Source organism: Aythya marila (genome assembly GCF_965140915.1).
Source record: "Aythya marila genome assembly, chromosome: 12".
Taxonomy (NCBI): domain Eukaryota; kingdom Metazoa; phylum Chordata; class Aves; order Anseriformes; family Anatidae; genus Aythya; species Aythya marila.
This window is the reverse complement of record NC_139053.1, coordinates 17,066,559-17,137,369: the sequence shown is the minus strand read 5'-3', so window position 1 is coordinate 17,137,369 and position 70,811 is coordinate 17,066,559. Positions and strand designations below refer to the sequence as shown.

Genomic DNA, 70,811 nt, shown 5'->3' with positions numbered 1-70,811 from the left:
GAAACACTAACCAGAAGTTCTTGAGCCACCTGGTGGAGCTGGGCACCTCCGCCAGTGGCCTCAGGGACCCAGATGGCACCACGATGTGGGCTGGCACATCTGCAAATGCTGCCAGAGCCATGGCTTCCAGCTCGCTCCCGCCCTCCACAAGGGCACTGCCGCCTGGCAGAGCCAGGACGCAGCTGCTTTCCTGCAGCCATTGCTCTCTCTTGGCCACCACTCCGCCAGACCCTGCCTGTTCGGTCCTTTGAGCCGAAAAATGCCACTGGCTTACAGAGAAGAGCACTGAGAGGCAGTTTTTGAACCAGCACAGCTGCACTCTTTGCCCATGCAACACATTTTGGAGGAGCGAGAGGCAGTGCGTGCTCCCAAAATGTCATATTCCACAGTGTGTTTTTTTTTCCCCTGCAACCCTTTTTCACAGCAAATCAGACATTTCCAGTTGGGGGGCTGGAAAAACAATAGCTGGAGGATGGATCCTGCAGGACGGCCACCCACCAGCCTCTGCCCACCATGCAGTCCCATCCCCTCTGTCCTGCTTTAACCACGGCGTGAGCTTTCGTCCCCTGAAACATTGCTGCCTTCAAAACCACACAGTGGCTCTCATTTAGTGCTGGTGCTCTGTGCACAGGTTTTCATGTTTGCTGCGGGGAAGCAGGGATTATTTCTATTCCGAGCAAGAAAGGCAGGCGCAGCTGACGCAGAGCGGACAAAAGGCGCGATGAAAACGCGAGGTAGTGCTGGGGAGGGAGGGGGGTGAGGAAGCACTCGCTTTCAATTAGGTGCCCCATTTTGTTCACGGGGTGGGCAGACATTGTAATCTGAACTGTTTGGTGGGAAGACAGTGATTGTGCAGGACCAGAGCCCTCTGCGAGGATGATCATATCTCGGCACGAAAGCAGAAGAGAGGGGTACTTTCAAGCAGCTGTTGAACAATGAAATCCTATTAACGGCTGGCAGAGCACCACTGCATCCATGCTCTGACAGACAGACACACTTTCAAGTCAGCTTCATTGTCTGGGAGATGTTCGTCATGCATGTGGCTCAGACCTTCCCCCAGACTCCTCTTGCATTAGCGAGAGCAAGGGATGAGGCTTCCTCACTTGTTTTCAGCGATGTGGAGTGGGTTCGACCCATAGGGTAGGATTTAAGAGTCTGTTCTTGCAAATCTGGTTGAAATCCTAATAGCATGTTCATTAGCAGAGTTCATGTGTTCTCTGAGTTGTTGAAGACAGTTCTTGAGATGTGCAAATGTGTTTCTTATGCTTTTCTATTTGTAGTTCCTCCATTGTGGTATTTTTGGGGATTCAATTTCCACCGTAGGATGCCCATGGACACCACACCTGTACGGTTTGTTGGGCTATACTATGGGTCTTGTCACTCACATCACTTCAGTAGTGCATCTCCTATTGGCTGGGCTGCAACACTGCACTCTGAGGATGGAGCTTCCCTAACTTTAAATGTCTGCAGTGACTGTGCTCTTCCCAAAGTTGCTCAGATCAACTATATCTTAGAAGTAACCCCCACTCCCTATTTACTGTAGAGAGTTTCTGGCCAAGGGCTCTGTGGTGAAGCACTGGCAAACACACTCAGTTAGGCAGGATGAGTCCATGCTGCCCAGTTCAGCTTGGGAATGCTCTGCAAATACAATAATTTCCACTGACTAAGGTTAGGTTTTCATCAGACATACCCTTGTGGCAAAAGCATCTAACTGTAAGGATGCACAAATCAATTTGGAGCAGCATAACCCATAAAAACTACTTACCAGTGTCATGTCATCTTGAATTTGAGCCTTTTTGTGAATTTTCTGATGCCTTACAAGAGCTACGCTAACACTGCAATGGTTTTGCCTGTAAGTTTGTCCAAAAAATTTGTGGAAACTAAATACCTCCGAAACTGTACTCCCAGTCCAATTTGACTGATGTCAGCTACAAGGTCCAGAACGTGCATGAGCATGCAAAGTGGAGCAGCCTTGGTGTGATTTCTGGTGGAACCAAACTGAAATGAGATTCTGCCTCCACCAAAGTCAATAATGCCTCAGTGTCCAGGAGTTCCCTGAGATGATTTCTTTACACAGCGAGTGGACATTGCCAACTGAGCTCTTTGAAAATGTAAACTCTTCCCCATCATGCTTTATTTCATGATTATCTTGAGTGCCTGTAAACCTATTGCCTTAATTTTAATAAGATTTCACAGAGTTCAGTATAAATACCTTCTATCCATCACCATATTAGAAGAAACAGAAACAATAATAACTTAATTATCTCTTATGCAGAAACTAATTATAACTCTCTGGATTCATAATCAATACTTTAAAGCTGTTCTATCTCAGAGAACAGTTTGTCAATATTTTATATACTGTTAATAATTCATGGTTTTATTACATAAGCAAACAGGAATCTAACTCCAGAAGGGCTCAGCACAGGAGGAAATGGCACAAGAGAAAAATGAAGCACAAGAATGCAAAGCCTTGAGGAATTAAGAGAAGTGGAGATGGACAAACTCACTACCAGCCTGCTTCTCAAACTGACCTGCAAGGTTCACAGGACAGAGCTGGCTAGAAGAAAGGAAGAACATGCCAAAAAGCTACATCAAGAGGATCGGTTAGAAGGTAGATTGGCATTTTTCAAACAGCAAGATTAAATCAGTGTCATTTATTAATATCCCTCTTTTGTAAACATGAAACACTCATCCCTTGTTGCTACCATGCTGCTCCATTGCCCCTGTGCCTGGTCCCTAGTCACCCAGGATAACAACCAGGGATAAAATGCAGTTTACAACTAACCCCCTACAGTGATCAGCTCTGGAGATACAAAACCTGCCTAAAATCAATGAGACACAAGAAAGAACCACCTCCATGACATTTAAAAAAAAAAAAAAAAAAAAAAGTGGATGATTTATGATGACATAAATGGCATTTGAAAGAGCTCATCATCACCTTCCGAGAGGAGAGAACCCAAGGGAAACGTAGGGAAAGAGTGCTCTTTAGGTCAGCCTGACATTTATTGTCCCATGCATAGGAAAACATTTTTTCACTGAAAATAGGATGTTACAGTCATGAGGACTTGGAAGCAAAATGGGGAAACTGTTGGCTGTGATCCTGCGCAATTGGGGACAGCTGCCTCTGCTAGTGAGCTACTGCACACGCCATAGGAGAACAGAGAGCCCACTGCAAAGACATATTCTTGTAAACCCTGTACAGAGACATGATAAAATATGGCTTTTGCCACCAAAAGAGCAAAGTCTAAGCAGGTGCAGCAGGAAATCAAGGCTTAGCATTACTTCTTTATTGAAGAGAAACCACAGCAGAGAAGCTGTACATGTTAATATTGGCACGGGAAGTGTGCAGCTCTCAGCTCATAAGTGCCACCGCAGCTTCTTGCACACAAAAGCATCCTTTCTGTCAGTTTGTTTTACTTTAATGAGTGCAGAATGGGAGTGCTCTCCACTTTTTCTTTCTCTTTGAATTTGTATTGCACTTCATTAGGAACAGGTTTTATACGTCTGTAGTGCATCCATGGACAAAGTGGTTCTTGTTGTATGCTTGTCATTTTTTGATTATGTTATTCTTTTTATATCATTATCAACTTTTATAAGTGTCTGTAAAAATAGTTGTAGGGAAGCGAAAGTCTTCAGAGTAAGTAAATGGACATTGTGCTAAATGAGTTATGCCTTTGATGCTATTATCTCTAAATCAGCATAGATTATTCAGGCTGGGGGCTTTTAGAATCATAAGTGGTTGAGATCATTTCTCAGTTCATCATCCTATTACACGTAATGAGAAAATACTTCTAAATATGAAGATTACTCTGCCAAAAGATCCCTTGTGAGTGATTCCCCAAGCACTAACAATATTTATTAACTCTTTTCTTTCTGCATGGGAAGGACTGAGAGAAACTCAAAGTCCTCAAGGATTACCCTGAAACATTCAGCAACTCTGAATTTGCTACCACTCTCCTGGGACTCTTTTGGCTCTGTGTTCCTGTCTCTAACAGCATTTTCTTGGTTTCCACCTCTGCAGTTGCTTTTCTGTAATATGTAAATTCAGCTGCTGGTGCTGAACCTGGAATGCGATAAAGCCTTTTAAACTCCATTTCATTATTTTTGAGTGGTTCTGTTTATGCCGGTTTTAAGTTTCCATTCCATCAAACACAAGTTTTACTGTTTCTCCACCCAATGATTTCTACATGCAACGTGACAAAATGACTGGCCCCCTTCTGCTCCCGGAGTGGGGAAGATCCTCAGCATACACATGATTAACTGCCCTCTCCTTCCTTTATTTTTCCACACTGCCACTGACTCGTTTCCTTATTGCATGGGTAGAGTTATTAGTTTTACTTATTGAGCTACGTGTATCTAAGAACCCATTTAATGCACAGTTTCATGAGGCAGTTTTCATGGAATATAAAATCCATATTCCAGCTCTCAAAGGTATTCCTTTTACCTTGCACCAAGTAATACACAGCTCTGTAAAATACACCTTCTTTTTCTGCAGGGCGAGGAGAGATTTCAGCATATCCCACCTGTCAGCTAATCCCACCTGAAGAATGCCATTGCCCTGGCTGAGTTTGGTCCCAATCACACATAAAACAGCTTTAACAACTAAAGATGAAGCAAACATAAATATATATCTTGCTCTACATTAACACATGTAAGGAGCAATTGCTAATTCCAACTTCTGCTCAGCTTTGCCCTTGTTTTCTTTCTCCTTCTGCCTGAACTTCCAGAATTGCCTGAGCTGGTCTAATCATTTAGTGCAATTCAGGGGGCTGTGGGGTCTTTTTCAGTCTCTACATCTGCTAACAGCACATGATGTTTGCAAATGCTTTATTTCAAAACTCTTTGGATTGCTTTATGGGCAGGTGTCAGTCTGACTGGTGACAAAGGGCTCTTTGGTGGCAGTTTATGACAAACTTTTTTTGTATCATCACAAGAGTTGGAAGAGCCTCTTGTTAACCCATGTCACACCATAAGCCAGAGGTTTACTGACTGTAATCATTTACTCACATAAAACTTGGGTAGCAAGAAGTTACAAAAAAGGAAGACCAAGACCTAGTGTGAAGGGTGAATTGTTTTACAATTGCCTCCTGCCTGATCTTTACACTTTCCTCTGCAGTATTTCATGTTGACTGCTGGCAGAGACGAGGTACTGGGTTAAAAGGCCCCCACGCCCAAGCCAGTAAGACCAAGAGGAATTTTTGGTGTCAGCATTACCTTCATAAAATATACATCCCAGCTATTTGTCCAGGCTTTCAGTATGGAATAGTTTTCCATTATTCTCTAACTGTAGATCCATTATTACAGCTAGAGTAAACCATAAAATGTCCAAAAACATCACTGGAACTGTCAGGGTATCCCAGAAGATCTTTTCCATCACAGTTTTGCACACACATGTATATGTGATTATGTGATAATGAGGCTTATACATTATGAAAGGCAGTTTTTAAATTATTTTTTAAATACATCTGTCTTACTTCATGCAGCCTTTTTGCTCTGTCTTTGAAATTCTGTTCAGTGATATCCCTCTTTTTTTTTCTTTGCTTTGGCAGGGATGGATAAAGTAACAGGGCTATACATCTAGGCTGCCTTCACACGTGGTCAGAGTTCAAGCCGTGCTCATGTTACCGTACGTGTCATTGCTTTTATTCATTACTGCGTGGGCAGAAGCCACCATGCTAACATCACATTAGTCAGAACAGCTAACGAAGTGACGCTGGGCTGGGATGTAATGTTCGTTTAGGCAACTAATGCTCAGGGCACATGCCTCCAGCCCCATGGCTGTAAGCAGGAGCTGAAAGCCCTTGGTGAGCTCCACAGCTGCTGTGCTTTTGGCCAAATCACGCTTCTTTTCATGGCCTTTAAAAGTGTGGTTTGGGGGGGCATTTGAGCCTTGCTGTAGCAAGATGTGAGTGTGGAGCAGAGGCTAGTATGGGAGGTTTGGGGGTAAATGTGCTCCCAAGTGAGGTCCAAGACAAACCCTAGAGCTTCACCTACACCTTTGTAGGGACAAAGAAGATCAGACACCCTGCCTGCTGGAGGGACTCATTGAGAGACTTGTTGATCAGGCCTGCTGTGGATTGCTGTGTTGCATGGATGTTATCTTTGTGAGTACAGTGCGTTGTATAGAGTCCTGGAGCTTGGTGTTCTCTTCGTGTGTAGAAACCATCTGCCTAAACAGAAACTCTCCTTTTTGCTGAACTGCACAGATATGTTGATGGTGGTTGTAACAGAAGAGATTGCTGGGTGGGATGGAGCAGAGCATAGTCCTGTTACATCCCTTCAAAGGATCTTTTCAAGTACATTAACCTAGTCTTGAGATTTTTTTTTCATTTTTCAAACATTAGTGTTTGCTTCCAAATTTAAAATGTTAAATGAATTAGCCACTTTCAGCTGCATTTTAGAGCCAGCACTATTTTTCTTTTCCTGTATCTTGAAGTCCCCTCCCCATAAAGCACTTTTTTAAGTAAAGGTCTGGCTATCTCTCTTCCAGAAGAAATGAAATTTATAATTTCAGAATGTCTTGTCTAATGATCATTATCCAGCCACTTAAAATAAGGTCTTTTGGGACAGATGACTTCATCACTAAGAAGATTTTAATTTGATTTTTCTACTTCTATTCTTTAAAATTCTTTTAAAGAAAAGCAAAGGCTGCTTTTTAGTACAGATATGCTCCCAACATGTGCTGTCAAAGTCTGTACTTGCCATCCTTTCGGTGGGAATAGCAGCTTTAGAAATGTTTATATATTATCAAAATTAGGTTCCAAAATGAGCTACAGTATCTATATAAAAGGAAATAATATTATTTTAGAGAAACTAATTGGAAACTTGTTTTTAGCTAAAGTAGTTATTATTTCCATTATGGTGAGCTGGAAGGAGATGAAATTCACCTTTATCTTTCCTAGCCTGGTGTCTCAAATAATTTATTCAAACTGAAATTAAAACCTGACAAAGTCCCAGGGAGGCATTTCACACCAGTTAAAGATTATTCTTCTGTAAAAGAACTTTTGTTCCAAAATTTCATTATGTTGTTACAAATGTATTTATTATAAAAGGGTGATACATAAATCAAAAGCTATCTGTTCTTATGTATCCTCTCTTAACAAAAAAAAAAAAAAAAAAAAAAAAAGCCCTGAAGTTGTGTTGTTTTGTTGTGTTTTTTGTTTTCAGGAATGTTAAGTTTCAAGTTAACTATTGTTTCATACACTGGGGAGGGTGTGCTACAGCCCATGGAAAAATGCTGCAGGAAAGCAGACACCCTCTGCAAGTGTTCAGCACCAACTGGAGCATCACTAGCCCTAGTGCATGTAAGGCTGAGTCCAGCGAGGCACATACAAGAAAGGAAGAGCATAAAATTAGGCAGAAAACTCAAATTGCTTTATGCTGCTTTTATTCTACCATGTGAACCTTCATGTGTGTGCCCAACACTCAGGGAAAACATGCATGCCCTTCGTAGCTTTGCATGGGAGAAGGAAATGAGGGATTGCGAGCCTGCATGTTGCATGGTTAAAAAACAGCACAAAATAGCAGCTGATAGTGATATCTGCTAAGGGCTATGCACATAGGTGTTATTCTTGGGTGGGTTTAAAGCAGTGAGTCCTGACTCCTGTGAAAAGTGCCCTGTGTGGTCTGTGCAGCCCGAGGCCAATGCAAAGCAAATCAGCAAGGTGCGCAGCACCGCAACGGTGCTGGGCAAGCAGTAGGTGCTTGTGAAAGCAACGGGGTGAGAAATTGTTCCCTGCTCTAATAACTACGGGATATTAAGAGGAGTAGGTTCACAGGGGTGTGGGCTACTTTTCAGATTTAGGAGAAATTTTCCAGAAGTGTAAAATGATAATTCCATGAGGAAAAGGTGGTTAATAATTTTCCCTGCTAATTCAAATGCACAAAAGTTAATTGCAGCTTGGCAGCCTGAGATATACAAATTAGAGTTTAATTCTGCTAATCCTCACTTTAAGTTGCAGGGTATTGAATACAAATATGATCGTTTCGTGAAGGGACAAATCCTGTCTCTGCTGAAGCCAGCGGGAGACTTGCCATGAACTTGAGAAGGGGCTGGATTCAGCCCCTGGGTGAGCTCTGTGTGTAGGAGTGAACTGGCCCAGATGAAGGGGAACCTGTGGGATTTTTCCCTCAGCATATGGGCCCAGAATTACTCAGACTCTCAAACCCTGCCAAACTTCCCCAGCCCTGCTGCGCTTCCCAATTTGTACAGCTGGTTTTGGCTACACAGGCACCCTGTGGGAGAAGCTGGGTTTTCTGCCCTTCTCCGTTCCCCTCTTCACTGTCTGACCAATTAAATAGATAATGCCATAAGTTCCTCAAATCATGGGCTGTAATGCAAACTAGGCTGTTTCCCAGAGGAATCTTTTCCCATTCAGCCCAGAGCAGTCTGCTTTCCCAAGCTCGCTGCATGCTGTTGCCTCCACATGTTGTCTCACATATCTGATTTTTAGCCCATACAAAGCCATTCAGTCCTTTCCTCTGCAGACTAAACTTGAAGGGATTCTATGAAAGTCACCAAATGTGCCACCAGAGGCAAGATGTTGGGCTTTGAGAGGGGTGAAAACCTGGCTGTAGTATAAGGCATGAGGCTGTGCCTTGCGGCGGAGGACAGCTTGGGTTTGGAGCCCTACATCTGGGTCACGATGTGCTCTGGGGCTCCCTGAGCACCTCAAATATGAGGATAAAGTTATTTGTCCATCTGTGTGATGTATCCTCCTGCCTGTGTAGTTGAGAATCGTGGCTAAAGGTTGATAAGTGAACAGGACTTATTTTCTTATGGAGTGATACCTTTGGGCCAAGCACCTTTCCATGATTTAATTTGAATTCATGGCTACAAATGGCACTAGATGAATAGCAAGAAGATAGCCCAATCAGAAATGGGTATTGCTTGAAAATACCCGTTTGGCTTGAAGTATTGCATAAAAATCAATCCAGGATCTCTACGGAGTTGAATATCAGTCTCCAAATATCTGATGTGAGCCAAACCTCCTCATTTTGAGTTCAGTTATCACTGACACTTCAGCTATTATTCATCAATTTAGGAGGAAAAGCGGAACCCAGATCATTTGCAAAACCTGTTTGGTATTTCCAAACACTTTTCCTGCCTTCCTGGTGATAATTATTATACACTGCTGTAATTAAGCAGATAAATTTACATCTCCCATCATCAGAGGATGGAATAGCAGCCCAGATTTATCTGCCTGGATTGCTTCCCTCAGTCACTGCTCATACTGCTGAAGCTGCAGCAGTATTTTCTCCTCAGACCTGCAAAAATGCAGCAGCAGAGATGCTCTGTGATTCCAACTGAAATAATTTTGATGTCACAAAAAATGTCATTAAAACAACTGCAGTCTTTTAATAAGCTTCTTCTTGGGAGGATGGATTTTCAGCCTCTTCATGTCAGCACACTACAGAGCAACTACAGCGGAGCTTGGTGCCAGTGTCCCCATTACAAATCTGTTTCTCAAGGGTTTATAATTACAACGTGCCCATAAAATTTTACTCTTGTCTGAAACCCAAGATATAGTTTCTCAGATGGGGACGAAATATTACTTGCTGAACTTGGTTTAAATCAATTTTGAGTTTCAAGAATCCAAAAATAATAAGGTCTGTGGGTTTTATATGCTTTTTCTGTGGTTCTATAACTCAGAAAGAAATCACTTTGTAGAATAAAGTGTCATGTTTGTTTATAAAGCAGAGCAGGGGAAAAATAGATAAAAGTTCAGACTTTTTATAGCAGCTACTGAAAATCTTAAGAAAATAATTTTCTCAGACAATTTCCCTATAGTGTCTCCCACCCAAGCCTTGTCCTGACCGGGTATGATAATACTCATTGTAGGAACTCAGCGGGGTTGTGGGTCCCATCCTTGTAGAACTGTACAGCTATTCTAAGCAGCTGGAGAAATAAGGGATGCTATTGCCTACATCAACACTTGTTCACTGAGGTTGCTGCAGTGAGGGTTAGCCGTCATAAGGATTGCTAATAAAAACACCGATAGGCAACTCCTGCACAACTGGGAGTTCCAGCTTATATCAGCATTGCCAAATGTCTTGCAATACTCAGCCTTTGACTTTTATCAATAAAGAAAATAATACCGCTGCTGAACTGAAATAGTAATGGCACAAGCAAGCACAGAAAAGACAGAAAACAAACCCTGTAAATCTTAGTGTAATATTTTTAATTTCATTTGGAATTCACAATCAAGTCAATTTTATCCACTTAAGTATCATTCCGTCTGTCTTTGTCAGCTCTCCCCTATTAGGCAAAATGTTCCACTTTTTGATATTCTACCTCTCTATCAAATTGACAGGGTCATTTTTCACACGGCAAGCTGGGATTAGGGTGATATTAAACCATTTTGCATACAACAACTAAAATCGTGCTGCAACAACAAGAGAAAAACTGTTTTCTTGGTGTTGTTTATGATGCCCTTTCAAGGCTATTTTGGTGGGCTCCTGAATACCTGCAGATTTGCTAGCCACGTGGGACTCTGACATGATACTGCAGGTCTGGAAGTCATGTTCGGAGACTTAATGATAATATTCTATTTTTCCCATTAGCAGCTTTTGGCATAAAGGTACAAGGCAGATAGTGTAGGGTAACCTGAGAGCCCACTAACAGGCAGTACAGGTGTAGCTCCAAAGTCTGGCAGAAGTCTTTGCCGCAGGTGAGATTTTTCATTCCATTTTTTGGGGAGGTGAGGGAAGTGTTTTTAATTACTTCAGTTAAATTATTATTTTTATGCCTAGTACTATGACTTCCTTCAAGTCTGTCCATACACACAATATTATCTGTTTTTGGGGGGTGTTATTTCCACCAAATATTCTTTCTTTTGGTAGCTACTTCCATCGTGAGATATATCATGCAATATTTCATTCTCACAAAATGACGGAACAAATGATTTAAAACAAAAAAAAAAAAATCACCTTAGCAAGGAACATGTTTGTAAGTGCATTTTGTTCTTCCTTCAACTTCAGGCTTTTAGTATTACTGATTCAGATCCCATATGTAAAGCAATATATCGAGTACGTGCGTGGGTATAAGAGGAAGTATGCATATTTTCCACAACTGGCTGACATCCAAATGTATTCCTAAATCCTAAAGAAATTCTGCCCATGAGTCATCCTTGTAGTGCGGTGTAGGAGTGTGCAACTGAGTGGGAAGGGTGGGCTCTAATGAAGAGCATACAGCACTATGCAGAGAGACTTGATAATAAACATCATTATGAAGGTTTACACCAATTTAATGGTTGTCCAGGACTTTAAAAGCATTGTTTCTATGACAGTCCTGAAAATCCTAGAAGAGATCTTGAATATAAGACAGATGTTTGGGTAATATATCCTAAGCTTTCCGTTTTCATATCATGCTTGGTTTCCTACCCAGCTCTGCAATTCATTTCAGCCATGGCTCTAGCAAGAGGTGATAGCTGGTTCTAAAACCCTTTACAGAGATTTCACTCTATTTTGGCTGAAACCAATGACTAGGACTTGGAGGATTTGCAGGGGAAAAAAAAAAAAAAAAAGGCAATGCCACAAAACTACTCACTTGGTATAGCCCCATGGCATAGTGCAATCAATATACCATGAAACTTCACTGTTTACTTATTGTCTCTTTTCTCTTCAACCTTTTCTTTTAAAATGTTATGGCAAGCTAAGTAGTTTCATTTTTCTGAGTGAGCTTTTAAAAATACATTTTTCTTCCATTATAGGAGATTCCTCATGACCTCTTCAGTGCCTTTTTTCTTCTGCAGTTCAGTTGGCAAGCAAAACAGATGGTCACCTATGCTAAAAGAGATTCTCACTGGCCTTTTTGCCAGTAGAGCCCTAAGCCAGTGGCTTTTCCCATTGTTTTACATTAGCACTCCATTGCTTTTATTTTCCTTAGAGGATCTGCAGTTTCCTAGCTGGTATTGCAAAAGGTCATGGCGGCGCATCCGTTTATCTCGTCTCTGTTCTACAAGACTTTTTAGACAGGGATTTTTTTGCCTCTCTCATCTATATGTAGCTTTACAATGAAAAGTTAACTTGGATCCCATAAATTGGGTTACTTTCAAATAAGTTTCAGATGGTTATCGGGACTGTAGGGGACATATTGAAAAAGAAAAGGCTTTTTTATGGGTTTGTCCAGGGGCATCCAGGACTCATAAAACTTTATGTTAAACATCAGGCTCAATCTTCCCAATATTACAGTGATGAAGAACTAGCTTGAAATCAATTTATTGATCCCTAAAAAGGCAGATATAGAAGGTTATTAAAGTTAACATTTCAGTACGTGCAAAATCTGTTATTGAGCTTGTTAACATTCACATGCTGCTTAACAGTAGCTACAAAAAGAAGGCAGCAGCCACCTCCCTTCTGAAAGAGCTGCTTATGGGCAAGAATTCAGCATTAGCCCTGTTTTGGTAGGTGTCACATCTAGACTGGAGCCATTGAGAGGTACCAGTGGATGTTTAGTTCCTTGAAGAACTAAGTCATGTGCTTAGCCCGTGTTTCAGAATTTGTACTCATTTTTTTTCAGCTTTGGCATCTACAGTTGAACCAGGGACCTACCTATGTTCTGAACTATTTGGTTACTTCCTTTTCCTATGCACTTGCAAGAGGAGATATGAAGGTTCACAGTGTTTGAAAATCAGCCATGAGCTGAAGCATGGGTTTAAGAACTGTTGAGTGTGCAGCTATGTATATTTACATGAATGCATTTTACTTTACAGATGTAAATGAAATCTTCTGCAGTCAAAGAAAGAAGTTTCCCGTGGTCCTTTATTTTGAATCCATTAGTTTTCAATAAATTATTCACTTGCAGAGTATATGTCACAGTGGGTTTGCGTTTGTCACATCACCTCAATTTTTCTAATGAGTTGCTAATGAGAGGTCAATTACTTATGGAAATTAGGAAAACATTCATTGAGGAACTTTACGGAGGTAAAGTGTGCTACCTCATAATGTTATGATATAAATCATTATAGCTTTAATGAATATTTTACCCTTTTTCATGTTCCAGCTTATTCCCTACCTTGCAAAATGGCCTCAAGATGGTTTTGAAATGAACACAAGCGACTCTCCTGAAAATGTTATCATAGTGTGGTTACTAACAGCTGCAGAACACCTCACTTCTTCCTTTTTATTATTGAACATTTGTTCATGCATCGATATCTTGCTGTCAAACCTTCAGTTTGATACCATGGGGGAAAATGGCCATCCTGTAAAGCACCTGGCCAGCAGGATTGTACCTGGACGGGTATGTGCAAAGTGGCCTCCTGACCTCTCTTTTGGATGAGCAGCACTGCAGGAAAGCGTCCACATTCTGCAGCGCTTCATACCCCAGTGACACAGAGCTCTACCCATTCCTTTTTAGTGAAAAATCTTCAGGAATCAGTGGCAGGTAAGTTTAAATGCACAATTCAACCTCTTCTCGTGCAGCTATTTTGCACTTTTAAGGTTTTGAATGAACAGCAGAGAAACACAGGGACACGGGCAAAAAGGATTCAAGGGACCAAGACGAATTGTGGTTTCTTGCAGAATCATGCAATTAAATGTAGAGGCCAGGGGTATAATTCACTGCTGAAATTCAGCTTTCTGCTGTCGTAAGTTATTATTTCAGAGCAGAAGCTGAAATGGCCAGAGAGGGGAAAGTGTACAAGCAGAAGTATAATTGGACTTCAGTATTTCATATTGACACCCTGAGATTTCCACAGCTAAGCACTGTTTCAGAGTCCAGCCAGGGTAACACTGCAGTGAACAAACGTAAGATCTCCCATATTCGGCCCGTTAGATTATTCCATTTCCCCTGCAGGCACTGTAAATCAAAAGCCAAAGACACCCTGTTATATGCTACAAGACAGTTTTGTTGGCCTTTCTTTCCAAACACATTCTGAACACACATGTTTTTTTATGTGGGTCTCATTCATTTCAGCTTTACCATCTCAAATACTGACTTAAATTGGGGGAGAGAAGGAAAGAGAAATAAATAAATAAAACAGGCCTTGAAACCAAGCAGTTATCCACAGAGAAGGAAAGTGGCAGCTAGTTAAATCAAAAAATAATGTCCATGTGATGCATTCATTTTCACAGTATCTAAAGAATTACAAGGCCTATGTCCATTGAACCAGGCCCAGACTGTATGCAGGTGAAAATCTTGCATTTATTTGAATTAGGAATGCTCAAAGACCATCATTTTAGTGCAAAGAAATCCCATTTGATTATTAAAGAATAAATCAGCTGGTCCAAAGTACAGTTCTGCCATTTTAATACCAACTTGAGTAGCACTCACATTTACACCTTTAATCCCTTCCCTTCTTCTCGGAAGGATAAACATGTTAACAACAAGGAGGTGTCCAACTACTAATCAAAAGCAATAGAATACCACCAGATCTGATCTATGATGAAATAAGGAAGAAATGAGGGTGAATCTAGGTGAATCTAAGTACCTTCTCCTCATATCAGAGCCTCTACATTGTTTTCAAGAGCTTTTTTTTTTTTTTTTTTTTTTTTTTTTGGTAGGCAGTGATGAAAGGCTGAGAACAAAGTGAGTAAAATTTCCTTTTACTGCTTAAAAATTCTCAGCTGGTTTGCTATATCAAAAAGCTGTCTCTTTAAACAAATCACACGGTTAAAAATGCCAAGTTATAATTCAGCAACTAACTCAGAAAATGACAATTTAATCAATCAGAACCAACCCTCCTGAAAAAGGAAGAAAAAAGAATCAAAAAAAATCTTCAGGCTTTCATGCGATGTGAGTGGTTGAAACTATAAAAAGGTTCAATCACTGTAGAACAAGCCTGCAGCATCAATGTTTATTAAAGTCAGGGGAGCCATTTATTGACCTGGGAAATAGCAAACCACCAGCAGCACTGCCAGATTGCATTTTTACAGTTAACAAACGGAAGGTTGATATTTTCCTTTTCTCTTTTAATTGTGATTCCATCAAATCCAAAGAGTTAAATGTATCTTGATTTTTAAAGGAAAGCAAAGAGGAGCATTCTCTGCACTGATCTCCAGTCAATCTCTCTGCTCTGAGTCCTAGCAATGGGAGATGTTAAATTATTTTAACAGAAGATCAAATTTTTAGGTTTATCTGCATGCCAGAAGAATGACAGGCTGGTGTCTGCTCCCCCCTGCACTTTAGGTGATGGTAGAAGATGAGGAGCTACCATTATCAAGATGCTTCTTTCTGTAATCAAATGGAATTATTGTATTTATTCACATAAAGGTCACCCTGCCACTGAGACAGCCAAAAGCACTTAGAATTAATTGTCTTCTCCCAAACTGACAACAGGCACTTTTTTTTTTGGATAAAAACACAGCTTGGTTGTTCTGGGGATTTTGTAACTCTGTTTTGCTACAAGCATTTATTTTTTTTTTCAAGTCACACCTTTTTGTGCTGCATAAATTGTAAGCTATGTAAGGCTATTAAAAGGAAAGCATCAGCAATGTGAATCGTGCTTAAGCATCTGTGCTACCCAAATTACACGAGCTGAGCTTCTGCTTCATTCTTTGCCCAGCCATGAAAAACCCTGGGGTTAGCTGAGGAACATTCGGTGTGTGTCAGCTACCACCTAAACCAGTGCCAACCCCAGAAAAGGGGACTTCAAATGCTATGAGGATGAGTCAGGGCAGCTGGAGCTGCCACACCGCACACTGAGGCTGAGAGCTGTAACAAACCCGTGTGTCCTCTGTGGGTTAGGTACAAAGCGGATGGGCAGGCAGGTTATACATGCATGCATCAAAGGTAATAAATATTGGAACAAATCCCCGGCCACCCAGGACCTTTGGACTTGTCGATGTGCTGCATGCATTAGCAGCTCACGGCTTGGTGGGAGCGAGGGAGATAAAAACCAAATCCCCAAACCCTGTGTCTGCTGCTTGGGGAATTTCACACTGCTTCTGTGCAGAGCACAGGGCACGGAGCTGTGTGTCTGATTCCACCCCGTCACACACAGCATTTCACACTTCTCTTTCAGGTTTGCAAACACACCTGCGGCAGCTCTCCTTCTCATTTTCGTTTCCTCATTCATAGAGAAAAACACATAATATCCTCGCTTAAAACACAGTGGAGGAGTTTGACACAAATTAATGACTCACCTGTCATACTATAAGGATTTTGATATTTGCGGGGGGGGGGGGGGGGGGAAGTCTTTGAGTATTTTGAGACATGTGAAAAGGTGCTTCACGATTCAAAGGCAGCTCATAAAAAGTCAAGTCAACTGATGGGTTGGTGTAAGGTCTGAGATAGCAGTTTCGTGTTAAAATCACAATACTGCAAAAATATGAATAAATAAAAGGTTACAGAAAGTGTAACCCACAAGTTCCCTCAGATTAGACCCATTGGCATGAAATTAGTTCACAACTGTCACTTGTGTTGTTTCAAGGGAGATTACTTCTTAAATAACGTTAACGGCAACTTTGATTTGACTTCTGTAATTACTGGAGAGAGAAGGGACTGCGTTTCCTAGGAAGAAAGATCTTTTATCTGTCTGCTTAATGCATAATCTTTGATGAGATGGAGCTCCTTTCCCCTGAGTTATTTCCCTGAGCATTTTTTTTTTTTTCTAAAAGAAGAAGATTTTCAGGTTGAAAACAGAGCTGCCATGTCAGAGCTGGGGGAGAGCTGTCTAATTGTCATTTACAATGACCCTTGTATCTTTTCTAAAGAGAGCATCCCTTCTACCTTGTCTCCTCACCCTCGCTCTGTCTAACAAGCAGGCATCTTTACAGGGCTGGATTCTTCTCCAGCCTGCCTCCACCACCACCAGTAAATCATAAACATTTCTCCTATAATCAATGGAGTGTCTTCAGATTTACCAGACAGTATAATCTGGTCCATGAGACAGCTGATTGTTATCTATAACCTCCCCATCCAATTCTAGTGATGGCAGATGTAATCCAAAAATTTCCTTTAGGCTTTTTTACTGCCGAAATAGATCAAATTCTGTGGCAGCCTCTTTACAATCTCCACTTTTCTAAATAAACATCACACAGCCCGTACTGCGTTTACAGCAAAACACTTCTCCCTGTCTGCCTGAACGCATCGAGGCGGGCTGTCAGCTGATATTCTGGCACACAAGACAACCAGCAGCAGCATCTTTGTGCAAGTCCACGGTGCAGCGCTTAGACTCCAACCATTCATGGGCTACCAGAGGGCTGAGACTGTAAATCCCAAGCTCTTGCTCACCAGGAAGAACACAGAATGATCCTTATGTTTAGGCGACTTCAAAACCGCCTTGCACTGTTTCCTCCCTACCCCCTGCTAGATACTACATTCCTGGAAGCCGTTTAAAATTATTCGATTACAAAGATTAAAGAGTTGGTAGTGTCACATGAAAGGCATTATACAACAGGTATATGCCATGGCTGCATCCACAAAATATTGTAAGCAGAGGCTGCAGGGACTGACAAAACCTTGTTATGCTGGCAGGACAGGGCGATGCACAAGGACTTAGAAATAGCTGTTGCAAAGGGCACCAAGCGAACCAGGCATAGCCACTGCTCAGTGGCTGGAGACGTACTGGTGGGTGCACAGTAATGTATTTAGGAGTCATCTGAAGTACGTTTCCAGACTATAAATTAATGGAAACTACTCAGAAAATAATAAATAAATAAATAAATATGGGTAACATTGAAAACTATGCGATTAAACACATGGTTCCAATGTACAATGATAAACAAAAAGCAAATACTTTATTAGAATGCATGGCAAAGAGAAAATAAGACCAAAAGTTGGGAGCTAATGGAGGTACTGTGCTGTTGTATTAACCAACAGGGTTCCCTTACTGTTTTTTTTAACTAAGATACAAGTATAGTCATTCTTTGACGCACATTTGTATTTGGAAAACTGCTAAATTCTTCCAGGTTTCTATTGATGAGAAGCACTGGTAATGTTAGTGATGGAGTGAATAGAAAAAGATCTAAATGTGGTGAGACTTAATGAAGCCGGAGAGTTCCCAAACTCAGAGAGACTTTCTCTTTGGGGCCTGAAGTTTCAGAGCACCTCCCAACTCATTTACAGAGCCTCAAAATGAAGGTGTTTTGCCAATATGAAAATTAAATCCAGTGTTATGGCTCACCCTTGAAGTGGTTGTGGCTCTGAATGTGCTTTATTCATGTTTGTGGGCATTTTAACCCATTGGGCTTAACTGTGTAATAAATATACCTGGATTTGTATAATTCCTCCTCCTCTCCCACTGTAATCAAGCTTTGCTCTTCATTTTATGCTTTTATGGGTGCTATTAGATCATAAATCTTTAAAAGTTCTTCAAGCTCGCTTTGACCTGCATCCTGCATGTATGGGAACATCTCTTCCTCGACTACATTTCTGAGCACACCAGTTCATTACAGTTTTGAACACTGAACTCTCACTCTTACTACTTTACTGCCTGCTTTATGTGCCAAATGTCAAAACAGGCATCAGAAATCTGATTTATGAGGATGTATACAAAAATTGTGGTTCCTGCTTGTGACTGGGAATCAACTGGCAATTTCCTACCAGGATTTCTGTTTAAGATACCAGGGCCCAGTCTGGCAGCCTAAAGATGGCACTGCCAAGCTTGAATTCAAAAATCATTATCCAGGACTCACAGAACCTTGAAACTTCTTGTACTATCTTTGAACTTACTTGCTTTCCAGTTTTAACCACATTTGACTAACCTGTGAGTTTTTTGCAAGTAAAAGTCAATGCTTATTTTCAAAAATTGAGAGCTGAACAAATCGAGCAGTCTCCAAATGCCAATATGTAAAAGATTTGATAATCTCTTTCCTTTTCTGTTATAAACATCAGAAAAGTATGAATCAACCCCTAAGCCTCCAGAGCGCACAAACGTTGATAAGAAACCTAAGCTTCCCCTACTAATTTGCCATTTTCCATCGATTTATACCCTGCTCACGGAGGCACTCCCCCTCACCCCATACACCCAGCTCTACACAGCGAAGCTGCTGCTTTTTAATCGCTGCTTTTACACCAGCCGTGCCCCCTGACGGCCCCCGCAGGCCCCGCCGCTCCTCGGGACTGGGCCGGGCCCCGATCGCGGAGGGTGGAGCCGAGCCGAGCCGAGCCGCCGCCGCCTCCTCCACCGGCTTCCCCCCGGTCTGCGCGGCCGCGGCGCTACTCGAGCTCGGGGATCCAGCGCGGCCTAGTGCCAGCGCCGCGGCCGCCATGGCCGGGGAGGTGAAGACGAAGCTGTCCAAGAACCTGCTGCGCATGAAGGTGAGGCGGGGGGCGGCGGGCAGGGAGGGGAGGAGAAGGGGAGGCATGGGGCCCGAGCTGTGGGGGGGGGGGACGAGGAGATGGCGGCCGGGCCGGGCCTGAGCTGCGGGTCCGCCCTCCGGGCCGCCCGCCGCCATGGCTGTCCCTGCGGGGGGTGTGGGGACCCGCAATTGGGTGCCCCTTGCAGGCTCTGGGGACGTTTTCCCTTCCTGTATGTGGCCACGCGGCTTCTGCCCTGTTCTGACACAGGCACGAGTGTCTCTCCTGTGTCTTGTACTCTGCACGTGGCTTTGTTTGCTTTTTCTTTGCAGCTTTTTGCTCGAGCTTCACTAGCAAGAGGCTGCTTTAACGAGCTGCCCCAGACAGGGTTTCATTTTTTGTCTGTTTCCACTGATAACCAACAAAGTGCCCAAGCACGACGTCTGGCCCTTTACCACCTTCCTCCATCTTTTCCCAGTCACAAACACAAGGGCCATCTGCTTACTGGGTTCTGGTGCACGTTGCATAACACAACGTCTAATTCAATAAAGTACATTCTCCTGTGAGGGATGAGTCTTTGATGTTGGAAAACAGACACTAGAAAGTGTCTACACAAAAAGACAAAAAAAAAAAAAGTCTTTTTTTAATGTTAATACTCATTACTTTTTTATAAGTGATTAGCCTTTGTGGCTTCTTGTTTGTGGTGTTTTATTTAACATGCGGGTTTTTTTCACCTATTTATGTGGGACCATGTTTCAGAAACTGCCTGAAAGGTTTTAGCTCCATATAAAGTGGGCTCTGTTACAGTAAGATTGTGGAGTATTTACCACAATTAATAGGTACTGCTAATGAAAGGCTAACATTTGTACACAGGGGAAACAAAATGCATCCTGCCTTGCTCCCAAAGGTAAGTAAATGATGGGCTTAGTTAACCAGCAGCACAGGACAGAGCAAGACTCCCTTAACCTAGATTGCAGCATCATGGATTTTTGTTACTTTTTTGTAATACTCTCTTCTTAGGTGAAACTTATGCTGCTGGTTTTTGCCAGTTTATTAACCCTCCAGAGATTTCAAAGGCTAGTTTTTAGATTTCCTTCCGTGGAAGGCTGTGGGGAACCAGACTGTGAATGTGGTGCTGTGACATTTGCAGATTTAGAGTCCAGGCAGTAGTAACCAGCTTAGAAGAGATGAGTAGGTTTTGAAAAGGTCATACACAGATCATGTGCTTAGCACTTTCATACTGCAAAACCTGTTTACAAATGTTTTAATTAATCTTTTAGCAGCTGCCTCCACGAGTAGTGATAAGATTTATCATAACAATTTAGTAGGCAGGTGAAGGGGCACCCAGAGGTGGCATGTGGTCAGTGGTAGTGTTGTGAAAACCCTTTTCACCAAGATCCAGACTACACACACCTCTTGATGTCAAATGGTGGCTCATGCTTTTAGTTCCTATACCATTTGATCCAGGTCCCATTGCTTGGGGGAACTTACCTAAATAACCATGCAGTTACTGCCTTACATACTCTGCATCTACCCTAGTTGGTATATTTTTAATTCATTCACGTGTGTTTACATTTCTGATAAATACAATCACATTTTTTTTTCATCCAGCTATTCCTGTAGTAATCGTGAGGAACATAATCTTTAAAATGTAATGTGAAATGATTATTTAATTGTGTGCTTGTAGCAAAATTTCTCCTGTTGAGTTTTCTGACTGGCTAACCAATTTCCTTGAGCAATATGGTTTTCCACATGATAGATTCCCTTATTTTCCTCAACTAGATACTGTAATTTTAATTGGAAAGCTTTGACATATTTTGGGTCGACTCAGAAAACAAAAGTCAAGTTTTCTTTCATTAAAGATCTTGTACAAATTGATACAAATAGAAATATAAAAGGAAAATGAGACACTATTGGCTTATATGTCAGGGTTTGGTTTGGTTTGCATGGACATTTTGTAAAGACTGAGAAAATGTGGGTGTGTACACATAATATATATTACATACATGTATTACCTCTGTACTTTAAATAATCTCAGTAATTTAGGATTTTTGTGGGAGGGAAGTGTGTAGTGATGTCTTCTTGGGCCTTATCCCCAAGTCAAGCCCACTGTAGCTGGGACCAAAGCTATGACCGAGTCTCTGCTAATGTTTGAAAGACAGAAGAGCCCCACTGGCATGTTATCTGTCAGCCTGCAGGCTTATCTAAATACAGAAATGATGCTGCTTTAAACGAAAGGAGTACGATTAGTTGATATAAAACTCCTCTGCAGTGTTGTGCCTACAGGTTTGCTTTGATTGCCACAAAGCAATTTTTGTACAGAAGTGTGTATAAACAGCACTGGTAGCCTTGTCTCTTGCTGTGAGTTATATCGGTATAAATGTGCACCTCTGTCAGAGGCAGTTACTGAAACACTTTCTGTAGGCCCAGAGGAGGGTCCCAGCTCCTAGGGATGTGAGAATGTAAGGATCACTCCTGTAAAGTCGTGAAGAGTTCTGTTTTCTCCCCTGTGCCTGGAGAAGTGAGTTAACCTTGTCAATACTTTTAAATTGTCAGTCAGTTCAGGCATCAGATGTGATACAAATGGAAGTATAAGGGATGTTGCACGTATCTCAGGTCTGTGGTTTTGCACTCTCAGCAATTTGTCATGGGCCATGACAAATGCCCTCTTCTATTCCCAGCTGCAAGAGAGGTTACAGCTCCTATCTGCCTGTTCCCATTCCCTGGCAAAGGCTATCACAGACACAGCAATTGGCAGGAACGTCCTTGTATTAGGCAGAATTAGCTGTCTTACCCTAAAGTAATTTATTGATCTCAGCTACCTTGGCAGGCTGTTCCTGAGTTAGCAGGTGTTTACCATACTGCTCGACTAGTAGTTTGGTGGGTCATCAATGAGAAGTTAAGAGTTGGTAACATCTTCCTTTAACACAGTTGGATGCAGAAGATGTCATAGCCTCAGTTACTTATTTCAAAGGCAAGTTCTAGCCTGCTGGGTTACAAACACAAACTAGTTTGTAATACGAAATCTGAGAAAAGAAGATGGTTGAAAATACAGAAGTTTCAGAAAGTCACCAACTGGTATGACCAACATTTAGGTCACAGCTCCATTTAGGTCACAGTACTGTTTGTGGGGGGGGGGGGGGGTGGTTTCAAATATACTGCAAAATCTTTAATTAGCATTACATTCTCTCTGGCCTTTGCTGAAACAGTAGAAATATCTTGGCTAAATTGTGGATTTGTGACATCTCAGATCCATCAAAATTTTCTTTTTATCTAGGTGCAGACGTGGCTGACTGTTGACTTCCAGTCAGTCCAGATTGTTGTGATGCACAGATGTTTACTTTTCCTTTGTCCGTTTGCCCAAACACAGATTAAGCCCAGAGAAGATCACAAAAAGCATTTAATTCTTATATCAACTGTTAAGTATGTAATGGATAATTATGATTATGTAATTATTGCCTGTACAGAACATACTCAAAAGAGACTGAAGTTGTGCGCTTTTGTCTTTATTTTCAGTTCATGCAAAGGGGTTTGGATTCACAAACTAAAAAACAACTAGAAGAGGAAGAAAAGAAGATAATTAGTGAAGAACACTGGTATCTTGATTTACCAGACCTAAAGGAGAAAGAGTAAGCTTGTACTCTTGTATCACCGTTGCATTGTTGTGGGGTGGGAACAGAATTTGTTTTTTTCCCTTTAGCAGAAATATTACTGATAATTATTAACAGAATAAAAAAGAAAAATAGTGACAGACTGGCATTACAGCTTGTTATATTTTCAGGGACATTCCTAAGATTGCCAAGTCCAGTTTGACCTACTTTCACTTCTTGCACGCTTTGTCTTCTTTCACTCGCATTTTCTTCTAGATGCATGTAATTAGTTTCTTTCAGGCAGGGACCAATTCATTCATTGCTGCTTTTGCCATTCATTTGAAAAAAGAAGTTTGAAACTTTGTGTTAGTAAATTGAGCTTCAGTCACATGTGTAGGTCCATTCAGGACCACGTCTTCTTGAGTCCAGCTCACTTCAAGTCCTGTTTTTGAAGTAGAAGAGATAATGGATGAAGCAAAAATAAAGGAAGGCTTAGCTAATAGGGAAGCAAATGTCCATTCCCACTATTTGGAAAGGCACTTTAAATAGCAAGGGAACTACTTTAAAAATAGTTTGACTTTTGTCCTTTAAAAAGAGAACAAAAATTCTATTGAGTAAGAATGTATATAATTTATAAAAGCTGGGATCCAGAGAATTAACTGTAGTTGAATAAGGTCATTCATAAACTATTTTCCATGACTGTTAGTAGATATGACAAAAAGGTATTTGAGCTTCAGTTGCAGCAAGGAAGGCTCAGGTTTGATACTGGAAGGTTTTTTAACAATGAGGCTATTGAAGCATGCGAATAGATGGCCTAAGAAGACTGTTTTCTTCGTCACTGGAAGTCTTTTGAGGACAGGCCAGTTAGACTTGTGCTGTTCATAGTTCATGTTTAGCTGATCCTACCTTGAGGTAGGAGAATGAGCTTGATTTCTTCAGCATGATTTCCTATGCCTGTAGGAGTTTGTTTTAAATGAGAGATGAAGAGGTAGAGAGAAGGGATGCATGTGTGTGAGAGGAAAAGAAGGATGGAACAGTTCAAGGAAGTACTTTTATCTAACATGAGTGTTATGGACGCCTCGGAGTCATGTTTCTTTTCTTTCCAGGCTCATTGAAGGGAGGAAGAAAGAGGAAATCTTTCTCTGCTGAACAAAGAATTACACAGTGGTTTATATCCTGACAGACTCAACTAATTCCAGGTCTAACATCACAATGAAAAATTAATTAGAAGCTTTTGCTGGTATAGTAATGCCACCTGGAGAGTGATATTTATGTGGTATTTTTATTCTGGCAAAAGCATTAATGTAGGTGGAATCTTACCAGCAAAGAGTGCTTTCTGTCAGGAGAGTTAATTTTGCTTGTGGAACTGGCACAGCTTTGCTGGCAAACAGTATTTCTTTGCACTCCAAGCTCCTTGCATTGAAAGATTTATCAGAGCAATTAAGCTTCAGAAAGTAGTTGATGGTATAAAATACACTGTGGTTTTGTTTATTTGTGTGGGGGAAGACAGCAAATGCTTTTTGCATTTGTTTAATTTGATTATATTAAAGTGCACTGTTTGACAAATGCTGGGTTTGGGTTTTCATGCAGGAGCTTTATAATAGAAGAGAGAAGCTTTATGCCATGTGAGGATCTACTTTATGGCAGAATGTCCTTCAAAGGATTCAATCCGGAAATTGAGGTACTATTTAAATGTTCTCTTTTGAGGTGGTCTCACATTAGGATTGAAACCCTTGGGAACAGGGATTTTAGTGTTCACCCTCCATGCTGGCTGGCCTTTGCAGCACCTTCAGTAAATTCTCTCATGTGCAAGAAAACTGCAATTCTAACCAAAATGTTGATCAATGTAGCATCTGGTAAGTAGAAACCTTTTATCTCTGTGGGTTGATGGTCAGTAATTACATAATTCCTGCAGACATTTCCTTCCTTGAGCTGAGAAGACTGTCCCACAGCTTACCAAAACAATAGCTCTCTGTTCCTCCTGCCATTTAATTCAGAGCCCAATATTACAAATATTCAACCCTGTTTATTCAGCACTTACTCATATAAGTAGGGTCTTGAAATTCCAAAGTAAAAATTCTGGGCAAGAGAGTCTTTCATTTCTTTCTGGCATGATTCATGCTGATAGAACTAGTAATTATTGAAATGGTAATAAAAATGTTACTGTTGAACTGAAACAAGAGGATGAAAGTACAAAGACAAAGAGATGTGAGGAAGGCTATGCAAGGTGATTTAATGGGGCATTCTTTTAGTTATTTTAAACTTGCTTTCACTGTGACTTGGCATATAATTGCTTCATGGTTTTTATTATCGTTTATTGTAAATTCTTGCAGATATTTTTCAACTGTAACAAAACCATTCCAAAGACTATGTGCTGACATCACAATGAAAAAATAATTAGGATCTAACTGTCTGGTCTCCTCAAGATGTCTGCCATGCATTTGAGGGTGCTTGGATAGAACAGTTCACTGAATACCCTGTTTATATCTTGTCTTTTTTTCTCAAAGGCAAACACTTAAGCTCATCTTAGCATTGAAGAGGCATGTTACCTTTTCTTACAGCCCTGTGCTTTAGCCTGAACAGAATACAGCAAATGAGGAAAATGGGGATTAAAACTGATCCTTAACTTTTATGTACTTTTCCTGCCAGTGAATTTTAGCATAGTTGACATTGTGTCAGGGTTATATGTTTAAGCTATTTCTTACTTCATTTTCAGAAGTTAATGGTCCAAATGAACTCTAAAAGCAAGAAAGAAGAAATTGAAGTGGATGATAAAATGGAGGCTGATGTGTCAGATGAAGAAATGGCCAGAAGGTACACTATCCCTAGCCAGTATTGATTATATCTTAAAGTATGTGATATATTAGGTATTATGTGCAGGAGAAGAAACAAAAAAACAACAACAAAAAGCATTTAATACTTCAGTGATTTCTCAGGAATTTTGGTGTTTGTTCAGTGAAATCTCTATCACTTTGGGGGTTAAAATCTCCTAGATGTTTTCTGCCTTTTGATATCCCTATATTCCATTCTAATACCTCCTAGCTCCAGATTACTAACAAACTTAAGCTGTCAAAATGAGCAGTAATTTAATCCGTGATCATGTAGTACTTGTGCTTCTTAAACGTCTAATGACAGGCTTTTTATACTAGTTGAATTGTTGATTAGATTTGTGATTTCCTGCATTGAACTTGCACTGATTTCAGTAAAAGCTGACAATTTTTAATTATCTTTACAGATATGAAACATTAGTGGGAACAATAGGGAAGAAATTCTTGAAAAAAAGAGACCAGCGTGTTCTTCGTGATGAAGATGAAGATGAGAATAGTAACTCAAGACCTAAGAAAGCCAAGAAAATGTTCTTAAAACCTCAGGATTAATGTCAGCTGCACAACTGGAGCTGATAGAAATGTTATCTACCAAATATAGTACCATGAACCGAAGATTGTTTTGAGTTTTTGCTATTTAATGTAAAGGATAGCATTGTAAATCTGAGTCTGTTCTCATTGAAATTTCTGCCATCCACATGACGAACATTTTTAAAAGTGGATGTGTATATAATGGATGTCATACATCCTTTCCTCTCTGAGCAGCTTTTAACGTGTGGGGCATTAAGCCCATCAGTCATTTTTAATGTTGTGTATAACGAGGATGAGTGTCAACGTGCAATCAAGAGCAACAGTATTTACATTTTATGATAACATCTAAAAGAAATATTTGCAGTGAAGAGTAGCTTTGTCCAATCCAGTAAGGCAGTTCAGCTTTCACTGCTATTTTTATTATGAAAATGAAAACCTTTGCTCTCCACAATTTGAAAAAAGTCAGCAGAAACATGCATCTCTTTTTTTTAACTGTTCTACAAATAAGCTGGGAAAAGAACAGATACAAAATCCATTTTGTTGAATTTTCTGTTTTCTATAAAGCTTATTTAAAAATAGAGGGGTTTGTAGCAAAAAAAATTTTTTTTTTCTAGAGCAAGCCAAATATTGGGCAACGTTTACAGTTTGACAGTTGAGCAGATTGTGAGTCTTAATTTCTATCTTCCAAAAGAAGTTTGCTAATCTTGTCTCTTTTTCAGCCAAAAAATTCCAATCTTATAATTATCTAGGTCTTGTCATAAAAGCATAATAACAGCTTGAAAAACATGTTTAAAAAGTGAATAAAAACTGATTTTTTGCGTGTTTAATGATTGTGGTTTAGCTAATTTAATGTAAAAAAAAATGATACTTAATACAATCAGAAGAAATCCTGTTTTGTGCTGACCACAGATGTCCCCATGTATTAATTGACTGAGTTAACTTTTCCTGTTCAGCATGTAGTGAAGCCATCTGAAGTAGTGTTTGGACAGAAACACCATGGCCTTTAGTCACTTAGTGCCCTGAACTTACTGAAAAAGGTGACTGTGGTCTTGTCTAAATTCATAGCAGTTCTTTGTATTCTAGTTTTCAACGAGTTCTATTAATTTTCTCAGCTAGATATCTAAATTGCTCATCCTTAATGCTGGCTCTCTGAAGAAAGATTTTGTTAAATTGAAGCAAGACATGAAACTCAACATAAAGACAGAGGCTGTGTCTGCTGTAATGCATGTATGCTACATGAACTATAATTCATATACCAAGAACAGCTCATTAGATATTCAAGATGGATCACACATGGAAAGAAATACAGTTTTAACCTAGTAAGAGCCTTGTTCAGGTAGAAAGCCTGATTCATGATCTGAGATAGTTTTTCAGAGCTAATTAAATGCTACTGGTTCAATTACTTAAAATTTGATCATATATTATCACTAGTTGAAAAGAAGTTAATGATGATGAGACATTTCTTTTCCCATGGAAGATGTGACCTGAGTTAAGAAATGATTTATTATTGGTCATCACAAGAAAAACTCAGAATATATCCCATTATTCTTATTAGTAGGAAAATCATTTCCCTCTATGTGAATACATTTCTTCAATGGAGAAAGAATTTCTGCAAAGCTGCGTGGGATGGTTCAGGGAGAAAACCACCAGTAACCACGAGGTGTCACTACACTTGCACTTCCCTGAGAGAAAGTGGATTGGAGAATGTTTCGGTGACATCATGTACGGAGATTTTGGGTAATTTCAGTAACTACTAGCAGTTCAGATGAACTCTGTGAAGTCTTGCTTGGTCGAGGCTCTGTGCAGAGAGTTCTGTTGTATTGCAGAGTTTTGTTAAATCTGATGGGGTAATTTTGTACAGCTGAAGTGTGTTCTGCCATACGCTGGTCCTTATATTTTAAAGGTACCTAAGTGCCCAAAGTTACAAGGATTTAGAGTTGTGATGGGGTCTTCTGAAATGCCCATCTCTATTTTCAGCTTTGGCGTGTGTGTGTTTAAATTGGGCTCTAGCTTCCTAGCCAAGGTAGAAACATTCTGCTGTATAAAATTAGTGTTTAAACTACTCTTGACAGAGATACAAGTGTAGTGGTGAAATATTCATAATGCAAACCGACGTTAATTCAAGCTTTCTTGGCTCTGATAAGTCTCAAATGCAGACCTGTTTTCATGGACAACTTCCTAAGCAGTAGAATTTTAAAAGCTACAGGTTTCTAAATGAAAAGTATTTTTTTTCTTAGAGCACAAAAGCAAGTTGGGATTTTTGTTCAAGCTTAAAAAATAAAACACCACCCGCAAAATTTAGTGGATAAAGAGTTGCCAGACACCAGAAGCGTTTGTGTCTGTTACACTAAGGTAGCTATCAGAGCGAACAAGCAGTGTGTTGTAGTTTGTGCTCGCTGACAGCTCAGCGTTAAGTCTAAGCATGCCTCCTGACAGGTGGAATCTTTGTCCCTCCCTTTGACAGGCTGACAGTGCTTGTTTCTGTAATGACTGCTGATGTTGGAAATGTGCGAATGGAACAGCATCTTTCTTGTTGATGCTTCTTCTTTTGTTACTTTTATTCTGCTTTGAATTGGATCTTGAAGACTACTGGACCAGAGTCCAACTGCAGTGAGACATGCTGTGTTTCCCCTTTAGTAATGCATGAGCTGCTTAAACTTTGATTCTTTGGGGAGGGGGAAGGCTGTGCAGTGGTGCCATGGAGTTTGAACTGCGTTTCTTCCGTTGTGTGTCGTGTTTTCTAATAAGACTCCATTATACAATTACACAATTGTGGATGGCTGTCGTTGCCATTGGGCATTGTGTGTCTGTAATGGGCAGCTGGGCTGGGATTCTGGGAGATGGTCCAGAATTGAGACTTAAAAAGAAATTTTCTGCTCTTTTTGTTAATTGGAATGCAATACTTGTAAATTTTATTTGGAATTATAAAGGTCCTGGGTGGGGGGTTCTATATGTGTGCTCTGCTTCATTCGAACAACAGTCTGCAACTAAATCTGCACGGTAGCTTGGGCTCTCATTAAACCTTTCTTAAAGAGAGAACATTAATAAATAAGGCGTAGTAGTGGTGAAGGATGTCAAACTGTTGTGCAGCTTTGAGATCAGTGTTTTACTTCTGCATGTGGATGCAAGTTTCTCTGAGAGCTGATGTTTTAAGGACTTCATTGTTGTTGTGTTTTTTTTTATTATTATTTTTAGTCTAGGAGAGCATCTGTCTTCTCCAATAATGCCTTGCTAATGGAACCCCAATATGAGGCCTCTGGGTTTGATTTTGTTTGCTGTTTACACCATTCTCATCTCAAACCTTTGAGACATTTTGGGTCTAACATTCACACCTTAATATCTTCGGGCTTTCATCATCAGCTTTTGGGCAGCTTCAGTTAAACTGTGAAACTGTTCCTGTGCGTGTTAACACTTCTTTGTGTGATTTGATGCTGCACAATGAGGACCTGGTTATAACTGTTGCACAGAGAGGAAAAACCCATCTCAGGGAGTAATTACCAACAGACGGAGTCAGAGAGAAGGTTAAAGCTTCAGATGTTGGCAGCCCCATAGATCTTTGGTAAGAACAGAATACTAGAAAGGGGTACCTGGGTTGAGTCCCATCTTTCCAGGCACAGTTAAAAATGTCATTACGAATCCACAGGGCTCTGCTCCAGGAACCTTTGCACACCACAACCTGAGCAATTACCTGGGAGCAATAGTAGGACCATCTCTAGAGAAATACAGAGGCAGAATAACCTGTTCACGGCTGTCCTCAAGACAAGAGGCAGCAGTACCAGGAAACAGCTGTAGTTCATTGCATATGATTATGGTTTGGTGACCTGGGTTGAATGCAGATGGGAATTTCTGTCAGCTAAAATGGAGGTGGTAAGTGTCTCCAAGCTCAGAGTGTTCCTTGGGGTCTTGAGGAACAGCTTGTTTTGATCAATCATTTAGAAAGGAATAAAAACCCTTAATGAGACCTTAATATGATACAGTAATAAGAACACATTATAGAACAACGTCCTTAGTTCCGTTGCTTATAGAAAAAACTGTGTTCCCACCTCAGTAAGAACTTTCAGCATCCTCAATCACCTCCCACTTGGTCCTTGGTTCCTTGTCCCTGTGCAGGCACATATGCACCCAGGCCATCGGGTGTCACCACCACTGATGAGCAGGGAAGAGCCAGCACACCCCAGGGCCAGCCCGGAGCTGTTGGCTGCTCAGCCCAGCAGTGGTGGAGTTGGCTATGGGGACTCCTCTTCAATCTACAAGTTCTCTTTCCTGGAACTTGTAGGAATTTACCATCTTCAATTCCGCTGTAAAATTTGTTCAGTATCAGTGTGTTTGGCTCAAGAAGTTTGTGGTGGGGAGGGCTGACCAGCAGATGATAGCACGATTGCACAGACCTCATTTACTCAGCTAACGGTGCGTAAAAGAATCATGCAGTTTCTTGGGGGGGGGGCTCAATTTACAGTGACTCTGTTTTTATTTTCCTTTATTTTCAAATACACACAGTATTTGTGAGATTTTTGATCAGATAATGTCTTTGAGCAAAAATATACACCATCAGTGAAAGGAATGAGCGTTTTACCGATACTATTATCATAGATGGGGGAGAAAAAGTAGAGAAAGGATGTTTTTCAGTATTGCTGCTACTCTTTCATGCACTTGAGAGCATTTCCCCTTTCTTAGTGGTTTACTTGGTCAGGCTTTTTGCAGAAAAGCGTGGTGGGGAAAACAACTTTTTTTTTTATGTGGAAATGCAGTTGTAAAATAACTTTTAAAGGAACGAGTTTGTTTAGATTTGGTTGGCACCTGGATATATATATTTTTCAATTCAATACAGATGAAGAAACTAACTTGTGACACTAAAAATCTTGCGCTAAGTGTTAATCATTTAGGATAGTCATATGGACTCCCATATTTGCTACACAAAGAGGTAGCAGGGTAGAATTAAGGCTAAAGTGGGGTGGGCTTCCTTGTTCTTTCACCTTTGTTATACAAATACCTTGCAATACTAAAAATATTAAATTTCTACCCCATTTGGGATAGAACTAAATCTAAGGTAGTTGAGACATTTAAGCACCATTCACCCCTTTATAGGGTGCTTACTTTTAAGAAGCAAAGAGTGTTGGGTACATCCTCAGAATCCATCAGCCACAATAATGCTGCAACACATACAGTTTGCATCAATTGAAAAACACCTACATACCAAAAATTACCTTGGGCAGTTTACTGCCGTAATGACAAAAGGGATGCACATGATGATAATTTTCATTTCGTACTATATTTTCACCTAAGGATGATGGTGGAAGAATTACACCTCCTAATGTTCCTTTCAAAGATGGCAATATTGTTCAACCTATATTAAAGGTAATGAGATGAGCAGTGAGTGGTTAGATCTTGTGAAAAATGAAGTTTTAAATGCATACTTCATTGTCTAAAAGCTCACAGATGACTTTTTTCCTGTAATGACCATAGAAAATGTGTTGGCAGCATATCACAATGAATAATCCTTACTCCTATTTATGTGCTATAGGCACTCCAAAATTACCCAGACATATTTCTTACCCAAGTTTATAACCAGATTCAAATCAGTCTCTACATTTGTGCCAAAAATTGAACTGCAGTCATCTCACAGAAAATAATTCTATCTACCTGACAGACGAGTCTTAAATCCCTGATTTTCTCCTTTCCCCAGAGTGAAATTCACTTTAATCTGGTATTAATGTATTTTTCCTTCAGTCGCCTGCAAGAGAATCCCATAATCTCGCCGTAGTGATTGCGCAGACCATGGAAGATACAGTACACATGTAGCATTCTCGTAGGTTTTTCCAGTCGTCTAGATTGTGTAAAATCCTTTGACATTAATTGGGATAAGTTTTCTCTCTAACGTGATGTTGAACTTCTCTTTCAGTGTCTTCTCCACCTCTTCATCTTTAAGGGTTATAAATTCCACCAGATCCATGTTTTCCTTGTAATTGTACGTGGTCTCTGTGAGCGTCCACCCGATGAGCGCTCGAAAGCCATCAGTGGTTTGGAGTGTGCAAATAGACTTCTTCGTAAAGAGGGAATCTGGAGATGTCTGAAGGTACGTACACTGGAAACGGAAATCTTCCACTGTCCGTGGTTCAAGACTGAACATATACACTTTCCGACACTCTTTTTTCTCTAGAAGATCAGAATTTGAGAAATTTTGATTGGGGATATATTGTTTCCGTCTCATTTTCTCAAGGTACCAGGTGGCATTTTTTTCTGTGAAACGAAAGACACCAGGTGCCTGGGGCTGGTCTTTCCCTGACACAAGCTCCATCGGCTGCCACATTTGATAGGATACACCAAAGCCTCCATCAACAATGTAGGCTTTCCCATCAATAACTACCTTCACTAGGAGATGGGTCATGATGTTGGCATATGCATTTTCGTGTGGGTTGAACACGTACGCTCCCAGAAAGCTGGCATCATACCCCAGGCATTTCAGGACCCAGCCTAGCAGCTGGTTGTTTTCCATGCACCAGCCACCACGCTTCCTCCGCACGATTTTGTTATAAACGTGCTCCAACTCCAAAGTAATTTTCTCCCCACAATGGATGCTGAGGTTTTCAAATGGAACAGCACGGATGTGGTGCTGGAATATATCTGTTAGGGTTTCCAGATCTTGATTTTCAAGGGAACCTTTATACCCGGTTCTTGCAAAATATTCTTCAAGGTTCATGTCTCCTGTAAAGGAAGGAAATGCATTTTGGTTTTGTTTCTTTACATCAATGATTTACAATGCTGTGAAGAACTGCCCAGGCTGCTGCCAGCAAAGATGCTTTAATCTACTGAACCTCATCAGAGAGGTTTTTAAAGGTAACAAGTATTCATATCAAACAGTTCCCAGTGCACAGAAGAGCAGTGCATGTCGGGGTTTGCTTTTTGTCTTAGTCATCCCTATGGCAAACAGCTGATGCAATTGCAGCTTATATATGCAATGGCTGCGAAACAGGGATTTGCTGTATTTGCTGGGTTAAGAAGCAAGGTAAGATCACACTAGGGAGTGTTCAGAACATTTCATGAAAAACAGTCTAAATCCACTGTTCAATGAAAGGAGTGCCAGTAGGGGAAGCAGTGTTGTCTGCCAGTTGGAGGCAGAATAATTTGAGCCAGGATTCACATGTTCTTTTCATGAGTGCGCCACTGGCCTGTGATCATAAATGAATGGCTTGTTCACCGCATGTCTCTTCTGCCTCTGACAAAAAGTGAAAATGATACTCCCTGCACATTTTGTAAAGTGTCAAGTTTTATTCGGATAATTACAGCTGAAAAAAACCTCTGACCTATTCAAGAGTTGCGGACCACTGTGTCTCTTGTCTGCTCTGAGTGTTGCTAAAACTCATTTTGGTGTTGGAATAACAAAGGTGAGTGACCTAAAAGACAAAGAGCACATCTTCTATTCCCCACTGTGCCAGCGTCTCTTACGGTGTCATAAAAGTGGACGGTGGGTGCCTTACAGCTCTCTAGTCCTGGCCTTTTCCAAAACTCACTTTATTCCTGCAAAAGCAGACATAACCAAGCATTTACTGAAGCCTGATACATTGCATCCCTGGTCTGTCCTGCCTCTAGCAATGCCTGCCTCCTGGCCTGGCTTGGTGAGATTCCTCATGAGCAAAATTGCTGATGAGAAACTATTCAGCATGCTTTCTGCCTTCTGATACCATGGAAAGTCATGCCGGTGATCTGGTTTTCACGATGGCCCATCGCAGTCTGCCAGCCATCATTATGAGTCGGCCGCTCTGTAGGTATCTGATAAGATACTGTTCGTAAAATATGTTGTAGATTGCTTGGATATAGGGCTGGAGATAAAATGTTTTGAAGGCTTCAACCTTTACAAAGAAAGCACTAAGTATTTCAGCAATCCAGAGTTACTGCAAATATTTAGCTTCTTGACAGCCCACAAAGCTACTTGAAAATCTTTTGTGCATACAGTAAGCTGAGGTTTAGACACTTAATATTAGTGACTCAGGAAGTCTATTGTATTCAAATAAATTCAGCAGTGAACCACCAAACGTTTAGTGCAAGCTAGAATTTCTCAAGGTGATTTTCAGTGACAGATTTATGATGTGCATATGGATGTTATAGAAGCAGCTGTCCAAAGTGAATGGAGAGCCCCATCAAAAACTGCATGTTATCTTCTACAAAGGGAATTTAGCTTCCAGTGATATTTAAGTGCATTGTTGGAGGATATTCCAATGTAATCCTTGTTAAGTAGAACATAAACTTCTGGGACTTTCTCCTTTTGATTTGCAGAATCTAAGTCTATGTGATCCTACACAGTCAGATTGTGAACATGAAGTAGATCACACCAGCATAAAGTTGTATCTTGAGTTTATAATATTTGTAATTTCTCTCTGCAGTTCCATAATACGATTGATCTATGTTAGATCTTAAGTGTAAGAGATGAAAGTTACAGTTCTTTTGAATTGTGAACAGATCAGATGAAAAGCTAGCTTTTAAAAGGTAATCCTACAAATGTGGCTATGATTTATGCATTGAAAAGCGTCAGCGAAAGAACTTCCAAGGATTATTTCTAAATGTCCAAATAAAGGTGTTCATGCAAAAAATATTTCTTACTAGGACTACGCACATTATCAGCATTTCTGCTGTTAAAATACATGTCTGCCTACGTCTATCTTAATGCATCAGCACATGGGCTTTCTGGGGTAGGCAAAACACAATCTGTAACTTCATTTTTTTCTTATTTGTTTTTTAAAGGCCTGTAATTTTATTTCCAAAAATCAGAATCTATTGATTATTAAATTGCTTTTTTCTTCCTTTGCATGTGCAATATTTTTAAATGAATTAAAAATCCAAAGAAAAGGCTATAGTTCTGAATTTGTATCTATTACTGCATCTAAACAAAAGTGAACCTCGTAGTCAAGTGAATATCCACCTGAAGAGCAGTAAGACATAAGAATTGAAATTACATTGTTTTGTCCTCTTCAGGAGTCCATGTTTAGCAGGCAATATTTTAGCTCTGTATCTACATATTTTTAAAGATTTATCCTAAAGAGAATTTTGCTTGTTATTCCCAATGACCTTTACCATCATAGAGAAACCATTTTTTGTTTGTTTTAACAAAATAGACTTACCTCTTAAAATAACCTTATTTGTTTGTTTGCAGCTTCTGGGTTGCTTATTACTGGAGCAGCAGTCGGTACAGCCAGAAGTGAATACAAATTTCGAGGGCCGTCTTCCTCTTTAAGCTCTGCTGTCCCTCACTCCTGAATCTTAAACGCCAAGAAAGGGCAGAGTCCATCCAAAGTGAATGCACATTTTTGGACTTCACTGATCCATGAGCAAATTAAACTTTGTTTCTTCTCTGTTAGTAGAAGTTTGTTTTCCGCTGGTTGAGACCAGACCGAACTTGTTTTCCATGCAACATAATTTCCGTAGATATTTACAATGGCTCTGATTTTTTTATAATTGCATTATTGTTAGTTGGCAAGTCAGCACTTTGTGGGGGAGTATAGTCTTCTGCTTCCTTCTGGGTACACTGCATTGCCAAAGAACTTCAGTCTCTGTTTTCCCAAACTCTGCAGATGTACAAAATGACCTGTCTTTGCTCACAAAGGAACTTTCTGATCTGTTCAAAGCCTCCACTGGAGCAGGTAGTTACTTTGGAGCTGCAATACCTAATAAACACCATGACAAATATTTATTTGCACAATGTTGTGTGAGAACAGAGTAATCCATTGCCTTTCCAAAACTTGGCCTTCTGCATCCTCACATTGTGTAGCTGTTTGATTCGCTCCTTGTCAAGCATGTCTCCTTCACTTGATAGAAGTGGAAAGCTGAGGGTCCCTTTGGGGAAGACAGAGAGTCTGTTGGGCTCTATCTGTGGAAGCAACTGATTTTTAGGCACACTGGCTGCCCCATCACTTGCTGTTGTTGACTGACATAAGTATCCGTCTTTTTCCTGGCTGAGGACCAATGTCGTTCTGTCACCCTCTCATTATGCATCCTGTGCAGTACCTGCCACAAGCCTCATATAGGTAAAAAGTCTGTCATGTTACACCCAACGTGCTGTGAAACCATGCAGCTGGCATGTCCTAACTTCCCAGTGCTCTCTTTTGCATCTCCAGGATTTCTTCTTCCATGTAGTTTTTGTGCAGAATACTACTTGCAATAAATATAAAGCAGTTTAGCTATAATACTGTCATGCCTGTTTGATGTCAAGTTGTCAAGGAGAGTTAGGACCCAAAAGTTTAGATTATGTTTTTCAAAGGTTGATCTAATTTTGATTGTTTCAAAAAGTCTAATTTTTAAGAACTGATGAAACATCTCAGCTCGTGTTGATTTTATTTCAGTTTCAGAGGCAAAGAAAAATCATGCTAAAAGGAGCTAAAATTGGGCACTCAGGACTGGAGAGTTTGGATTTGGTTTGTTTGTTTGTTTGTTTTTAACTGCCTTTGCATAAATAGCTGACTTCAAGCCAATTTCTAGTAAGGGAACAGGACTCAAGTCTCTCAAGTTATTTCATCAGCAGTTAATCAGTACCTAATTGTGCCTTGTTTTGAGACAGTCTTAACTTTTTAGGAAGTCTTTGATGTCCAACTTCAGCTTGAGTCTCTATTTCAGACTGCTAAAGAAATTCAATAATTTGTAAAACTGTGTTGAGAAGATTGGAAATAATACCAAAAAATGTTACAAATCTCTTGTGTGAAATGATAATACAGACTTTTTTCTTTGTGGCACGTGAGATCCAAAGAGGTGGAACAAAATTTCAGGGAGACAAAATGCAATTTCCATATGAGAAGATTAAAGGTGTTGAGATGTTTCAGTTTCTAAAGGAGAAGTTTAAGAAAAAGTACAAAATCAGCATAGGCAGTTAATTAACAATATACTCAAATTTACCAAGCTTTGTGTTCATCTGATTAGCCCAACTTTAGAATCAGATTAACTCTATTAATGTGAATTTTAGAAGGTTTATATTGGAAATTTAAAGACCCATCTAGCACTATTTAGAATTAGATCATATCCACTATATTAGGTGGCAAGCCACGAACGTTTACGGGTACCAGTTTGTTTTCTAGCACTATATTGAATTTTTCTTTCAGTGTCTTCTCAACCTCTTCATCTGTAAGAGTTGTGATCTGCAGGAGGTCCGTGTCCTCCATGTAGTTGTACTTCATCTCCGTGAAGGTCCACCCAACTAAGGCATAAATCCCTTCAGTGGTCTGGAGGGTGCAGATTGACTTCTTCCGAAGTATGTTATCTGGAGACACTTGTAGGTATGTGTTTAGCTCCTGGAAGTCATCTATATGGCGTGGCTTAAGAGTGAATGAATATATTTTCCTGATATTGCCCATTTCTGTTGTATTAGCGGGAGGGACGCTTTGCTCAGAAATATAATGCTTCCTTTTGACTTTCTCAAAGTACCAGATGCCGTTGTCTTCCCTGAAGCGGAAGATGCCAGGGATCTGGGGTTGATCCTTCCCAGAAATCAGCATCACTGGCTGCCATGCCTGATAGGCACCGCCAAAGCCAGCATCTACGATGTAGGAGCTTCCCTTGATCTCCACCTTCAGCAGGATATGATTTATGCGAGCAGTGTATGCCTTCTCTGCTGGATCATAACTATTTCCTCCAAGAATACAAATGTCATATCCTATTCCTTGCAAGGCCCAAAATAAAAGGTAGTTGCTTTCCAGGCACCATCCACCACGTTTCTTTCTCACGATCTTATTGTAAATAGATTGTAAATCCAGCTCAATGGTCTCCCCACAATGCATGCTGAGGTTTTCAAAAGGAATCGCCTGGATGTGATGCTGGAAGATGGCTGTTAAGGTTTGCAAGTCTGCATCCTTGTGGGAGCCATCGTAAGAAATTCTTGCAAAATACTCTTGAATGTTCATTTTGCCTGTGTGAGCAGGAAAATAGCCAGTTACTGTTGTGCAGCTCTCAAGGGGTTCACTCCTATTTCTGCAGCACAGGTTAACCAGCCTGCAAATGTAGCTGAGGCCATTTCAGTGAAGATTTGAAAGAAAGCTGTGCCTTTGGTAGGAGATCACGCAGGTCTAACCTGCATTCTATCATCTCTATTTCTTAAGAAAGAGGTGAGGATAGGAGCAGGTAACAGTAAAGCTTTATATCTCAGATACTGTCTTCAACCCAGGTGGGTAACTTTGCTATAGGAAAACACAGACAGCACATAATAATCTCTGGCCCCAGATGAGGGTCTGCGTGGCAAAAATTTTATAAAACTAGCAAACAACAGGTTTGCAAACAGCTGTTAGCCCACATCAGCATAAAATTCACAGCTTTTTTTTTTTTTTTTTTCTTTTTTTCCTGTTTCTTTTATAGTAACAGGCAAGCAATTCTTTATCACACAGAAAATTCAACTGCAAAATTTTACATTCATGGTTTCAGCTAACTGGGATTAACTTCTCAGCATGTCAGCATTTCAGCCAAGCTTCTATGTGAAGTAGATTGTTGTTTTCTTAATCTCTTTAGTTTCCCTGTGGAGTTCAGACAGTGCTTTGACCCGGGCTTTTGAAAGGAAGAGATTGTTAATTTTTCTAACCTACAGGTCAAGGGAATTGATAATTATTAAGAATGCCTTCAAGGCATATCCAGTGGCTTTTGGTTTCTTCTACTCTCTCTTACAAATCAAAGACCTTAGCCTCAGCTCAAATTATTGTATGTATTTTGTGTCTTCATGTCAGTGATCCCCTTTCTTTTCATTAGCATAAAGTGACTGTCATTGGTACTGGCTGCATGGCTGACATGCAAAAGAGTCCCTGTAACACTTCTAATCCACTGACTCATCTGGTATCTGCAAGGATTTGTTTTGCCTTTAATTTAGATTTAATTTGGCTCTTTTTTTCCATGCAAGGAGATATATATTTTTTATTATTATTGTTATTTTTTAACCAAAACAATTTACAATCTGCTAAGGACTGTATGAAGTTCCAAAAGGTCTGTGAATTTTTTTCTCCTTGAAATCAGTCACACATTCCCTGGGAGGATTTCCCAAAAATGTATTGATGTAGATGATGAAGGAGAGGTTACCCCGCCACAACTATTCTCAGCTTTGGTCCACCTGCCTCCCCAACCCCCCAGCAGTGACAGCAGCTCAATCCAGTGTCTGGGAGTGCAAGGAGCTTTTGAAAATCCCACCTCAGATATGTAAGTGGAAATACCCTTGTCCAGGAAGGTAAGCACATCAGAAGACCTAATCTCTAGACTTTAACCCCAACTGTGATGCCAGCAGCATAACTCACTTGATTTAGTTGTATTGCTGCTGATTTGTACTAGTACCAACAGTCTGACTGTGTGACAGGAAAATATGATAAAATCAAGTACTATCATAATAAGGGAGTAAGAAATAAACATTTTAATTTCAAACGGACCAGCAAAGCTACATGAAAAAGCAGTAATGCAATTTGATATTGTTGTTTTGTTTTTTTTTCTATCCCTTTATAAGGACAAGGGCACTCATCTCTGGCAGGATCTCCTTGGAAACACTATTTGTAGAAAGTCATGCCCCCTGATAGATGCAGACACACGTTCTTGTACACTGCCAAGGCCATCCTGTGGTGCTCTGCCCCGTTTTTCTCTCTATTCCCATTTTCAGCCATTCTGCACAGCCAGATAGAAACATCTCTTTCTCACAACGGTGCCAAGCTTCACGTCTTTGGCCAAAAGGGGCCCGAGCAAGTCCCTTAGCCTGGCAGGCCTCATAAGCTTGACATTTTCTTTTGGGCAAGTGCCCATCCATCCATGCTCCTGGCCAGTAGCCAAAGCCCTGGTGCGCTCCCTGTAGCTCATCTCCTGGGTCGGGCTCCCTGAGGGCCCTGGTGCAGGGACAGCACAGTGTATAAGCAGCCCTTCTGCCAGACGTGGGCACCTTCCCAGGGGGTGTACACAGCAAAGCTTTGCAAAAATGGGCTTGGGGAAATGCATAGCCCGTGCCTCAGTTTCCCCAGCTCATAACCTCATCGATTTAATAGAAGCTGTGTAATAGAGAGAAGCCTGTGGTTGCTGACAAAATAGGCTCTGATCTCTATTAATACTGAAATAGGTATAAGAAGGATAAGGCTGCAGTACAAAACCACGAGTGCTAGTGAATATAGGCAGGTAACAGCCACGTAAACTGCTGTTCCCTCTCTTGGCCTCCCGGAGGCAGCTTTTTCTTCCCAGCACAACTGTGACCACCCCAGCAGGATTGTAACAGAGCACAAGCCCTTGCCCAGGGGATGGTTTGCATCCCGAACTGGGCTGCCAAATAAATCTTTTCACCCCAGCTCAGACCTGGGTCTGGTTTGCTTTTGCTCACACAGCAGCCGAGTTCCATTTGTGTGTGTTCACAGGAGCAACTCAGTGGGCAGCGGGATGCTGGCAGGAGTTGTGCCTATCTGCAAGCCTCCCTGGGGATCACTGAATCCTTTCATAATTCACCTCAGTGGTAGGAACAGTTCTTCACTGCTAGAATTCAAGAGAGACTTCCAAGGTAGGATCCTCTTGCACATGCCTCTACGATTTGTTTGATTTTAAGCTGCATTGCAAGACAGGAGCCGGCTTTTTCATATACTCTGGCTCAGCATAAAACAAAGTTAGTCTCAAGTGCTTGATCTTTGTACTTTGACAATGGCCTCACAATGCTACGCGTGGTGTCAACCCCGGGGTTGCTGTAATTTATACCTTGCTAACATTCCTATAGTGCCTAAGCTCACGGTATGCAGACACACAGGGGTGGGCTTTTCCAGCTGGTCTGACCTGCAGCTATGCACTGGAGTTAGAGCTCAGACAGACGGGTTCTTACCTCTATGCCAGGAGCCGCAGGCTTTCTGGGCTGGCTTGCTCCAAAGTTCCCAGGAATGATTGCACCAGGCACTGCTGCCCTTAAAGAACCAGGCTGCCTTTTGCTGCCTGGCAGGGGCAGGATTTTCCTCCAGCAGAACTGGGACAGGATAGCAGATGGTTTTGTCTTTTGTCCTATTTTATGTTCTGGTGGCCTTATTGCTTTCGTTGTTTTGACATGTGCATAGAAAGTCCTGTCGTGCAATTAACTGCGGTAGGAGCTATACAAAAAGCCAGCACATGATGCATTCCCCAAATTGCTTACAATGTTGAGTAGGCTTAAACCACCCACGTTACTGATTGAGAGCTGAAGCTTTCCAGGAACACAAAGAGCAGTACAGCACAGGTAGCACCTTGTGCAAGTGGCTGTCACCCCTTAGATCAGCCTGATGCTTCAATCTCTGGGGCATCTTGCTGGTTGCACCCACGCTGAAGCTGCAAAGCAAGCATGCAAATTTTGGTACAGCTGTAACATCGGTGACACTGACATGGCCTGGTTCCCTGTAGGAAGCAATTTAGGACTATGAGCTACTAATCCAAGCCAAGCAAGTCACTGATAAATTGGCAGGGGGTGGCAACTATAGGATTAATCGCAGAGCACCGAGTCATTCTTGGCGGCTGGTGCCGGCCCCCCAAGCAGCAAGGCCCAGTTTACCAAGGCCTTCAGCTGTCCGAGCCCCTGCAAGCCCTGTCTTCAGTCAGTGAGGATGCTACTGCCCAAGCACAGCACTCCCGGAGCCCGCTATGCCTTTAAGGATTTGCCTCTGAAGTCTGTGATAAGGAAAAAAGCAAGCTAGTGAAATCTGAGCTGAAGAGCCTCTTTTTTTCCTCCTGGCAGAGCTGCATGTGATTTCTCAGGGCCGGAGGTGCTGAGCTGTGCCAATGGGCCGCAGCCAGGGCATGCACCCTGGGGGCTGAGTCAGCTGAAAGGACAGCGTTTTTTTTCCTATTACTGGTTGCTCTTTGCGTGCTGCATCTCTGCAGCGATGAGCTAAGCCCCCTACCCCTTCCCCTGAGACAACAAAACAGCCCAGAGCATGAGAAGAGGCCAGGCACGGGGTGCTTCCCAGGCCTGGGTTTCCACAGAGGCCTTGCAGCTGCTGCCCGCGCCTCCACGCAACCTGCCTGTGCTTTCAGGCTGCCTCCATCCCACAGCTCTGACCCAGCCACCAGGCACTGTGGGGGTAAATACATCGGCTTTGTGCAGCTTCCAGACCAGCAAGATCCTGGGACCAGCAAGATCCTGGGCACAAACATTTAATTTCTCCATAGGCTGGGGGAGGCCCATGTGCTATAAGGGACCAACACATGGAACCAAGCACACACAGATGCGTTTTGGGAAGATGTAGACTTGGGGAACTAGCTGTGTTGCTAAGAAATGCATTTAGAAGGTGCAGAATAGCAGCTGCTTTTATTAACTGTAAATTTCTAGTTATAGGAAGCTGCACACGTTTCATAACAAACAAACAAACAAAAAAGGGACATTGAGTCCTTGTATTCTTAAAAGCCTTTGCTGCAAAACATCAGCATATGCAAATAATCAGGACAACTGCAGTGATTAATGATTTTTTTACTTTTTTTACTTAGAAAATAAAGGTTGCAGTATGGGTGGGAAAAAAAAAAAAAAAGAAAATTTCACAATTTTTTTTATATGTAATTCTAATTCACTTACATGATTTACTTAATTGTAAGTGCATAGTTGTAATGCTTCTGTGATTTGTACATAAAGGAACATCAAGCATCATCTCAAAGGGCAAAGTGATTACATTTGTGTAATTTCTCATACTAAAAATCTTAGCCTTTAGGTATCTGATTAAGATTCATCGTTTTTCCTTATATCAATATAATTAGTACCACTGCAAACACATTCTCAGTCAAGCAGATATGTTTTGGAAAAATAACTCTGAGCACTTGTTTAAATTCAGTCAAAATAACCGACGTGCAATAACATTTGGAGTAGGAGCAATGCTCTTGTGCAAGGAGAGTGCATTCCTAGCAGTCCTCTGCTGGGTGGTTACAAACAAAATCCATGGGCGATGCTTTCAGTTTGAAGAAATTCTGCTTTTTGGTTATGTCACTGGAAGAACAGGAGTCATGTAAAGTCTGAAACAAGGCAAAATTGTCTCCTAGCATTTCTCATCACTGGTTTTAGGCCATAAAAAGCCCCTTGGTACTGGAGGGACTGTCTGACTGCTATGTGAGAGGGTGCTAGGAGTGCAAAAGCACAATGGAGAGGCTTATGGCTTACTGTAGCAAATGGCACTGGATGCCTTTATTTTTCTGGCTATTACATTTCAAAAAATAGCATAGTATTCATTTAAGATGTGGGTATGATTTTCCCCAGGTGGCAGAGCAAAGTAATAAGGAAAGGGACATAGTGCTCCATCGCCCTGCCCTGCTGCTCTGGTATCGTGGGAAAAGCTTTTAAGAGATGAAAGGAGCAGGGAATGGGCAGCGTCTGCTGCCAGCTAAGCACAAACAGAAGGGGAGCGATTTGATTGAGTGAGGAAGAAATTATTTGTACCCAAACCAAGGAGAGATGCAGGAACAGTTGTGAAAATCAATTTATTTTCCAGATTCATGCTAATCTGTTCTGCCTTACATTGGGGTAGATGGAAAGAGAAAGCTTAACCTTTAGATGCTTGTCAGAAAAGAGGGGGGAGAATTGCATGTAATGCCACTAGATTGAATTATAATTCAGACAGTGACTTAAAACAGAGACAACCTGCTTGTATTGATGGGTACAAATTTCTTATCTAGTGTTATATTGAATTTCTCTTTCAGTGTTTTCTCCATTTCTTCGTCTGCAAGGATTCTGATTTCCACCAGATCCATGTTATCCTTATAATTGTACTTTATCTCAGTAAGTTTCCAGCCAACCAGTGCCCGGACCCCGTCGGCAGTCTGCAGGCTGCAGATGGACTTCGTAACAAAGAGCGAGTCTGGCGCAGTCTGCAGGTGCAGGTTGCGGGCTCTGAACTCTTCTATGTCTCGTGGCTGGAGGGTGAAGAGATAAACTCGCCGGCAGACTTCTTTGTCCACATTATGAGATGTGGAGACGCTTTGGTTGGGAACACACTGTTTCCTTTTCACCTTCTCAAGGTACCAGATCCCATTCTCTTCCAGAAAGCGGAAGATGCCAGGAGTCTGAGGCTGATCTTTCCCCGAAATCAGCTCCATTGGCTGCCACATCTGGTAGGCCATCCCAAAACCACCATCCACGATGTAGGATTTGTCAGAAAGCACAACTTTTAGCAGCAGATGGTCGATGTCATCAGCATACGCATCATACTCGGGGACATAAACCTTTGATCCCAGAAGGGTGACGTCATACCCTAGGGTTTTCAGGACCCAAGATAAGAGGTGGTTGTTCTCCATGCACCAGCCCCCGCGTTTCTTCTTCACTATCTTGTCGTAAGTGGCTGCCAGGTCCAGCTCGATGCTTTCCCCGCAGTGGATGCTGAGGTTCTCAAAAGGGACTGCTTGGATGTGGTGCTGGAATATTTCCGTCAAGGTCTCCAGGTCCGGTTTGTCGTAGGAGCCCCGGTAAGAAATTCTGGCAAAATACTCTTTGATGTCCATGCTGCCTCTGAGAGAATGGTGAAAAAAATACCACAGCTTGTGTCAGAAGTAATGCAAGGTTCTTCCCTGTCTGTTATAACAGGGCTGTCATCAGAATGAGCAACCTGCTCAGAAGAGGAGCAGGGTTTGACAAATGGTCCTATCAAAGGCAGCTGAGTGCAAGTATTAGCACTGAGGGAAGCCAATGGGACACTGCTGATGAGCACAAATGTTATTTTTAATTGTTTCTTTTACAGCTGTGACAAGAGGCTCCAGCTGTGCTAAGCACATTTCAGCAGAGAGTTCCTGCCCAGCAAAGCTACAAATCTCCGTAGGAAGGAACAAAAACAGTAACAGCTCTGTTTCCCCACTAGAAATTACGGGAACTGAGACTCTCCAGCTCTGAACTGCTTTACTTGTGGTTTGACTCAGCAAAGCAGAAGCAGAAACCCTCCCTCCCCTGCAGAGCAATCTAGAGCCTCCTCTGCAACTGCATCTGAAATAAACCCACCCATCCGTGGAGTTTCCTCCGTTATTTGGGCAGGCTGGCAGAGGCCGGTCACACCTGAGTCTGCTCAGTGCTGGCGGTAGCAGATGTGACCTGGAGCACAGAATTGTTTCTACAGTCACAGAGGCAGAAGAAGATGTAGGAGATTTTTAGTTTGTCTGCTGGGATCCGCTCCCTGAGCAGAGCTCAGCTCCCTGGCCCTGTTCCTCCACCCTGCGCCAGTAGTGGGAGGAAACCAAAGTTTGGGCCAAAAATACAAATTTCAGGGGCCCCATATTTTCTGACATCAGTCTCTTTGGGGATGTACTTGCACTCATAGTCATGTTTCAGGGAGGCAGAGGTCTCCTGGGCAGCAGGCGTTGCCCTCCCTGTCCCATCTGCAGCAGGTTTAGCAGGATGCTGTTTTTCATGAGCACAAGGGAAGAAACAGCCCAAGGATCTGAGCCCTTGGTGTAGGGTGGCAAGAAATGGGATTTTAAGGTGGCCAAATATCTTTCTTATTCCACCCTGGGCACCAGTGCATTTCAGATGGCTCTGAGCACAGAGCAGTGTTGTTCAGATCATTGGCCTGAAACGTCCCAAAATGTTCTCAAAGTAACTGTGTGTGGTTCTTAAGATAAAGCCATAAGAAAAAACTCTGACCATTCCAGCAGGATTCAGTTCTTCATATGATGAAGAAAGCGTGCACTGAATTGTATGGGAATTTTATATAGTTTCAGTATATAAAGAAAGCAATGAAAATACAAGTTCACCATTTCTCATAATGTTGTGGCAGGAACAGAGGGGGTTCCCAGAGTGGCTACCCACATTTAAGACACAAATGATCAGAAACCTGTAATTATTGTATCATGATCACCACCACATCTAAGAGATTTTAAGCACAGGCCTGAATTATCAAACACCAGGTAAAGAGTATCTGATCATTATTCTGTGCCTTCTCTTTCTTCCATTTCTGCCTTGTTCCCAAGCTTTTCCCCAAAGAATCACAACTGCAACTCTGTTAATTTTTGGAGATGGACTTTGCAGAAACTTAGTTCTTGCAGTGGGAACAGAAAGCTAGCTTCACTGGCAATGAGCATCCCTTCCCCCTCCTTTTTACTTCCTTTCCTTCACTTTGCCAAAGTAGGTGAAACCTCTGTATTGTATGAAACCTTTGTGGGTTTTTTTTGGCTTTCTGTGTTTCATGTAGTTGTTTATAAGGCCTTTTCAATAGCTGTAACTGAAATATGTCAGATGGCACCAATGCCCGAGCTGTTTGAGGCTGATAACCAAGTAAATAAAGCAGCATATCTAGTACACTGACGTAAAAAGAGGCATCTCTAGCTGAACGTTTCTCTCTCTGCTGTTACACAACCTAGACATTTTCTGCTGTGTTTTGTCTTCAGTCATATTTAACTTCCTGGTTATGAAGTACTCAGTTGCCAAAACTGAAGGTTGAAAAAAAGGTCTTACCTGGAAAATCAGTTCAACCACGAACGGATCTCCTGGGGGGGATTTGTTAAAGGTAAAGTAAGCAGCGTGGTCCTCTGTCCTTTACCTGGTGCAGGCAGGGGTCAAAGACTGTCCTCCAGCTGCTTTCCAGGGGAATGTCTTTTCTCTCAACTTGCTTCCACCCGCCTCTGTCAGATTGCAAAAGCTGAAAGAAAAAAAAAAAAAAAAAAAAAAAAAAAGAAAAGGGTGGAGCACAAGAGCCTTAGTGAGCGAACAAAACCAACAGCACTGACTCAACCCGCATTCAAAACCTGGTTGTTATTAGAGTGTTTTCACTCGCTTCTTGCTGCCTGCAGTGGCCAGTTCGAGCTGTAACAGAAAATGACAAAAAGCTAGCCGGATGTACGTGGGTGATACAGAGCTTCGCCAGGTATTGGGTTACTGGTTGTTCAGGAACTTGGGGAATATTTCTTGTATGCATTGAGCCTGAGAAGTTTTTTCCACTCTGAAAAGCAGCAAAATTTCTGCACAGCACCCCTCTCCTCTGTCAGCATGCACAAGAGCTTCAGCCTTTGCTTAATTCATGCTTTATAATTTATATGCTTGGTTTTTTGGTTGGTTTGTTTGTGGGTTTTTTTCGGTAAATTTCCTGGAGTGTAAGGAAAAGCTGGGCCAGTGGTGTGTCTGCCTTGATCCTGGCCCAGAAGTAGCACCTGAGGATGCCATCCATGGTGGTGAAGATGCCTCTGGCAAAGTGATGATATGAAGTGCCAGCCCACAGGTAGCTCTCTGTGTGAATCATACTACTTTTCTCTCTGCATGTTTTGCTTACCCTTTTCCGAGATAAATCTTATTAATTCTCTGATATAAACAGATTCTTCTGTGTTAATTCCCTAACAGTCCTTCACATTTACTATCACCAGCGAGTTTCATTCAAACACAGATTTGTTGGGATAATTAGCAGAGATAATAAATCAGACCAAATAGAGAGGCCTGTGGTAACCCATGACACAGCTCCACTGCCATATCAAAATTTGGCTCTTTATCATACCATCGGCGTCCAGTGTTTGGCCCCACAAACAGAATTGATGCCCAAAGCGAGAGACACTCGAGGGAATGGATTACTTGCCTTTCTTGGGCTCCTCTGGGCAGGTCCAACTTGGTGAAAAGAGAAAGCCTATATTCCTAGCCAGATCTTGCTGTGCATGGAATAATCCATTCTCTTCTCACAGGCTTCATTTTGACAAAGAGGAGCCAAAAGCCAGGCGGGCAGACCCATGGCGCTTGTGGGAACCACACTGAGAAGAAGCCCACACTCCCCAGAGCCCCAGGGACTCCAGATGGTGACAAAAGCACCATGTTCCCTTGGGCAAACATGGGGGTATGGGATCTGTAGGAGATAACACTGGGTTCCTGAGAAGACACAAGTGTTTCCTACCCAAGCAGGTACAACCCATTTCTTCTCATACTTTGATACCCAGTTTTCCTCAGCATGTTTTCCCTACAACGTACCCCTGATGGAACAGTTTCTTCCCACGTCTTTCAAATTCTCAGCTCAGCTCACTATCCCATGCCTTTGTTCCTGCATCACTCCTTTTTGCTCCCCACTCTCCACCTTTTGCTCCTCAAGCCATTAAAGCCAAGAAGTCTCATCCTCCCCGGGTGCACCAAGGCTGTCAGAGGGCAAAGCTCACTCAGTGAGACCTGAAGGTAAGGGAAAGCTCATCGTGACCCAGAAGCTGTGCCAGAGTCTGTTTGCATTTCAGCTCTGTGCCAAATCATAGTGGTTCATTTCAGGCTTGGCAGGGCAATAAACTGCAATAACTGCTGATGGGCAAGGCGCCTGGACATGCCGCACATCTCCACCTGAGCCCATCCCGAAAAATGGCAAAGGGCAAAGCCCAGCCCGGGTCAGGGGGAGCGCGTGGCCAGCAGCGACCTGTAACACATTGTCCCGGAGCTGGCAGGAGGCAAAGCTCGCTGAGCTTCTTCCAGAAGAACATCAATGTAATTGCACTCGGCTTTTATTTATTTATTCATTTAAACAGCCGACAGCATTTAATTTATTACTGAAATCCTTCTCTCCTCCTGACTCTCCTTAGAGGCTGCAGCAAATAGTCCTCCCTCCCCCCTTTAACAGAGCATTATGTGCTGCAGTGTTTGCTTGGAGAAATAAAAGCATATGGTGCCCTGTTTGGGGGAACGGTGTGCAGTCGAGTGTCTGCTCAGTGTTAAACAGCTCCCACTACAGTGCCCTCTGTGATGAGCTGCATAACGAAACAGGGATTTTTATCACCTATTAGCTGGATGCTTAATATAGAAATTATGAGGTGTTCTGTTTAACTAGTTGCTTTTGGTGGGGAGAAGAGAAGAGATGTTTAAAAGATAATAGTTTTTAAACTAATAAAACATTTGACATGTTTTAAATGGAATAAAATCTTAAATTCTTACACAAGTTCTGATTCTTCCATCCTGCTGAACTCTGGGTGGCTGGAAAAGAAAATGCTGCACACCCTGAGCAGAGCAGCAGGCCCCATCCTACCATTTCCAAAGGGATTTTAATAGATGTAAGCTGCTCTAATACGCAAGTAGTAAATAATATTCATGGCCTATAAACATATTCATAATGGTAGGACTCTTGTGCTTTATATTCATTGCCTTCCTTATGTAATTATAGATATCAAGCAGCTGTGGCTACATATCTTTCCGATTTGCGTCCACAGCATCCATCACGTGCAGTTTGGGGGATGTAATAAGTCCTCCCCCAGCAAAAGGATGGGTCCGATGAGAGCGGTGCCTTCAGCCCATGGCATTAGGGAAGGGAGTAGCTCTGTGGACATTGCATGGCTTTTTCTCAGCAAGAAAAAGATGAGATCTCAGGTTTAGTGTTCCCACTATCCGAGGCATCTTTCTGAGGGCTGTTGAGAGTAAAAAATTATCTCTTCTCTTTATCTTTACCCTGCCAATATGAGGTTTTTCACACAAGCCAACACCAAGTATGCTAATGCAGACCAAGGAGACCGCTTTGGTCTGTGGGGCCTTTCAGTCCAGAGGGTTTCAGCATAAATCTCTTAAATGTAAGTGGTCGTAATTCAGTTAAATTCCATTAGAAGGGGAACAATCAGCTTTTCTACATGAATGGCTTTATCTCATGGAGGGTTTGAAGCAACAACACAAAAAAAAAGTGTATTTTAAGTAGCTGCTTTGATGAAAAATATGTCCATACATCTGGCTTTTATTTTTCCATGAGTTGTGACTGCTGTGGTGGACAGGTCAGAGTGGGTCCTTGTCCATGTCTGTTCCCAGCACCGCAGGGACACCATTCGGTTCCACATGCTTCTGCAACCCCAGTGCCAGGCTCCAGGGAGGATACTGGGAAGCACAAGTTTTCCTCCATTTCACAAGCAGTAATCACACCCTCAGTGCTCTGCTGTCTTCTCCATCTTGTATTCCACCTCCCTCAGAGTTGCCAGTGTCATCGTCAAACTGAAAATTCTGAGGAGAATCTGGAAATGAGGAGTAGTGGAGAGAGCTGAAGGGAGGATGAAGAAGACAAGGAGAGTGAGATGGTGTGAATGCACAAATGCTGCTTGTCCTGGAAGCTGGAGAAAGGGGCAGGAGGAGCAGCCAACGGCCAGGTTAGCCACCTGGGAGCTTTCTGTGTCTGATGCTTCAATGCCTGACTTACCCAGGGCTGCTGTGACAAGTGACCTCTTTACCAGATATTTGGGGCAACCTTTGCAGAACCTCTTTTGGCTCGGTGGCCTTGTCCCCACTACTTCCTCCATGAGATGCTGTCTTACCTGGGCTCACGTTCTGTTCTTTTTGTATACCTGGTACATCCACAATCCCCATGGCCACCAACCCCACTGGTTTTTCCTTCTGAATGGTCTGGTTGAAGAAGAGCTGATCAGCAGTTAGCATCGACCTTCTCAGGGGTCTGGGCTGTGCAGGTCCTCAACCTGTAACCAAAATAATCAAAACTCACTCTGCCACTCTCAGACACGTTGTTCTCATGCAGCACTCCTGCCAAAGCTGAGCAGAGGGACACTGAGTCTGATGGAGGACATTGTGCTGAAGGCTGTTGGCCATCCAGAGATGTTTGGTGGCCATGACATAGGACGGAGCAGCGAGCTTGTGTTTCCCTTGGGCAACACCAGGCTGTTTGTGCTCACCTTCCCACAGCAGTGAGACCCCTGGCTCTGGCCGGGAGCTGCTGAGCATCCTGAGCTGGTGCAGCGGCCACGCTGGTGGAAGTGCAGGTGGTAGCACCTCAGTGGGCTGCCACTTTAGTTCTGCAGTGCTGGGAAGGTGGGAAGGAGCTCGTGCAAGGCCAGGCAAACCCCAGCACTTTCCCCATTGCATTTTTGGAGCAATGCTGTTATCAAGCTTGCATCCCTCTCCTCCATGCCAGCTTTTCCCTCACCACAGTCCCCAAAAGCACTGCTGAAAATGTTCCTTACCGCTAGGGAGGCAAGTAAGCACCAGCAGGGTCACGTGTGAGCAGTTCCAGAGAAGAAACACATCTCAGCAGGATGTGAAACCAGTGCTGCTCCCAGCTGGGGCACAGCCAGCTGCAGCCACCCAAGACGGGCACCCTGCTGGCAGGTGGGAGGTGAGCCATCCCCACCGTCACTCTCAGCAAAATGGTGGGAGGCTTTTCCCCTCCCTTCCTTAATGCTCAAACCACGGTGTTATCACACAGCAGCACTGCTTCCGGCTCCGCTTAGCAGAGCTGAGCAGAAAGCAGCAGGACCTCCCCAAAACCATCAGGAGGTCAGGGCTGCCCCTGGGCTGCGGGTGCCGAGATGTTAGTTCTGCAACTTCAGCTTTGCAAGAAGTGCACGAGCTCCCTCTCTCCATCTCTCCACATCTGAACACTGCATCCGCTGCCTTGAAAATATTCCAAAATCAATATGCAATATGCACCCAGAGCACTTTTGGAGACCCAGGGTGTTAATCTTTCTCTCTTCATTTCAACTTCCCATCAAGAAACTGGATATATTCCATTTTCCTGGCTTTTTGTCCAGGCATATACTCCCAAGATTAACCAGATAATAATTGCCGTCACATTAAGCTGTGTCTGCCCAAGGGAAGTGTGACAGAGTAATGTGCAATGGGCCTCGGCATTGCAGGCTGGACCTCGAGACGGTTTCATTTCACATTTTCTAATGGGAGCCTCCGGTCACACTATCAAAGCCCATGTGGGATATTTCTTCATGCACCCCTCTGTTACAGACGTGCCACCAGGCAAAATGGGCATCACAGCAGAGCCTGCGAACAAAGGAGATGTTATATGGGGTGATACTCAGCCCCTAGGGACAGGCTTATAATTCTGTTTAATTTCACCCCATTTTCACTGTTATAAATAGCTGCTAGGCAATAGCAAGGCAATGCATTTTCCTATGCAAGGTCAGAAAGGCCTTGTGAAAATAAACAAATTAAATTGGTCAATATAAAAACTAACATAAGACATCACTTTAAAATTAGTCAGCTGATCACCTGCAAAAATCCCATACTGTTGCTAAAAATATATATATAAATAGGCTGTGTGCAGGGCACGTGTTGTTCCATCTGCTTAGACATGGCCCACCTGCACAAAGAGGATCTGCAAGTCAACAGCCTTGGTCATTATCAGGCACATGAATGACTGCCTTTTCAAACCTGTGTACCATAGGCAAAGAATATTTTTGCAAGGTATTTCAAGAGGAAAATATTGGCAGCTAATCCACAAGTACACTGAATAAAGAAGAGGCATTTACCTGAAGGAATACTGTGGGGAAAAACATTTCCGTGAGTGGGATAAAACAATATGAAGAACATTTCAAAGGGAAATATTCCTTAATTTGCCTAAACAGAAAATATCTTGGCTCTATAATTTCTATGTTCTCCATATAATGATCTAATTTATATTACAGGAAAATTTATATATCTCTCTATATATACACACATTCATACATATATTAAATCTGAAAAAGAAAATCTTTCTCCATGTGCCTAAATGCAGCAGCAGACACCATTTACAAGCAGTTATTTATCTTCTGGCAACAAAACTACCAAGCCCTGTCCTCAGCAGGGTAAAACTGGCGTTATTCCGCTGAAGCCCACATAGCAATGCTGCTTGCCTTCACCTGACTTCGAGCCTGCTCCTCACAAAGCTTCTCCAAAATAAAGCTGTTGTTTCAGTGAAAAAGCTCTCACTGACTTCAGTGGGATTTAGGATCAGCCCTATTTCAGGCAATCAGCCTGGAAACAAGCAATTTGAGGAACAATTACACGAGTTCTGTCATTCCTGCTACTCGGATATTTTATTTTTTGGAGAGGTAGGTGGGAGGGAAACCTTTTATCTCAGTGAAGAGTAGAAAACAGAGAGGTATAGTGACAGCAAAGAAAAAAAAAAAAACATCTGCACCTTCAGAAAACACATATTCATCACAATGCACTAATAGGAATCACAGAAATCACACACATTTGCAATGACAATGCCTTCCCTCCACCCCGCTGCTGAATCAGGAGCGCAAGCAGGGAAAAATCGGAGAGATGCTCGGGGTTGGCAGCACTCCCACACACTCACCCGTGCTGTTTTGGCTGTGGCAAGGAGAGTCTGGAAGTTGGGGGAAGATTCAGAAGCAAGGAGCTGGTCCTGCAGGGCCCCTCCACACCGATCCTTGGCATCCAGTAGTCCCACCATGAACACAATCAGTGGAAGTCATGTGCACGGCGCTGGGTGTTTGCAGAGAGACAGATCTTTCCTGGAGTAAAAGCACAAGGTGATGGAGTAGAGGTTACTGTGGCAACCTGCAGCTCCTGCCTTTTCTCCCTGCTACGCTCAGGAGCCATGCTGGGGGACACTGGTGTTACGGGCTCAGCCGCTTTGGATGGCACAGACACATCCCTGGCACCAGCTCTGGCTCTGCTCTGCTGCTCCAAGTCCCTTACCCACAACAGCATTATTTTTCCCAGCAAGGACCAGTTTGATCCTTGACCATCTGAACTGGTGAATGGCCTTTCCTGGGGGATGATGAACCTGCTTTAAGTGGCATCGATCCTGTATGTGCCAAAGCATCTGATGCACTTGAATTTGTCTCTCCCTTATGCATACACCTAAGGCATATTCTCCAGTGGCACCCGAGATGGGTGGGAATGTATATTAGGCTTTCAGCTAATAATTAAAAGCCTGAACCTGCCTGGCTGCTGGGGACTCATGGGAGGGCCTCTGAAATTGGCTGGGAGCTTCCTTCCCAACTTTTATTAAAAGCTCTCCTGAATGTTTCATCAGAAGAAATTTGACTGCATATTTACGTGGCCACAAATCTACCTGGTTTAAAGCCGCAAAATCAATGCTCTAAGTGCATTGCTTATCACTCTAGGTGGCTGTTCCGCTAACCTGACCATCGTGGTTTTCATCCCTTTGCACAGTGAAGGTACGGATGAGGAACAGCCCGAGGATTAACAGGAAGCCTTTGCTTTACTCCCTTTACTCCTTTTCTCGGTACCACATGGCATAGCTGAGGGAGGTCTGCAGAACTGGAGGACCATGCTCAGGCTGCTCATCAGGCAGCCAAAACCAGTAGAAAACAGCTTTATAAAATAAAATAATAAAATAAAATAAAATAAAATAAAATAAAATAAAATAAAATAAAATAAAATAAAATAAAATAAAATAAAATAAAATAAAATAAAATAAAATAAGAATCATGTCATTGCTCTCCCTCCGTTTGCTTTCCTCCAGCGCTGGGCCCTTGCTCGGGAGGAGCTGCGGATGCGCTGCGTGCTCCTGCCGTTGACGAGGTTTCATCTTGCTCTCCTCTCCCTGGGGAGCGGCATGTGCTTTTGGAAGCTACACACCATTTTATTAGTTCTATTCCCAGGCGCAAAAACGTCAAGCTGCTTTTATACGAACACGCTGCAATTTAGTACCAATGGCAAACTCTGCAGAAAGAGTGAGAAATGCAGACCTAGCCCGGATCCCTGTGGAAACCCACCCGCAACCGTTCCCAGCACTGGGAACTGGCTCTGCAGCATCCCTGCTACACTTTAATTCGCACCATCTCCCCCGTTTGTATCCCACCTCATTTCCTGCCCTTGGTTAATGATCTGATTTTGTGCGTTACGCGTTCAGAATGCTCCCTGGCAATAAATGTTTTATTTTTTCGCTCATAGCACCTTTGTGAAATATTTATGATCACTAGATGTCACTGTAATTTTACTCTGTCTCCAGCCCTACTGAACCAGTGTGATTCCCCATGCTCTCGCGTGCTCGCTTTAAAAACCTCTTGAAGAATATATTAGTGATGAGACAAACCCCCAGCTGCTTTCCCAGTTTGGGTTTTCCTGTGGTGGAAGGCAGAGTGTGCCTTGCTTCAGGCTTTGCCTGAGCTTCCCCTAGCACTGTAGTTAATCACACACGTGTTAGAAGCCCAGAAATGTCTATAAAAGCATTTTGCCTCTTTCATTTGCCTTTAAAGACTTTTACGGAATATGTTTCTTCAAGGTCAACAAAAGTCCACACTCCCTATTTCCCTAAACTGTTCCTTCTATGATTTCTCTGTTGTACAGTATATGGCAATGTGATTATTATAGGCATAGACATGCATGGGATTTTTATTTATTTTTAATTGGAAACCTCAATGCTGTGGAGTGGGAACACCTATGCATTAACCCTTTGTCTCCACCCGGTGAGGTTACCCAGCTCAGCAGGACACATTCATTCCATATGCCAGGTCCCACTGGGGAACATGCCAAAAGCAGGACTTTCAAGAAAAATCTGTTATCCGGTGTACAGCGCAAAGGCTCCTGATGCAGCGCTGGTTCCAAGGAACCAAAGCTCTTTGCTGGCATCTTTTGGTGAGCAAGGAGAAGGGACGCGAGGGTCAGGGTGTCCTAGCTGCAGCACGGGTCTCACCACCTCCAAGGCAGATAAATCTAGTTTTCTCTCTTTAGTTAACAAAGAAATGTGGGGAGGAGTGGGAGGAATTCAAATTTTGCTGGAGGAGGAATCTCTGTCACAGCTGTGAGGACTGGAGTGGATGAGCACCATGCAGGGCAGCACAGGGAAGACTCACAGCAAGCAAAATTCCTGCCCTTTTGCCCAAATTGTGCTGTCTGTCCAGCACCATTAATCCCAACATCTCAGACACCCTAATACATTGTGTTCTGCTACTGACTCTGTCTCGCTTTTGATGAGCTTTTCTATTCAGGATTCATTAAAAAGAGCTTAAATGAGTAACGAAGCTTCTGGACAAGCACTTTGTGTGTGTGTGTGTGTGTGTGTGTGTGTGTGTGTGTGTGGAGACATCAGAGAAGCTTGCTTTCTTGATTCCCCTGAGGTCAAGTTCCTTTCATCTTCTCTGCCAGCCACAGCATAAAACCCTAAATTTCCTTTGAATTCTGTTGATTAGTTGGAGCGATGGAGTGCTCTCTTTAGAAACTCTCCACTGCAAATCTAGCCCAACATGATGGACCACATTCTGCCTAATGAGTAACAGCAGCACACAAACCAGGGGCTAAAGGGAGTTTTGAAAATATTGCCACTGAATTAAGACAAATGTTAGGGCTACGGTACTAATCCTGAGAATGAGCTCATATCGACGTGTCTGTGTTAGGTGAGTGACAGGTAGACAGGAGTAGCTCTTTATTAATTGGAGACCCATTAGTCCTGGCTTAAAGCTGATGCAGAGCCAGCAGCACTGCATGGAGCAGGAGGAGTGTTTTTGGGTGTGTTGGGTGCAGCCCCCCAGTCTTGCAGGATGCACTGGCAATGACACCAGCTCTCTCATGGGGTTCCTCTGCCAGGAACAATGCTGGAAGGGCTTTCATCAAGGTAACTGATAAAAAAAGGGTGAGGAAGAATAGAGAAATAAACCGACTAAAGCAGCTAACTAAAGTAAATGACATCCTGAATTATTTTTTTTGTGTTTATAGCTGTCTCTTCCTAAGGAATTGCATGAATTTCCTTATTTGTTTTGAAAGGTTATAAATTATCTAGGAACCTGACTGTGTGTACATAAAAAGTGTTGAAACAGTTCAATTAAAGGTGTGACAGCTTTAAGCCCCATTAAACATGGGCAGCTCCCTACACATAAAATCACTTGCCAGGCCACTGGCTTACTTCTATGTAATTTGAGTCAATCAGGAGTTCTTTCAACATAACCCAACATAAATCATTATCAATACTAAATGAGGGATTGCATATTAAGAGCTTACACCCATTTCTTTTTATCAGTTTTAAAACAGGTTAACATTACATGGAACACAGTTCCAAAACAGACTGAAGTTATGTGAAACACCCTTATGAAAGCATTAGTGTAAATCATATTTTTTAAACAGATTTAATCATTGTTTACCCAGCAGTACCACAGAAGACTAACTCGAACAATACAGTGCTATGAATTCATAGCACAGATTAGTTAAAGCAGATGGTAAGCCCGTGTGGATGCACTCCGTCAGAGAAAATTCAGCCATAATTGGATTTATTTTAATTCACTTATACTTTGACAACAGGAGAAATGCTAGTAAAGTTCCTCATGCAGACAAGCCCTGAGGTTAGGGCTTTCAGGGAGCTGCTGCTTTCCTTGCTCATAACCCCTTTTTGAAAATTGGACTTTAATGCAAAAATAACATTTAGCCTATTTTAAATACTAGTCAATCCCAGTCCAAAGACCTTTATTGACGGTCGGATCTCGGTGCCTCCCTTCACTCCAAGTAGCACTTTATGCAAGTGGCCCCAATGAGACGATGACACCCATGGGCAGCTCCTCACTTCTGCACGTGTTCTTGCATGGGCTGGTGTGGGAGGGCACACTGTGTACGTCCAAAAGCCTAGATGTTACCTGGAATGGCACCCGGTCTGTGCTTCTGATCTGGGTTCTTCTTGAAAAGGTCAAGAACTGCTTTTTCCTCTTAGAAAGGGGCTGGAGATCTGAGTCCTGACTTGCTTGCTTGTGTGCATCCTTCAATCTTGGAGGATGCACACAGCAGCAGGGAGACTTCTGCCCCAGCCAGAGATGGGGGAAGGAGCTCACTTCCCTCTGAGCTGAGCTGTTACGGGTGTAAATAGAGCTCCTAATTGTCAGCATATTTTCTGCAAACACATAATAAACACAACTCTCATCTCCTTCCAGATTATATGTACATGTAAGGGGCACCCACATTACTAGCTGGATGACATGCAGAAACCTGCCAACCACATCATCACAAACCTCAATTTCCCTCATAATCTCCCCAAACTTCTTGCTTTCAAATTGTACCAGCAAACCACCAGCTGCTGGCCAGCTGGATGGCCATGGAGGCACTGCAGCAGCAGGAGGCATGTGGGGAGGAGTGACCCAGCTCTGGATACACCTCAAATATTTGTTTATTCCAACGCACTTAATTGACATTAGCTCTTGTTTGTTTTCTTTTGTTTGGATTTTTTCTTCTTGTGGTTATTCTATGTGTTAATGGCAAGGAGGAGACATAATGGTTGGGTGAGGCAGATTCATTTCTGAACTTGTTTTTTTTTTTTCAAGCCTTTCCTCACCTATATTTAACCATGTGCCTCTGGTATATATTGGCAGTAGCTTGCTGTTCTTGCTGGCTGCACAACCATATATTTAAACTTAAATCAGATTAGCATTTCTTGTCTCAATACCAGCTACACTTGGGGAAAAAAAAAAAAAAAAATATATATATATATATGTATTTAGACATATATGTACAAAAATATATATACATATTTTGTAATACATATATATATGTGTATATATATATACATACACTCCAACACCCCACCTCCTATTATCCAGCTACACAAAATATTTATTTTTGTATTTCCTAATTAACACACTATAACATATTACTTTCTTTGCAATTAGCTTTTCAAAATATTCTGAACTGGCCTAAATTTCTGTCATGAGACATCTGCAAACTAGTCTTAAATTTCAGTAACAAATATGCTGGGCAGATCTTCCACTTATTGTCCCAAATGTCAAGACACAAAAGTTTGAGCAGTCCACAGCAGGCACATGGATTTGGGGCCTAAACAAGTCCTGGTGTCAAAGGGTCTAGGGTGTTTTTGTGTGGTGTTTTGTTTTGTTTTGTTTTTTAGAAATATATTTAAAATAGGCTTTATGATGAATAGCTCAGCTCTAAGCAGTTAACTGAATACTGAATAAAATGTCAGCCATGGAGAGTCTCTGTCTGAAACCCTCAGTTTCTCCCCCAGCCATAAAAGCTGTCAGGCAAATTCTCCTCTATTTCATCATAAACTAATGTGCCTTTTTGGAAATTAATTTGTTTTTGCTTGGTCTGATTGCAATCATTACTTGTGTTCTTGAGAGTTCGCAAACATGCTTGAATTAAATTATGGGACTGGTCACATAATTACATCCCGTACAGTTTTAATTCATTCGTTGTTCCATTTTAACATCCTAGTTTTGTGCACAGCATGCTTAAACGTCCAGAGCAACGCTATTCCCACCCCTTATGCCACTGTGAATTCCCAGCAGCCACTAGATGTCACCACGATTTTACTTGCTTTCTAGTCTTTACCCAGGTGGTAAGGTTAAGAACACGGGAAAACAATTACTCATTAATAACTACAACAACGTCAACAAAAAATAGTATGTTATAATGAACACAGAGGTTAGAAAGAGGGAAAAGTGACCCAGATTCCTGCTTTTGTGCATGCCCTCTGTGAGAGTACCCATCCTGTACACATGGATATGACTTTGTCTCTTGAAGGCAGAGTGGTAATTTGATATCTTGATGAATGAATTTCTCAGCTAGGCATCAAGGTAAAATTATTTTTGTTAATACCTCTTCCCCAGACCTATTTAATTTTCCAGCCTTGCTAGGTTTAAAATTATTGTCCCTGCTTGGTAATCCTGATGGAGAGAATCACAGAATCACAGAATCACAGAATCACAGAATTTCTAGGTTGGAAGAGACCTCAAGGTCATCGAGTCCAACCTCTCACCTAACGCTAACAGTCCCCACTAAACCATTTCCCTAAGCTCTACATCTAAACGTCTTTTGAAGACTTCCAGGGATGGTGACTCCACCACTTCCCTGGGCAGCCTGTTCCAGTGCCTCACAACCCTTTCAGTGAAGAAGTTCTAACAGACAGCTGCATCACCTGGGCAGTGAAGTGGACAAGGGAAGATGTGGTGACGAGATGAACCAAATGGCTCCACAAGCAAACAAAGAAGCAAAACCACTTCTGAGAATCCCTCTGTCTCCAAAACACATGAAGCTGTAGGAAAACAAAAGACTGCAGGGATTGGTGCAGCTGATACTCGTTTTCATTAAACTTCACTGATTATTAACTTGCTATTCATAATCTGGAGGATTAGGATTAGAAATTGTGCACCTAGTCCCATGAAACTCTATCTCTCATCTCACGGGCACAAAGTCACAGAATCACAGTATCACAGAACTGTAGGGGTTAGAAGGGACCTCGAAAGATCATCACGTCCAACCCCCCTGCCAAAGCAGTTTCCTTAGAGCAGGCTGCCCAGGTTGGAGTCCAGACAGGCCTTGAATATCTCCAGAGAAGGAGAAGTCACATAAATGCAGTGCAGTGTGAGATTTTGGTGGCCTACCTCAGGCTCGGTGAGGGCTGGAGCCTGACTGTGATATACCAGCCTCACTGTGTGCCAGTGTAAAAATGCAGAAAACCTCCCCAGCTGTGTGTTCAGCCACACAATGTACAAAGCAAGCTGCCTGTGCAAATCCTGCCAGCTAAGGGGTGCAGCCTCCCATGGCGGCAAGCACAGCCCCTGACGGAGGACACCTAAAAATCCATATTTGCATTTGGTGATACTCTCTTTCTCTGTAACATTAAGGAACTTGTGCTATTTATGTGTCAGTCCATTAGCAAGTGAACTTAAGGTCTGCTTTGTAATATATTCAGCTACTGAATTGAGCAGAATTCTTTGCATTTTCCAAAATGCTGACAGGCATTTTCTTGAACTCCATGGACTCCAACCGTTATTTTTGCAGACACAGTTATTTTATCAGTCCTACCTCTCTGGCTTCACATCAGCACAGCACCAGTGCCTCGTGCTTCTCTTTGGCTGTTAAACTCTCCTTTCAGCTCATGTCTTCAATCAGACCATCCTTGTGCTGTTCTACTTCTTTAGGCCCGAGAAGATATTGTGAAATCACGTCCCCCTCACTTGCCCAAAAGTCCAGCAACATAAAAGTCCTTCAGAAGGGCCTGAGGCTAACACCTCATCTCCTAAATCATGCAGTAATTTGGCAGACCCCCGTGAGACTGCTTGACTTTGGATATGCTCTGAAAGGCATAAATTACTGTAAATAATGGGTCCCTTTTTTAATACATTTCCTTCAGATTTTCTGAAGTCAGCCTTTAACAGGAATGACAGTGATCTTCCTCTGTCCACCCCAGTTACACCCTGTTTCTTCTCCTGGAGATAAAGGTATATCTCCCCATAGCAATAATGACCCGAGATGTCTATGTTTGCTTAAAGGATCATCCTGTGCCTCCTACAGCACATATTCTTTCAATCTAAAGTCTGCTGTCTTCCAAGAAAAGTCAAACAAAACAGACTTTACAGACCTCTCTGAAGCAAGCTTTTTAAGTCCAGGGTTATTTTCATTTTTGCTTCAGGACACATAATATATTTAATACAAAAGAAAATATGACTGGCTCAGAACTTCAGCCAAAGATGACAAGTCCAAAAATATCTCAGCTTGGAAATATTCCTACCCAGGTTGTTAGGTTTGGTTTATGGTCACTTCTTTCAGCCGTGCTGCTATACTTGGAATTAATTGCAGCTCGTGTTCTTTCTATAGAGAAAAGGATGAAACAGATTATGCATTTTATCACTACTTCTTGCACAAATATAAAAAGAGCAAAGGTTGCTTATTTTAATTTCTTTCATGCAAGTATGTCTGTAACTGTCACTTTGTTACTTGCTACTGATTATGAAGTTGATGCAGGTTATCTTTAATTTTGCCATTCCCTTAGGAAGTTTCCTTTTTCTAGGATTAAGAAATTCATTTAAATTTCAAATTACCTTCTTTACAAAATATCTTCAGTTCACTCTGGTAGTAAAACACACATAATACCCAGAAGAACTGGCCAGATCTCACTTCCATGAGAAACACAAAAAGAAGTGCAGATCTATGTAGGTCAAAGTTTCTTATGCCTCATTTTCTGTAATTGTCTCTTCTCTTTTCTTTCTTCCCAACAGATAAAAAGATTTTCAACAGATAAAAGATCCTCCTGGCAGTCAGGGGAGGTGATCCTGCACCCTGTATACCCTGCCCCTGGCTGCAGCTGGGGTAACCTCTACCTCAGACCTCACTGGAAGCTCCAGCAGATGATCACTCCAGGAATCTGTTATGAAGTCTAATTCACAACCGACACTTCAAAAAACCACAATTGTAACGATCAAAAGCAGGCATTTCCTTCTCTACTAGATCACCTAGTCAAAAGCCCAGTGTCTCAATGCCAGGTACATAAAAGCATTTGGGGGTCCAAATATCCATGAGAGCTCCAATCCCTTTGACAATTTGGCAACCCTAAAGAAAGTGCCAATGTGACCAATGGATGTGGCGGGGGGAGCTGCTGCAGAGGAACTAATGCTGCCGTGAATAATGCTATGGAGCAATGGCATCTTGCTATTTCTCAGTCTTGTTAGCTTAATATCACTTATTTAACTTGCCTGTTTGCATTAAATCCAACACCTTGGATGCCTTGACGTATTTTATAATACTTTCTTGCTTTTGCATTTGATGGTCCTATTTGTGATTCAGCATATTGTACCTAAGTAATCAATATTCTGTCTGGATGGACATTTTATTTATCAACAGAGCCACCGCATGAATTCAGTTTGTTTCGTGGAGGTCAAACACTTTTCATTGTCTCCATGAGCCAAAGAAAATTGAAAGATTTAAACTCCCTTTGAATTCATTTGATTAACTCAGGGAAAATACCTCACGTTTTTTTCCAACTCAGAAGCAGAATTGTCTCCTTTAACAATCTACCTCATTTTGACACATTGATCTCAGCATAATGGCTAACACCAAGTGTTCAGGTATAAACTAGAAGATGAAGGAAGCTGTAAAAGAGTTATGAATGATGCTGCTATCAGTTCTTATCAGCACATTCTCACCTTCTCTGGGTAGGTTTAAAAACAAACAAGCAAACGCATAAAATCAGTAAAATCTGTATAATTAGCTATGGGACAATTTGGGAGTTGCACCTTTGTGGCAAGAAGCACCTATACTGTATCAGTAAATGTTAAATCAGTGTTGTGTACTTACAGCAGAATCACCCTCTCAGCTGGACAAAATTCAGCCTGCACAAGCGTGTGCAATGCCACCACTTCCATCATGCTGCTGCAAAAAGCAAGAGGAAGTCCATTACTCTTCAGACATGAGGAGGAAAAGAGGAGATGAAGGCCAGATTTCAGCTCCTTTGCACCTCCTATACACAACTCTGTGGTGCCCCAGCTTGCTGGGCTGACAGACACAGAGAAACCCAATGACTAAACCAACTATTAATGAAAATAATATCCCAGATCACTCTCATGTTATTTCTGTTGAGTCCTATGAGCTTTTTTAAATTTGTAAAGTTTTAGTCACATTTTTAAAATCATTAAAGTTATCCAAGCCTCTCCCACATAAAGTTGTACTGTTTAAAATAAAAGCATGGCTTAAAACCCATTTAGTTAAACAGGGATATCCCTATACAGACACACACATATTAGCTTTGGTGATTTGTTCCTAGTTATTAGATTTTATTCAAAGTTGGTTTAAAATTAATTAAACTAAGCCACTCCTTCAGGATGTTGCAACTTGCGCTTTAACTAAACTAACTTAAAGTGGAAAATGGTGTGAGGTTAGGAAAGTGCGGGGGTAAGAAAGATGTGAAGAGGCAGCAAGAGCTGCTGTACTCTCAGCACACAAGGGCAGATCCAAGCAGACCTCACCTGTGCAGGAGAGGAATTTAAGAAACCCATCGCACTGCAGCCCCTACAGCAGCCCCTGCAGCAGCCCTGATGCTCCCTGTGGCTCACCTCTTGCTCCAGTCGTCTTAGATGTTTCCTCCCTCTCCTCATCTGTCTCCCTCGTGGACTAAACAAACCCCATTCTAGCCACAGATTCTGATAAGGATTCTTTTGAAAACTTGACTTGTGTCTGTTGTGTTTTTTTTTTGTTGTTGTTGTTTTTTGTTTGTTTGTTTGTTTGTTTGTTTGTTTTTTCTCTTGGCTCTTTGTTCCCTCTCTCTTTCATGATGTGCAGCTGAGCTGGCCATGTCTTTGCCTCTAAATCACTGCCTTGCCTGAACCTTTACTTGCTGCTCATTGAGAACAGTGTTTCAACTTTTAATACGTTCACCTTACTGATTTTTTTTTACCCTGTATTTCCTCTACTGGTTTATATAGGAACATTATAGGCACAGCACTGAAAGTCCTGTGAAGATAAAGACAGATGAACACATTCTGCAACTCCATATAGGAAATAAATAAGATTGGCTTGAAATTACTTGTTCTCAGAATGCTGTTTAGCAATGCATGATCCTGTAGGCATTTATATATTGTTTAATAAGGCTTCTGATTTGTTCCAGGAGCATGGCTGGTAACAATGAGGAAGAAAAAAGGAATACAAGAGGAAAGCAATGAAGGTGAGCACTCCAGCAGAGTTGGGAGCTGTAGGGTGAGGAAATGCAGTGGATGACCCTCCATGGTCCCCTCATATTTGCAGTGTTATTCTTCAGGTCCCACTCCATTCAGACTCAAGCAGTGCTTTCATGTCCAGAGCACTGCTGTGTTTTGACCTTTGGACCCAGCAGGCATGTGAATCCCTGAAATGCTATTCCATATCACCCACCTCTGAGCTTCTTTCAGCTCTCTGCTTGCTCAAACCTTTGCATGCCTCATTGGCATCTCTAAATATTTACATGCGGCAGCAGTGATTTTGGCGATGGCTAACACGGCAACTCGCATTTGTAGCATCTGTTGGGGTGTTTGTTTTCGTTCCTGTGCTGCAGTGGTTGAGTGAGACAGGGCTGGCGAAAATCAAGCCACTTCCTTGTGGCCATCTCAAACAGCTTTCATAGTACCTCAGAAAATAAGGGTGCTGGGTCTTTCCTCAATGGGGAAGCGAAACAAGCTGTCAGCTTTCATGCCTCCGTTGCAACAGTGCGTGACCCCACTGGCAAACGGTTCTGGTGGTCTTGCTGGAGGGTGGAAGCTGTAGCTATCAAATGCACTTGCCAGCACCGCAGCAGTAGCAGGAGGTTGCCGCAAGGTCAGGATGGAAGTGCCAAATGGGTGCAGCAGAGTGGCAGCCGGCAGCCAGAGATACTGCAGGAACAGCAACGGCTGCGCAGGAGCTGGCCCCAGGCTCTCTGCAAACAGCACCACTTTGCAGGGCTTTTTCTGTCCTTAGACAACTTGAGTGAATGGGTTCAATTCCTACACGACCGCCACGTAATAACAATGTGTTTACTACCAGCCGTCTGACCCAGAGGTGCTTGGCAGCGCAGTGCAGGAATAGCAGGGCTTTGCCTTCTGTCAGACCCCGAGCTAAAAGGAGACAATGTGCCCCGATCCAACTTGGCCAGGGAAAGGCTCGTGAGGCACTCACAGCAGCCCTGGCCGGTCAGCTACTTGGCTCTCGAGTCCTACAATAGCTGCCTGGGTTTCTGGCCACCTGGTTTTGTGCTGCTCAGATAAGAAGTCTGGCTTGTGATCAAGGAGGGGGGAAAACAAACTAGAGAGGGCCACAGCTACTTGTGGGTGCTGATGAGTTGCGTCCCAGCAAGCAGAGCAAGGTGACCTTCATCTTAGGCGCCTCAATGGTGCTCTGACAACATTTAGGAATGTTTTTTTTAAGGGAAGATCTTTTACTGTGTTGAAATAAAGCCTTTCACTGAACGCTTAAAAAACATCTCCTGGTGAGCTGACTCATGGCTCCATGAATCATCGTACATTCAATCAATCATTGACTTCTTTTTCTATTTTTTTTTTTTAAATAGCTATTGATGTTGTATGTTATTAGTTTCTTGGCACCTTTTTCTAGGCTTTCATCAAAGCAAAATGCTGATGCAATTAGCAAAGGATATCAATTTATGCAGCAATTCACATTATCCCTCAAAGCTTCATTAGCCTCAGAAGCTAAGGCACTGGAGAGAAAATTTGGGGAAGTGCTCTGCTACCTTCTGCAGCTCAGCCCATCTGCGCTGCCGCAGAGCTCCCGTACTATGCTCCCCTCCATGGCTGGTGAAGGGAGACATGGCAGCACCCAGCCCCATGGCACAGGGCACTGAGGAGCACGACAGCGACCGGGTCCTGCCCCATCCACCCCAGCTCAACCTGAGGACCTACCCCTGTATTTTGCACAGGCCCAAGCTGTTCTGCAGGGCTGGATATACTTCTATACCCAGTCCCAGGGTCTCTGGGAGTTTTTTGTTTTGGTTTGGTTTGGTTTGGTTTTGTGTGTGTGTGTGAGGAAAACCAGAAAAAAGTATCAGATTTTCTGTCCTACAGACACCCTGTAGCCTCTGCCCATGGGTGATGCTCTGCTGCTATGCTAGTGTGCTCTGACCTCCCCATGCTTCTCCTCTTGTTCCCTACAAACACTCCTGAGGTCAACAAGGCATCGTAATTGCTCCATTATTTCAAAGAAAAGCCAACGACGTCAGCAGGAAGCGTCTGCTGGTCGGATGGAAAACTCACTTAGCCGCCCTTTTGCCAGGAAGGCAATTTGGTCTTTACGACTCTGAACACAGCCATCTCTTTATACCTGTTTCACTGCATTTGCCATCAAACATTTGATCTCCAGATTTCTTTTTTTCTTTATTTTAAATTTCAGCTGAATAATTTTTATTATGTTGAGCCACACAGTCATCTGCCTCTCCACAGCTCTGAATACAAGCCTTGCCCTTGACTGCACAGCACAATGAAAACCTTTAGGTCACAGCTTTTAGAACACTTGATACTCTTTCTTCTTTATGGAAAGAATAAATAATGTTGACCTCCCTGTTAGTGTACAGCGAAAACAGAATGGGAAAAAAAAAAAAAAAAAAAAGGCTATCAGCAGCTCCAGGTGCATGTCAAACCAACTGGTATTGGGTTTGGAGGATCCTAAATCCATTGACTACCTTGCATGGCTTGACAAAAAAAATTAACTCATCTTCCAATTAGCTGAATAATTAAAGTGTTTCAGCAGATCTCCAGATACAGCCCATAGATAGACTTACTGGTAAAGTAAGGTGAAAAAAATATTTCCCTTTCCCTCTGCATCGGTGCTGGAGCTGGTCTTAACAAATCCCAGCAGCTACTGCCCTGGGAAGCTACTGCTTCCCCTGGGAAGCAAAATTTTGGGGGCAGAGGCTGGGGCACAGCTCAGGCTGTGGCTGGCAGTAGGGCATCCTTCCAGTCTTGGCATCTTCAGGAGCTGTAAACATGTTTTAGTCACACACAAGTAATTTGGCTCAACAAAAGGCAACTGCTGGATGCCTATGCCAGCAGGCCACATCACACTGTTTAGTGATCTGTAGTATGTGTAAGTATCTACGGATTTGTGGAAAATTACAAAAAGGGACAGCATTTAAGCCACTGACCCGCTCATGTTTGGTATAAATGCAGTACTGGAGTGTCCCAGAGAGAAACTTGGCTGAATGTGCTTTTGTACAGACCCAGTCCTGAGGATGGTCAGCAGCGCCTCACCTGTCTCAAGTAGCCTCACTATGGCATGGGAGCATGAACACGTCTGTGCTAGGTTGCCTCACTTTCTGAAAGCGCCCCATCCTTCTGAACTAGGGTCATTTGCATTTTACACAAACAGCTGTGCAGCTGGAGGTAAAAGAGAGTGCAGACACAGGATAAAGGTTAAGCAGCCTTGTTCTCCAGCTGCCTTCTGCTGGAGCTGCAGTCCATATGGCCAGAAGCTGGCAACAATATTCATTTGATGATGACCTTATTGAATGGATGGGGGTGGTAAATGCGTGCCTCTGAGAAGAGGCCATCTCATTTCTCGGAGCTCACATCATGGTCTGCAGGATCGCAGTCAATTTCTTATGCCTTCCTGGGTTGGGAAGTCCCTGGTCAGAGAAAAATGAACTGAGAATAACTTTGTTTTCTTGCCCACTCTTTGACTAGTGGCCTCCCTTTCAAGAGATCCAATGAAAACAAAAAGAAAATGGTATATATGCGCTGACATGGAGATGTCTCATACGTCCCATTGAAACAGTAAATGTGTTCTGAGACAAAGCCTATATCTTATTTATTATTCACTTCCACATCTTTAAACATTCTAGTAATTTTCCAAGATGAAAGAGATTTAAAAAAAAATCAATTATTTGTGCTATTTTACATGTCTACAACAGCATGAATTACTGTCTTTTTAATTTTTTTTAGCAGCTTGGAAAACAGCAGGAATTAACAGAGGGTTTTTTGACTGAAGCAGTCCATGCAAATTGACTGCATTACCCAGTTTTCTTCTGGCTTCATGCTTGAAAGTGCAGGCAAGCCTAACCAATAAAATAAAAAAATATTAAAAAAAAAAAAAAAAAGTTATTGCTATGCTGGGGGTGAGAACAGTGTGGTGACAGAGGCATTAGCATGGGACTTTGGGGAAGCGCACGCAGTTCCAGCTCTCGCAACAGGTGTATTATGTGAGCTCAGGTACAGCTCATACAGCCAAACATTAGATGCAGCCAGACAGATGCAGATCAGCATCCCGTAGGGATCATGGGCAGGAACTGGGCATTCATAGCTCAGAGACTCCGAATTGTAGGCTCGCAAGTCACCTTAACATATTTCCTATTTTTAGCATGTACAAACCTTTAATTTATGTAGATCTTAAATTTAATTAGAAAACTACCTAGAGGAGCAGTCAGAAGGAACACAGTGTGCTCTGGTGGAAACAGTGGCCTCCACAACTATTTAATGTCTGTGGCATGGTCAGATCATCCCTTGATCTTCCTGGGGTTAGACCTATAGGACTGCCAAAGTCCCTACAAGAAAGTAAATCCCACTCCCAGCACCTTGCAGGGGAAACACTGGATCTGCTGTTCACTTTTCTGAATCTTCACAGCCAGGATAGATCTAAGGAGAGAAAAACTTCCCCATACCTTTCATTAGCAAACAGATGGCCAGCCATCCTTCGCTGACCACCACATGGCCATCTTCATAGACATCCCTCACTTCTGGCCAACCACACTTTTGCCTTGCTGAAGCCAAGTGGCATTTCTGCGGAAAGAAGAGGATGCCAGGCACTACAAGGATGTGATCATGCTGTAATTTCCACCCTATCTGCCTTTTCAGCTATTTTTCCATGACAGATGGCAGATTGCGACACAACTATAGCATCTCCTGCCTAACTGCAGAACAACTTGCCCTTCTGGCTGCATAAACTCTGTCATTGTGCAAGTCCTCTGTGGCAGCTGCTGTGAAGTCACGGGATATTAAGAGACTGTCATTCATATTTCTCCGAAACTCTGCAGAACTGATAAAAAATTATGTTTCTGGAGAAGATCAAGTCACTTGAAAGAACAAAAGGCAGTGATGGGTAACCAGGGAACCACAAAGACAATGTGATGTCCTTAAGAGAAAGTCAGTCTTCCCAAAGTGCTTAATTGCCTTCAAAGAACAGGCTACATGTGAGAACATCTACAAAAAAAGTATCTATTAATGACTGAACTCACAACAAAGTCCTGTAAGGGACAATCCTCACTGAGAAATGCAAAAGAGCCACCAGAGATGAGAGTTTCATGGGGGCAAGAAGACAAATTTGAAGGGGTAATCCTGGTCCGACAAAGACCCCAGAGAAAATGAAGTTATGCTACAGCTAATTAAAAGACATGGCCAGGCAGTCACCTAGATGAGCAGCCAGTTAATCCAAATATCCTGTGAATTCCACTCTAGGTGTTTCTGGCAGTAAGCAGTTACTCGGGGTGGGAATATCAGTTGGATCCACTCAGAGCGTTTAGGACAGCAGGTAAATTAAATGGTTGGCATTTCTTGCTTTCCCTTACCCAGAAAGAAAACTTGCAGAGGTAATTTCTGTTGAAACCAATTAAAGCTTTAAGTCGGGACGCTGTGTACGGCACACCTGATTGCAAACACCTCCACAGCTCATTCAAATTGGCTCCTACTGCTTTTATCACTAGGTTTATGTTCAATGAGTGAACAAACACCAATTCTTTTAAAAAGAAAAAGAAGCCCAGGCTCATTTATTTCACGCTAGATCCTATAGACCCATGCAGATGGTGAAAATTAACTTCTGCCAGTCTGACTCTGTAATACCAGCAACTGGACACACATCCAGTCCCAAAAATGCCTATAAAGGGGACAACGTTGTTCATATAAAAACTGCAAATTAATCTTGCTGCAAAATGCATGACACTGAAGCTGCCAAGACAGGGACCTTCCCTGCTGTTGGAAGCTGGCAGATTACACGGCACCTTACGTAAACCAGTAAGAAGAGGTTTGCAGTGCCAAGTCAAGCTTTGGTGCCCCCCTGCCCACCTGGGCTGAGCTCTCCAAGCATGGGCCACTGCGGGAAGGGAACACAGAGGAGAAGTCCTGAAGCTAATGTGCTTGCTGTGCTTGGCTTTCTCGGTGCCTCCATAGCTCCTGCAGCACATCGGGATGCATCTCCTCACTCCTCATCCCTGTTTTCACCTGTACCACTCACAGATGGAACCACCTCGTCCCTCCCTCTCAGCAATGTATGTTGAGGTAACATCCCCACCAGTACCCCCAGATGCAGCTCCATCATCAAAATCCCTACTTTTCTCCTGGTGGTTACCTCCACCCAGCTGCAGTCTGATTTTCCTCTTCATCCACCACTACCATGTCAAAAAAGCTCCGTCACCTGGTCATCTCCCTGTTAAATCTTACAGCAGTGATATTCTTAGCACTAAAGAGACTGTAGTGCAACATCAGAGGAAATGTTTGTGTTAGGCAAAACTGTGATTTTTTTTCTGGATTCTGGAGATATATTTTTTTCAGTATTCTGCATCTTTCCTCACAGCCCAAAGACTCTTTGCACGTGAGAGGATTTGTTTCTGAAATTCAGGTTAAATACACTGTAAATATTTAGCAAAGTGTAGTAAGTTATCTAGTTAATATGCTGGCAAAGAGCTGCTGGCTGTGATTGCTGTCTGAACAGAGTTATCTGAGCGGCTAGAGCCAAGCAGGCAGGAACAGGTTTTGCTGCTGGAAGCAGTGTTATTACCAAAGAGTGTTTGCCAGCAAGGACCCCACGTTCTCCCTGAGCACCAACACAGAGGTGCCAGCTACGCCACCCTATGTAGCCAAAAAAAAGAAAAAAAAAAAAGACTATTTGGTTGTGTCCCAACAACCACTGGTTCCAAGTCATCCCTGTCTATCAAT

The 70,811-nt window shown here is 42.3% G+C and overlaps 4 protein-coding genes across 6 annotated transcripts; 1 reads left to right on the top strand and 3 right to left on the bottom strand.

Annotated features, from left to right (window-relative positions):
* Positions 1–19,038: 19,038 nt before the first annotated feature.
* MPHOSPH6 (M-phase phosphoprotein 6) lies at positions 19,039–29,058 on the top strand. Its single transcript, XM_082770337.1, has 5 exons — positions 19,039–19,201; positions 22,697–22,809; positions 24,361–24,451; positions 25,487–25,584; positions 26,006–29,058. Exons 1-5 carry the CDS (start codon positions 19,151–19,153, stop codon positions 26,145–26,147), a joined length of 495 nt encoding a protein of 164 aa, XP_082626463.1. The 5' UTR covers positions 19,039–19,150; the 3' UTR covers positions 26,148–29,058.
* A 1,007-nt stretch (positions 29,059–30,065) lies between these two features.
* LOC309882726 (arylamine N-acetyltransferase, pineal gland isozyme NAT-10) lies at positions 30,066–37,039 on the bottom strand. The gene is made up of 2 exons (XM_082770078.1): positions 35,240–37,039; positions 30,066–32,828 (listed from the first exon to the last, which is right to left on the bottom strand). Exon 2 carries the CDS (start codon positions 32,821–32,823, stop codon positions 31,951–31,953), a length of 873 nt encoding a protein of 290 aa, XP_082626204.1. The 5' UTR covers positions 32,824–32,828; positions 35,240–37,039; the 3' UTR covers positions 30,066–31,950.
* A 61-nt stretch (positions 37,040–37,100) lies between these two features.
* On the bottom strand, positions 37,101–41,091 carry LOC309882724 (arylamine N-acetyltransferase, liver isozyme-like). Its single transcript, XM_082770074.1, has 2 exons — positions 40,915–41,091; positions 37,101–38,010 (listed from the first exon to the last, which is right to left on the bottom strand). Exon 2 carries the CDS (start codon positions 38,003–38,005, stop codon positions 37,118–37,120), a length of 888 nt encoding a protein of 295 aa, XP_082626200.1. The 5' UTR covers positions 38,006–38,010; positions 40,915–41,091; the 3' UTR covers positions 37,101–37,117.
* Positions 41,092–42,528: 1,437 nt separating this feature from the next.
* On the bottom strand, positions 42,529–50,998 carry LOC309882725 (arylamine N-acetyltransferase, pineal gland isozyme NAT-3). 3 transcript variants are annotated; one of them, XM_082770076.1, is made up of 4 exons: positions 50,916–50,998; positions 50,256–50,414; positions 46,474–46,657; positions 42,529–44,541 (listed from the first exon to the last, which is right to left on the bottom strand). In XM_082770076.1, the coding sequence occupies exon 4, from the start codon at positions 44,532–44,534 to the stop codon at positions 43,662–43,664; it is 873 nt and encodes a 290-aa protein (XP_082626202.1). In that variant the 5' UTR covers positions 44,535–44,541; positions 46,474–46,657; positions 50,256–50,414; positions 50,916–50,998; the 3' UTR covers positions 42,529–43,661. The 3 variants fall into 3 exon arrangements, with proteins under 3 accessions (XP_082626202.1, XP_082626203.1, XP_082626201.1); XM_082770077.1 differs by lacking the exons at positions 50,256–50,414; positions 50,916–50,998 and adding an exon at positions 46,764–46,813; XM_082770075.1 differs by lacking the exons at positions 50,256–50,414; positions 50,916–50,998 and having other exon boundaries at positions 46,474–46,803.
* Between the last annotated feature and the right edge of the window lie 19,813 nt (positions 50,999–70,811).

Bases quoted from the DNA above. Each gene is read 5' to 3' on its own strand.
- MPHOSPH6 (XM_082770337.1), top strand. From the start codon at position 19,151: ATGGCCGGGGAGGTGAAGACGAAGCTGTCCAAGAACCTGCTGCGCATG. The intron at 19,202-22,696 runs GTGAGGCGGGGG...CTTTATTTTCAG, and splicing joins AGAACCTGCTGCGCATGAAG to TTCATGCAAAGGGGTTTGGA. The intron at 25,585-26,005 runs GTACACTATCCC...TTATCTTTACAG, and splicing joins GATGAAGAAATGGCCAGAAG to ATATGAAACATTAGTGGGAA.
- LOC309882726 (XM_082770078.1), bottom strand. From the start codon at position 32,823: ATGAACCTTGAAGAATATTTTGCAAGAACCGGGTATAAAGGTTCCCTT.
- LOC309882724 (XM_082770074.1), bottom strand. From the start codon at position 38,005: ATGAACATTCAAGAGTATTTTGCAAGAATTTCTTACGATGGCTCCCAC.
- LOC309882725 (XM_082770076.1), bottom strand. From the start codon at position 44,534: ATGGACATCAAAGAGTATTTTGCCAGAATTTCTTACCGGGGCTCCTAC.